Raw genomic sequence first — 71,199 nt, forward strand, 5'->3', positions numbered from 1 at the left:
GACTTATTTTTGTGATTTTTTTTAACAGTCCCTAAAGAGGCAAAAATTCACCATCTGTCATGAACAGCCAGGCCAAGATCCTACAAAGATCTATGAACATAGTTAATTTTACACTCTGTGATAGTCCCATTGATTTCAATAGGACAACTCATGGGGTGAAGTCCTGCCCCACTGAAGTCGGTGACGAAACTCCCATGGTTTGTGGTGAGTAAAGTTACGCACATGCATAAGTCTTTGCAGGAGCAGACACACAGTCATTGCTGGCACAATCCATAAGTTTCCTTTGAAGAAAATGGGCTGTGATTAAAGCTTTTTGGAAAACAACATTTGTAATGAAAAATGTTGAAATTTCACATTTATTTTCATTCCACGGGGTAGGAAACAGAGCTTTTGTTTTTTCAAAAATTGTAGTGAATTTTTTAAAATAAAAATATTTATTGAAATAACAAAAACAACAAGGAGTCCAGTGGCACCTTAAAGACTAACAGATTTATTTGGGCATAAGCTTTCGTGGGTAAAAACCCCACTTCTTCAGATGCATGGAATGAAAATTACAGATAAAGGCATAAATATTTGATAATTATGTTAATTTCTGATAATTTATGATAATATGATATTTATGCCTGTATCTGTAATTTTCACTCCATGAATCTAAAAAGTGGGTTTGTTACCCACAAAAGCTTATGCCCAAATAAATCTGTTAGTCTTTAAGGTGCCACCAGACTCCTTGTTGTTTTTAGAGTAGCAGCCGTGTTAGTCTGTATCCGTAAAAACAACAAGAACAGGAGTAGTTGTGGCACCTTAGAGACTAACAAATTTATTAGAGCATAAGCTTTCGTGGACTACAGCCCACTTCTTCGGATGCATACAGAGTGGAATAAATATTGAGGAGATATATATACACACATACAGAGAGCATAAACAGGTGGGAGTTGTCTTACCAACTCTGAGAGGCCAATTAAGTAAGAGAAAAAAAACTTTTGAAGTGATAATCAAGCTAGCCCAGTACAGACAGTTTGATAAGAAGTGTGAGAATACTTACAAGGGGAGATAGATTCAATGTTTGTAATGGCTCAGCCATTCCCAGTCCTTATTCAAACCGGAGTTGATTGTGTCTAGTTTGCATATCAATTCCAGCTCAGCAGTCTCTCGTTGGAGTCTGTTTTTGAAGTTTTTCTGTTGTAATATAGCTACCCGCAGGTCTGTCATTGAATGACCAGACAGGTTAAAGTGTTCTCCCACTGGTTTTTGAGTATTATGATTCCTGATGTCAGATTTGTGTCCATTAATTCTTTTGCGGAGAGACTGTCCGGTTTGACCAATGTACATGGCAGAGGGGCATTGCTGGCACATGATGGCATATATCACATTGGTAGATGTGCAGGTGAACGAGCCCCTGATGGTATGGCTGATGTGATTAGGTCCTATGATGATGTCACTTGAATAGATATGTGGACAGAGTTGGCATCGGGCTTTGTTACAAGGATAGGTTCCTGGGTCAGTGGTTTTGTTCAGTGGTGTGTGGTTGCTGGTGAGTATTTGCTTTAGGTTGGGGGGTTGTCTGTAAGCGAGGACAGGTCTGTCTCCCAAGATCTGTGAGAGTAAAGGATCATCTTTCAGGATAGGTTGTAGATCTCTGATGATGCGCTGGAGAGGTTTTAGTTGGGGGCTGAAGGTGACAGCTAGTGGTGTTCTGTTATTTTCTTTGTTGGGCCTGTCTTGTAGGAGGTGACTTATGGGTACTCGTCTGGCTCTGTCAATCTGTTTTTTCACTTCAGCAGGTGGGTATTGTAGTTTTAAGAATGCTTGATAGAGATCTTGTAGGTGCTTGTCTCTATCTGAGGGATTGGAGCAAATGCGGTTATATCTTAGAGCTTGGCTGTAGACAATGGATCGTGTGGTGTGTCCTGGATGGAAGCTGGAGGCATGTAGGTAAGTGTAGCAGTCAGTAGGTTTCCGGTATAGGGTGGTATTTATGTGACCATCGCTTATTAGCACAGTAGTGTCCAGGAAATGGACCGCTTGTGTGGATCGATCTAGGCTGAGGTTGATGGTGGGATGGAAATTATTGAAATCATGGTGAAATTCCTCAAGGGCTTCTTTTCCATGGGTCCAGATGATGAAGATGTCATCAATGTAGCGCAAGTAGAGTAGGGGCGTTAGGGAACGAGAGCTAAGGAAGCGTTGTTCTAAGTCAGCCATAAAAATGTTGGCATATTGTGGAGCCATGTGGGTGGCTATATTACAACAGAAAAACTTCAAAAACAGACTCCAACAAGAGACTGCTGAGCTGGAATTGATATGCAAACTAGACACAATCAACTCAGGATTGAATAAGGACTGGGAATGGCTGAGCCATTACAAACATTGAATCTATCTCCCCTTGTAAGTATTCTCACACTTCTTATCAAACTGTCTGTACTGGGCTAGCTTGATTATCACTTCAGAAGTTTTTTTTCTCTTACTTAATTGGCCTCTCAGAGTTGGTAAGACAACTCCCACCTGTTTATGCTCTCTGTATGTGTGTATATATATCTCCTCAATATTTATTCCACTCTGTATGCATCCGAAGAAGTGGGCTGTAGTCCACGAAAGCTTATGCTCTAATAAATTTGTTAGTCTCTAAGGTGCCACAAGTACTCCTGTTCTTGTTGTTTTTGTGGATACAGACTAACACAGCTACCCCTCTGATTATTGAAATAATGTTGTTTACAGGAAGAATGTGGCTTTCAATAAACAAGACATGTCAATAACCACTTGGAGAATGTTTTTATGCAAAAATTTCAATAAAAATATAATGAATTTTTTTTAAAAGGCCATTTGCGAGTAGCAATTCCCAATAGTCTGTTGTAACCAAGCCAATCTATTAATGATTCTTGTATGCGGTTGTTGTGATTATAATCAGGGCCAGGTCAATAGTTCAGGTCATTCTTAAGCAGTGTCATTGCTTGTGACATCAGAAGTCGCTCAGCCAAACCTCGCAGTTCTTCTCTAGTTAATTTCCATGCTCTCCCCTTCACTCACTTGTATGCTGCAGGGGGATGTGGGAAGGAGAGGCCCTATGACAAGCCAAAGGACCCAAAGTTCCAAATGGAAGATGTCTGGCCTCATCTAGGAGCTTCTGAACTCACTGGCACAGGACAACAGCCCTCTCTGCAATCGCTTTAACGTCAGCTACACTTTCACAGCATTGCAATCAATGTAATGATGATTTCACAGTGCAAACGGAACTAGACATCATGGGTTAAACATTCATTTGCCCAGTGGCATAATGTGTAAAATGTGGAGCAATTAAAATGTGAAAAAAAATCCGGCCTTTACGATTCTGCAGATCACTCCTCCCTCCCCATGTGTAGAGCCAGGGGCCAACTGCAAACCAGCCACAGCAACCACCAGCTTTATCTGGCCCAAAGTCACAGCAGACCGCTATGTGTTTCAGCACAGGCTCCATTGTCTTGCCTTGGCCGGTAACATTTCCAGTGTTCCTTTCACAATTCCTTAGTCCCTCTAAGCCCACACCTATTTTTTCCTCCTATTTAACAAATTTGCCCTCTTTATGTCTCAGCCACTGTATGCAGTGTACTCGCTTATTTCACCTGCAGATTGGGAGCATCTGGATTTGATTCTGTTTGGATGAGGACAAAAAAATGGATGGAACAGAATGGAATGCTCACATTTCAATTTCAAAGGCTGGCTAGCAACCTCTGTCCTTAGATAACCAAGGCCTTTCAGGTAGTTTACTCATGGCATATCTTTATTTTAGAGTGTGCATTTCTTTGTCTTTATCGTTAACTTTACCCAGCATCCTTCCAATTAGAATATTTAGAACATTAACCCTTGAGCATGTGGAAGGTGTACATTACAATGACATGGAACTTTCCAGTCTGAAATTCATAATGACAGAATGAATACCAGGCTGCTGTTTCAACTCCAGCATTAATTATTTCATTTTAGAAATGATCAATTTTCAAATGAAACGTCTGAAATAACATCAAGCTTCCACGCAACGAACTCTCCCAGCAGGGCCGGCTCCAGGCACCAGCCCACCAAGCATGTGCTTGGGGCGGCGCCTGGAGGGGGGCGGCACGGCGGGGCGCTCCGGCCTGAAAGCGGGGCCACGACTGGGCTCGTCGCCCTACCTGCGGCGCTCGGGCCAGTCGGGGAGAGCCGGGCTGCGGCGGACTCGTCACCCTCCTCCCAGCGCTCTGGCTGCCGGGGAGAGCGGAGAGCCCTGGCCAGGCTCGCCGCCCTCCTTCCGGCGTTCTGGCCACCGGGGAGAGCGGAGAGCCCCGTCTGGGCTCTCCGCCCTGCTCCCGGCGCTCTGGCCGCCCTCCCCCCGGCACTCCGGCCGGTTGGGGATTGCAGGCCCGCAGCCAGGCTCGGCGCCCTCTCCTGCCGCACTGGGGGACGGCGGGTGGCTTTTTTGCCTAGGGCGGCAAAAAAGCCAGAGCCGGCCCTGTCTCCCAGTGCCTGACCTCTTGCATCACAACGTCCACTGCCCCATGTGACTAATGGGAGGTTGGTGTCCTGCTGGGCTGTGGTCTCACCGGTCAGCTCCCAGTGCACCATCGCATTCAAACCTGGGCCCCCCAGTCCAGCCTGTTCCCTAGACATGAAGCCCCAGCTTACACATGGTGCTGATCCAGATGCGGGTGTTTGTCCTTTCATTGCTTTCTCATCATATTGCCCAGGATGTTACTTTCCATTCTGGTTTCTAGTCATGTTGCTTACGGCACGACTGGAAGGTGCTCCAGTATTACAGCGCTGAGGAGAATGGAGACTAGACTAGCCTGTGATAAATGGAGCATGTAGTTTTGCGAATAAACATACTGAATTTAGTTCAGATCCGGAAAGTTCCCCAAATTTGTACCAAAAGTTCATTTGTTGTTGTTGTTGCTGTTCTCCTGTTTCAAACAGAATTGAGGAAGCGGATGCAATATCAGGTGAGCTGGGTAACCGATCATACAACAGCAATCGAAACAAGGGATATTCAGTGTGACCCGTTTACAAACAGTTACTGTCTGGTGAAAGTAACTGGATGAAACTTCCTGGGGAATCCTCACAAATGATGAAGCTGGTTGCAGAAACCAGGGCCATCTCCTGAGCCATTTGGAGCCCAAGAAAGGGACTCCTGTCAAGTGGGTTATTTTTTGAAAGGTATATTGGGATCAGCTCCATTTCTGTGCTTCCTTTACCTGTGGTTTGTCCGTGTGTTGTGCTGTGATTGTGGGGTTCCCCATCCATGTCTAGAGCTTGTGGGGGCCATTCTGTGGTAGAGGAAAGCTGGGGTGTCCAAAGAAATTCCATGGGCATTGAGTACCTACCTACCCCCTGACCTCCCAACAGTTCCAGATGTCGCAGAACCATCCTGCTTAGACCTCCCCCCCCAGCTCCTCTGTCCCAGCTGAAGTAACATTTCCTGCACTCCGGCCTGGATTAACCAATCCGCACTCAGTGCACTTGCACAGGGCCCATGTTCAGGGGGCCTGCGACCACCAGATTTGGGTGGGAGGTGGTGTGATGGCCAATCCTGAGTGGTGCTACGACCCCATATGCCAGGTCACAATGCCACTCACTCAGATCTGGTCTGGCTGCCCCTCCGGGTGGGGCAGGTGATGGGAGCAAGTGGAGCTGCTGGGTCGGACATAGAAGAAAATTATCTTGAATGCATATGTATCAGAGTTATCAGTGACTCAGAAACAGGTAATGCCATTTTTGACATGGAGTGCCCCTCCCCCTCACTTTTTGCCCACTTGATCCTTCCTAGATAGGTTATAACCATTGATTTTAACATTCCAGTGGTGCAAATCATCCCACCCAGCTTTCAGTAATAGCAGCTAGAGGGAACTGAAGCACATGAATGAGCAATTCAAATTCCTCTGGTTTGCTACCCAGGCTCCAAGCATCAGTGTATAGGCAAGTCAATATTCTGACTCAGTTTGTTCTCACTCTCTTTGTTTATGGTGGGACAGTTCTCGGGGTGCCCAGGACTGTGAGTCACGTAGTTACCTCCTTGCCTCTAGCGAGACTTGCTTGTGTTTAACTGGGCGTCAGTTCCCTGACAACATCAGCATGTGTGCCACCCAAACAGTCTCCTCTGGGTAATGCCAGCCCTTACTATGCCTTCCGGGTTAACAATCAACATACCCCTTTAAACATTCCCCAGTAGTGTCCAGCCTCTACTCCACTGACTACTCAGAGAAATACTAGGCCAGCTGTTCCCCAGGGACTAGTGAGCATCCCAGCTTGTATGAGTCACTCAGGATCAGCTCCTTGTATAACATCGCAGCGCTGAGATAGATTTATAGTGAAGACAGCCCTAAGTTTATTATGAAACATTTGAGATTCAAGAGATAGTGAGTAAGGATAGTGGAAACACCCACATATCTTCTGCAGTGTTTCAACCACGGTTGTGATCCTGTTTTCATGAGTGTAAATGCCCCATCCGATTACTTCTGAGATGCAGGATGGAGGGCTGCCTTCCCTCATATCCCCCAATGGTTATTGTCTGTTTCCTGAGTCAGGATAATCCTCCGTAGCTTATTCTCCAGTGTGCTGCCTCCCTGTTGATTTCACATCACCGCCATTGATGCTGTATGCAAAGGGACCTCCATGGTGCCAACTTACAATGCTTAGTTTACATGGCTGACCAAAAGACAGGTGAATAAACACCTTTTGTCTGGCAGAAACCTGTTTGTTCTGTATCTGTAGATAACTCCTTACATAGTATCTGTCACAACATTAATGGCCAGCATGACCCCAGCTTTCATTTGAGACCTCAACCACATTCTGTGGTGAACCAGCATGTACAGACAGAGATCAGGGCATTTCTGTAACCCCCTTGCCAGCAGGCACTGGGGGCTTCTCAGGGTCACATACAGGAATAGGTCTGAGCCAGACACACAGCCCCGAACAGCCCCAATGTTGTGTGTGTGAGAGTGGGCGCAGGCATATGTGCCTGTGTATATAAGCAGGTATTTGCATATATGTGTGTGCGTCTGTGTAGGTGTGTATCTACTCCACCAGGTCCCAGCCCAGGGCCCTAACTGTGGCAGATGGTTCCACCACTGGGTCAGCGGGGATCCCACCAAAACACACCAACTTGTTTTCTGGCAGCACAACCAGACTAAAGCCTGGTTTCCCTGGGCTACTTCCGTCTGGGAGCCGGGCTCCTTAGTCCAAGGGTCCACCATCTCCTCAGGGTACACGGCTGGTGGCAGTCCTGGCAACTCCTCTTCGTGGACGGTCTCCTCCGGGGGCGGAGTGTTGCACAGCGCAATTTTGGCTCCAGAGTTCTGCAGCAGGCTGGAGACATCTACTTTCTTCCCAGGCTCCAACTCGACTGAGCTGCAGGGCCTGCCTTTTATACTTCTTGCCATGCCCCTCTGCTTCGGCATAGGCGGCGGGGCTGGTTTGGCTCCACCCACCAGGGGAAGTGGCGTGGTCCCTCTCCGTCAGGCTCAGATGGAGGCCACTCTGCCTCACTACAAGAGGTCTTGTTTAAAAAAAATAGCATTTATTTTAAAGTTGAAAGTGTATTGATTAAACATAAGAAATTAAAAGAGGTTTTTATACTGAAATAGAATAAAAATCATTAATAGGTTTTAATGAAATTTGTTTTGCATAATCACTTTGTTTTATTTTTGGAGGCAAAATATTAAAGGTTTTTATGTTATTAACAACTTTTTGTGATGAACAGGAAAGAGTTAATTTTTCTGCCAGTCCTGATGTCTCTTGTTTCTAACATCCAGACTGACACAAGGTGGAAGAGATACAGGAGAGAGCAGGTGGGGGCAGCAGGGCTTTCGGGGATGTTGTTGGAGTGCTGGGCTGTTACAAATGGACACTCTGGCTGTTGGGTCAACTACGACACCTACTGCTTGGACCCTGGTTCGTGTCCCAACCAGGGATGTTCTTGGGTTGGTTTTCCGTTTTTTTTTAAGACAGGGCAGGACTGTGGTCCTCTCATCTGGCTGTGCTGATGCAGTGCAGTTGATTTCAGGAGATGCTGAAAAGGCAAGAGAGTGAGAGAGAGGTTGGGAGGAAGGAAGGTGGGGGGCAGAAAGTAACCCAAGGGAAGGGAGGCAGAACAGGCTCTCAGCATCTCTGCAGTGCTGGCACTTAGGGTCCCCCAGTGGGTGAGAACTGGATACCATGATCATATGATGACTCTTACAGCTCACAGGTGAAAAACCAAGTTCCTTGAAGAAGAGCAAGGCCTGTTGGCATTCTTCTCTGGAAGAAAGTCCTCTGGCCTATTGCTCCTTCTATCCGGAGTCAGGGAAGATGAAGCGGGAGAAGATGAGCTGGGATGCACTGGGAAGACGAGAAAAGATGTTTTTTTCACAGTCTCCTTGTTAAGAACCTCCAAAAAGGACCAACCACATAGTTCATCCCCTGGCTACTTTGTCCAGTACCGCTGGTTGGAAAATGGGTATTGTTTAGCAGAACATTTTGACAAAAATGAAAAAAAAAATGGTTTGTCAAAATTGCTCATAGAAAATATTTGTCTCTCATATGGAGGGACCAACATAGCTACACACAACCCTGCAAACAACATGGGAAATGTTGGCTTTTCAGCAAAAAAATGAATGCCCACATTTTTTATTTGCAAATACCACTGCAGTGGCTCATGGGAGTTGTAGTTCCTGCATTCTCCTCTATGGGTTAGGCTCCCCAGCCAGACTACATCTCCCATATGTCACTGTGATCTCTGCTCATGGTTTGTCACCAGGGTGCATCATGGGAGTGCGGTAGCCATGGTGCATAGTGCCACGTTCTTGTACTTCTCACTGCTCAGGTGTGCAATGTGGCTCATTCTCAGCATTTCTGACCTTGTGCTGTGTGGTATTACAACACACTTTCCATTGTACAGAATCCCAGCACACAAAACAGTCTCCTAGCGTGCTATGCCTAGAGGTGCCTGCCTGTGTCTTGCACCATCCATCCAGAATGACTCCCTAAGAGAGGGTCATTTTGAAGTTCATGGTTGAGCTGGTTCCATTCTGTTTCAGAGATGGGCAGCACTTGAGTCAGATCAAATCAGACAGGACTAAGGAATCTGAATTAAAAACATTTATAACTGGACACTCACAGTGCATGTTTTGGGAGATGTTAGTGTGTGGGGGTGACAGGTCAGAGGTGGGGAGATGAAGGTGGAGAGAAAGTACTAAGGTGGAGAGAAAATGGTCTAGTGCATGATGGGCAAAGGAGAGATTCATAGACGCTAAGGCCAGAAGGATCCATTCTGATCACTCAGGGTACGCCTACACTGCAATTACACACCCGTGGCTGGCCCGTGACAGCTGACTCGGGCTTGCGGGGCTCAGGCTAAGGGGCTGTGTAATGGCTGAGCTAAAGCAGGCATTTTAGTGAGCCACCCCATCTAAGCGCGGTCAGATATATTGCTAGCTAGATGACGCTAAGGTTAGCAGCATCCATTCAGTGAGCTCTGCTGAGGGCTGGAAGCCCTCAAAGCCCTGCTCTCTGCTTTGCTTCCTGCTCTGCGAGCAGTGAGCAGGGTTACTGCTTTGGCTCAAGAGGTAGCAGTGTGTGCTGGGGTGATGAAGAGCTGGGTGTGAACCCCTTGGATGGCACAGGGAGGGGCAGCAAGAGGGGGATGGGGCCATCGACCAGGATGGAATTTCTTGGGGGTTTCAGTTTAGTTTTATTTTACAAATCTAGGAAATTCCCCCCAAAGAACTATGTTAAAAACAGTCCAGCCCCAACCACTGCTTCCAGGGAGGTCTGGCTGTGCTGCAGCCCCCAGTTCAGCCCCTGATTGAGAGCCCCAGGGGGCTTCATTTGCCCCATTTCTGACATAGGTAAAATTTTCTTCTGATCCCCGGGAATAAAGGGGTGACACACAGAGTGCTGGGAAGAGACAGAGCTGTATGCCCTGGCCCCAGACACACAGCAAGGTCAATCGCTCCATCCCAGGACCAACGAGGCCCATCTCCGTGGGGCCCCAGGTGCAAGTCAGCTCCCCGGGGAGCTGCACTGCAGCGGGACCCCAGTTCAGCAAGGCAGTGGATTGTGCACTCAGCTACCAGCAGCCAGTGAGTGGGGCTGCTCCCGTGCTGAGGCCCTTTGCGAGGTCGGGGGAAGAGAAGGGGACCATGGAGCAGCATAATCACAAAGGGCCAGAGGGCACAGTGAAGGCCCTGGGTTGGTGCTGCTGGGCAGTGAGGGCTCATATTGCCACCCTCTGGAAGCATGATGCAACCCACAGCCTCCCTGGATGCAGGCTGAGCGGGTGCATGGCATTGCCATTCAGGAGGTGTAGGACGAGCCCTGCCCTGCAGTGCCATGGCCCAGCTCCTGCCCAACCCTGTCCAGGAGAGGGCAGGCTGCACTCGCCTGTGCCAGGGGTGCACAGGGACGAGAGTGACGCTTTGTACCCGGCCCTCCTGGTGGGAGCTGCCCGGTCGTCAGTCAGAGCTACCAGAACCCTGCAGGGAAGGGCAAGAGGCAGCGTCCAGCCCTGGGGACAGCCTTGGGGTCACTGTGAAGACCAAGCCCCTAGCACCTGCCCCTGAATGATGCAGGAGACCAGTCACATCTGGGAGCGACAGCTGTTTGGGGCTCTCAAGGGTCTCATGCTTCAGGTCCTCAGCTGGCAGGGAGCCAGCAGGGGCTGTGAGCAGCTGTGCTCTTAAAGCGCCAGGCTGCTCCTTGAAGCTTTTGAATTCTTCCCACAGCCCTGGAATACATCACCTAGGTAACCAGTCTTAACCAGCCCGCCTGCCTTCACCCCAGCAGAGCATTTACAGGCAGAATCCTTGCAGGGAGAACAGCAGCGTTTTCCACCACGTAAGTGATTTCTGAATCCTTCCTAGCAGGCCGGTGGGGCTGGTGGGAGAGGTCCCTGCGGAGACGGGGTGCTGTGTCGGTTGCATGTTAATTACATAGATGGGGACTGGCATGGTACCCAGGCGGCTTTCTCTATCCTTTGCCTTTGCGTCTAGCCGGAGGAGACAGGAGTGGTGTATGTCTGGGTTTCAGGGCTGGGAGGGAGGCAGTGTAGATCCAGGCAGCAGCATAGGCTTAGGGCTGGGAAATTATGTTGACACATTCAAGGGTTCGGTAGGTGAAGTTTGGAGGAACTGCGGCACCATTGCCTCACAAGGATTGAAGGGAATTGCCTCTCTCCAAGAGCAAGCTGCTTTTGCAACAACACACAGGGGCACAAGATGATTCGGAAATAGCCCACAGCAGAATTTTGCTTTCTCTTTCTATTGTATTGGCTGGTGTTTTCACAGTGCCACTCCATGGGATTATAAACATGGCTCTGTCAAACTTCTCTGTGCATGGGTGTCCTGCACACTCTGCTCTCAGCCTCCGCCCTTGCAGAGCTCAGAGACACAAAGAGCTGGGGATGTTGGAAATTGATCAGATGAACCTGGATTTTCCTTCTCAGTGGCAGTCCACTGAGACACCGGCTGGCTGGTATTTCTGCTATCCATGGCAGACTGCATCTCTGAGCAGCAGCCACTTTGCTACAGGCAATGAAATTGGTGCTATTTGCCCCTTCTTAGCCAAAGGTTCAACCCCTCCCCCATTTAATGGTTCTGGGATGCAGGACTGCGGCATAGGCTGGTGTGTGAGGCTCACTCAGGCTCTGTACGCCTAGCTGATGAAATGCAGAATGCTGACAGACATCTGCACATGGGCTTTGTGTGTTTGCGCAGGAAAAGGCATTCACTTTGCTCGACTTCTACCTCTTCCCCACTGCAATAACACCCACTGGTGCTCTGTCCCCCCACCAGAATGGCTAAGGCTGGAGAGCATTTTCATCGCTTTATGTCGTTATCGGCGAACCATGATTCCTATTTTTAGGCACTCTGCTTCCCTGCCCCTCCTTTCACTAGTGTGGTGGGTCTCAGAAATAACCCGAGCCTCGTTTGCGTCATGGGCGTGGGGCTGGGCCTTACTCACACAGCTGATGTAGGAGGTTCGGCCGAAGCAGCAGATCTAGCTTGTTTCCACCCAGTCACTCACAAAGGAGTCAGTATGAGAGGTGTCGAGCCCAGGCTGTCAGCCCAAAGCAAGGTTTCCAGGAACTCTGGCTCTGTTCTGTTCCTTCACAGCCATTGTGTTAGGTTTGGACAAGTGCTTTGGTAGCATCAACTGGGAAAAAACAAGCAAGCATTGTGCAGCCAGCATTATCGCAGGTGCATGGAACTCTAGCATTATAACCACCACTCTCGGGGTCCCCCAGCAGTCATGTTCTGTCCCCATTCTCACTGGCTTAGCATTGGAAGTGGGCCAGTAAGTGTTTTCCAAGTGCATTAGAGAGCACCACCTGTATGTCTTCCAGAAGACAGATGTCACATACAGGTGGATACAAACCTTTAACGTATTCATGAGATTTTGGAAAATCCTTTGGCCTGGCCAGAGGCTCCATGATCCAGGGTGTGTTGGATAACGGTGCGTCACTGCTCACCTCTGAGCAGCCTGCGCTGGCTGGCCGATCAGATACCTGGACACGCCAGGCCCCCTGTCGCCGGGAGCCACCACAGCCAGCATTATTCACAAGCATGTTCTATGCACAGTGCCTGATGTCTGTCGTGATGGAAAGGATGCCCCGAGGCCAGGCCTTTCCTGCTGGCACAGTTAGGGAGCAGACTTGCCTGATGCCAAAGCAATTGATCACCCTGGGCTCCTTTCTAAGGAAAGTTACTATTGGACCAATTTCATCCCAGGTGTAACTCTTTTGAAACCCACCTGTGGCTTTCCCCAGGGAGGAGGGTTTGTGGACTATGCTCTGTAGAATAGCCAAGGATATCAGCCAGGGCAGCTTTGAATTGGCTGGAAAACGTGGCAGTGCCCTAGAGAATGCCAGTTTCCCAGGGCATGTCCTCCTCTGTTCTCCCTTCCAGGGGGGTCCCAGCCCGTTGCAATCAGCTCCCTGCACTGCTGTATTTCCAATGTTGCTAGCGAGCCCTAACTGGCAAAAACCAGCAGTGGTGTGGCATTTTATCTGTAACTGGCCCTGCCTGACCACTGTCACTTTTGCTCACCACTCGTGTCCCCTCGTCTGGATGAGGGCTCTGCTGCCCTGACCCGTGGACTTTGCTGCTGCTGAGTGCCTGCACCCAGAGAAGCCGGCTGTGCCAGCCGAGAGGGCCTGGGCGAGAGATATGAAGGGAAGCAAGACAGTCTATATGAGACCACACAGCTTACACGCTACAGCCAGGGCTCCCAATCCTGCTTCTGTCGCTCGCTCCGACTTTGGCCAAATCACTGACCCCCCCAGTTCCTCATATATAAATGAATATGCAGGGCAGGATTTCCAATTAGGCACAGTAGGCCCATGCCTCGGGGTGCCGGCATTCTAGGGGTGCCTAAAAGTTAAAAGTGGGTTAAAAGTTAAAAACTGACTACATACGGCTCCCTTGTGGGCAGGCGGCCTCCTGGCACGGGCCAACTTTCTAATCACACAAAACCAAACACCCCTGCCCCGCCCCCTCCTTCCCTGAGGCCCTGCCCCATCCCTTCTCCAAGGCCCCGCCCCTGCTTGCTCCATCCCCCCTCCCTCCGTCACTCGCTCTCCCCCATCCTCACTCACTTTCACCGGGACGGGGCAGGGAGTTGGGGGGCAGGAGGGGTGAGGACACCAGCTGGGAGTGCAGCTCTGGGGTGAGACCAGGGATGTGGGGTTTGGGGTGCAGGAGGGGGCTCTGGGCTGGGGGAGGGGGTTGGGGTGTGTGGGGGGGTGAGGGCTCGGGCTGGGGGTGTGGGCTCTGGGGTGGGGCTGGGGATGAGGGGTTTGAAGTACAGGAGGGGGCTCAGGGCTGGGGCAGTGTGTTGGGGGGAATGAGGGCTCTGGGAGGGAGTTTAGGTGTGGGAGGGGACTCCGGGCTGGGTCAGAGGGTTGGGGTGCAGGACAGGGTGCGAGGTGCAGAGTCCCAGCAGCGCTTACTGCGGCTCCTAGGAAGCGGCAGCCAGGTCCTTGCAGCTCCTAGGTAGAGGCGTGGCCAGGCGGCTCTGTGTGGTGCTCGCTGCCCCTGCCCCCACAGGCGCCACCCCCGCAGCTCCCATTGGTTGCAGTTCCTGGCCAATGGGAGATGTGGAGCCGGCACTAGGGGTGGGGGCAGCATTCAAAGTCTCCCTAACTGCCCAGGCACTTAGTGGCCGCAGGGATCTGGAGGCCACCACCGGGAGCAGTGCAGAGCCAGGGCAGATAGGGAGCCTGCCTTAGCACTGGTCCCTGCTGTGCTGCTGACCGGATTTTTAACGGCCCGGTTGGCTGTGCCAACCGGAGCCTCCAGGGTCCCTTTTCAACCGGGCATTCCTGTCAAAAACCGGACACCTGGAAACTCTATGTCCGTCCAGCGTTTGGGACTGGAACAGGGTAAGTGTCTGAGCCAGCCCACCTCAGGGCGCTGTGAGCCATGGCTGGGCGGGGCGGCTGCTGAAGGTGCAGGGAGCATTACAACACCTTCCCAATCTTGACCGCCCCACTGCCTCCGCCCTGTGCCGGGGAGGGGAGGGGAGAGGTGTGGCCGGAACACCATTCACTTGCATGTGCAGAGTTGGGGCACGGCTGCTGCGCCGGGCTGCAGGAGGGACAGAAGACACCCGAGGACCATTCGCTGTGGGGAGAGGTACAGTCCCCCTCTTGCGCCTCACCTGGGGTGGGTGGGTTGCGCTCCAACTCGGGCTGGGAGTGCTGTGCATGGCTGAGGGTCTCGTGCCTTCCCAGGTTGGCTGTGTTTATATTTCTTTTCCTTTCATTTTTTACAGAAGACACAAAAGTCAGCTGTAGGCGCGGGGGAGGGCACTGAAGATGCTGTGCCTTGGGGTGCATAAGGTGTAAATCCAGCCCTGCCAATATGGTACATATCTGGCTAATAGCCTGGGCCAGCTGACTTGGGTGAAGGGGCTGTTTAATTGTGGTGTAGATGTTCCAGCTAGGGCTGCAGCCCGTACTCCAGAACCGCCCCCCGGCAGGGTGCTAGAGCTGAACTCTAGTCTGACCCCAAACATCTACACTGCAATTGAACAGCCCCTTCGCCCGAGTCAGCTGGCACAGGCCAGCCATGGGTTGTTAAATGCAGTGTAGACATACCTTGGGGGCCAAATTCCCAGAGGTCATTTGGGCACCTGAAGATGCAGACAGGCACCGAAACACCTGTAAAAATCGAGCCCTGGGTGCCTGTTCAATGGTTCTGCCAGAAGTGACGGGAAAACCCCCATCTCCTGGTGCCTCAGCATGCCACGTCCAGGAGTGGCTCTGGACACCTCTGCAGTGGCATGGCTCGGGCGGGGCCTTAGGTCCTCCCGCTCAGAGCCGCGTGGTAAGGGGGCGGAGCTGCGAGCTCCGGCAGGCCGAGTGGCAGGAGCTCCTGGACATGCTGAGGCTCTGGGAGAGGGGTAAGCGGCATGGTAAGCCCCTCTGAGCCGGGCACCCCCCGACCCCCAGCTCCGAGCCCAGCCCCTCTGAACTGGACACCCCCCCAACCCCATCCCCCACTGCCCTGACTCCCAGCTCTGAGCCCAGCCCCTCTGAACCAGACATCCCCCCGACCCCATCCCCCTCCCCCAGCCCTGACCCCCAGCTCCGAGCCCAGCCCCTCTGAGCCGGACACCCCCCTGGCCCCATCCCCCCCACAGCCCTGACCCCCAGCTCCGAGCCCAGCCCCTCTGAGCCAGGCACCCCCCCCGACTCCCTTCCTCCCCCCCTTCCCTGATGGAACTCTGCCTGGCTTCCAGCTCTCCCAGTGGAGACCCGTGCGCACAGGGGAAGCAGGGTCTCAGCCAGGGCCGGCTCTAGGCACCAACAAAACAAGCTGGTGCTTGGGGTGGCACATTTTTAGGGGCGGCACGGCCGGCGCCAGAATGCCGCCCCTAAAAATGTGCCCCGGCTGCCGTAGCTCACCTCCGCTGCTGCTGCCACGGCGTGCGAAACAACTGATTCGCGCGCCGCTACTCGCCCTCCCTCCCAGGCTCTCAAACCTGGGAGGGAGGGGGAGATCCCGAGCGGCCATTTCGCGCGCCACTGCTCTCCCTCCGTCCCACGCTTGAGAGCCTGGGAGGGAGGGGGAGAAGCCGCGCCCGCGCCGTGGCCACTCAGAGTCTCCCCCTCCCTCCCAGGCTCTCAAACCTGGGCGGGGGGGAGACTCCAAGTGGCCGTGGCGCAGGCGCCGCTTCTCCCCCTCCCTCCCTTCCCTCCTAGGCTTGAGAGCCTGCGGGGAGGAGGCAGGGCTGGGGATTTGGGGAAGGGGCGGAGTTGAGGCGGGGCCGGGGGTGGGGTAATTAAAGAAGGGGGGGAGGGGCGGCCAAAATTGTTTTTGCTTTGGGCGGCAAAAATCCTAGAGCCGGCCCTGGTCTCAGCGCTGATGTGTGCTGTGAGGAGCTGAGCGCAGAATGTGCCCACGCGTCGAGGCCCTGCCCTCCAGGTGCTCCTGTCTGGGCTATCCAGCAGCAGCAGAAGGCTGCCATCACTGCTAGAGCAGCTGACTAGGAAGCCAGGTATAAATGCACCCCTTGTCGGTGGCAATTCTTTTCCATTTGTCTGTTTCTTGGAAAACATCCACCTGTGTAGCTTTGCAAGTGTTGTACTGTTGATCTTCAAATGGTAAACTCGCCATAAGAATGCCTCCAGTGCATTTATGATCTCATTCGTGACTGTCCATTCCATGCACCTTCAGAGCAAGGAGAGAGACTTTGGAGGCTGAATCAAATGCCTTTCAGTAAGATAATTTGGTCTTTCCAGCCAGCCTTCCAGTGGTGTGACATCCTGAAAAAACATGGGAACCTGGCAGTGCGGTGGCTTTTAATGTCCTAAGTGATAGGAACACATTTTGGAGGGATATACAGCAATTCTGTTCCCCAGCAGAAGGCACAAAAGCAGTATTGTGCAGATGTCTTGGGTAGCATCTCACAGAGAGCTATAGAACACCTGTGTCTTGTGCAAAAATCCAGAGGTTAGTAGCTCCCCTCTGTGTGCACTGATGGCATGCAAATAATTTTAGTGTCTGCCTCCTCATGGGAACTAAGGAGAAACTCCACTGAACAGTGTATGACAGCAGTTTCATTATAGATGCCTTCAAGCTTATTGCGGAGGAAGCAGGTGTTCTCAAAATTCATGCCATGGGACCCAGTATGAGGTGAGTCTCGCCCACAACTGGCACTTGTCCCGGTATCTTCAACTTTTTCCTGATACTCAATGCTCTTCCTCTCCAACTTTGCCAAATTCAGTTTATAGGTGCACTTCTTATTGCATCTAAGGTGCCAACAAGGGTTGTGTTTAACTAGGTTCTCTGAGATGGTTTTCTCCAAAGGTTCAGCTACTAGTCAGTACTCTGTCTCCCCATTGATGCCTGAAAATGATCAAGCTCAACGTAAAAATAAGGATTTTGTAATAAATTACTTTGGGACTTCGCATTACAAAATGAATTAATGTATTTTATGTAACCATGTGCATACTGTTTGTGGATGGACTCCAGAAATTTCTGGCTGGATGCTGATGTTTTAACCATTTGTCTCCTCACAACTCTTGGCACAATAAACAAAGCCAATAATCAATACCACTGAACTGCTTCTTTTTTGCCAATAATGGCAAACCAACTTGAAGAGCTCCTTCCTTCCATTTATGGTAATCTGTAACTTACAAAAATTAATTAGGTCTCATGTTCTGAGCATTAACTTGCTCCAGCCAGTGGAGAGGCCCTTAGTGGCTTGCTCAGAGCAGCTTTGCCATCTTAACCAAATCAGTCTGGGCTGGGACCAGGCCCAGGGAGTGGAAAAGTGGCTTAGAACTACTCCCCCCTCCCCATGCCTTTCTCGGGTCCTGCAGTGAGTGCAGTTTGGCTGCACCCAGCCATTAGCCGCTGACCCATTAGCCACTGTCTTTTTGCAATTCCTAGCAAACGGAAAAAAGGTGCACATTTTTAACAGTGAGGGGAACTACCCATTGGAAGAGCTCACCCTGTGACACTGTGGATCCCACATCACTTGGAGTCTTTCAATCAAGATTGTACGTCTCTTTCTGAAAAATATTCTCTAGCTCACCCAGAAGTGAGGGGGCCAATGCAGGGATTCTGGGGTGAGGTTCTCTGCTCTGTGTTATGCAGAGCTAGGTGATCTAATGGTCACTTCTGTCCTTAGACGCTATCAATCTCTCAATTATTCATCGCAAACTATCCTCCCTGTTTTGTTCTCCAACTGTTCATGAGCTGACTCCGATTTCTGAGGGGTTTGCTCGCTCCTCGCAATCCTCTGCCGAAGAGCTGAACTCTTTGACTCTTTGCCATTTGTTACTCTGGGTGTGGGATTGATTACCTAAGTCACATGGTGGTGTTTCTGCAATTTGGAAACAGTAAACTCATTTGAATGAGAGAATAATCAACAAACTTGGCAGTCTCGTTCACAAAAATGTTTGCTGATCCATTTTTGTCATAGTACACAAGCTTTAGAAATATATTTAGAAAATGTTAGGACAGTTTGGATCTTTTCCTGATCTCTTTTGCACAAAAAATAGTTTTATATTTCGCTCTATATGAGGACCCCAGATTTTAAAATAGCTGGGTTCCTTCCTTGCTAGTGGACAGAGAACAAGTATGTATTTGCTTTCTAATAGATTTTACATTCCCTTTCCTCTTATCCCATTCCCCCCAAGGAAGTGGGGGGGGGGGAGGAGAGTAAGGGTGGCCAGGAATGACTCCCAGCACAAGTATACCAGTTCACACATAAACACGCTCATTTGCACACACATCTGCTCATTCAGAAATGAAACGTCCTTGCCAGATATCTGTGCAAACAGAATGTTCACAGAAAGCAACCCAAAAGGGGTCTGATGATATTCAGTGAGCAAATCCCTCATGGGACTGAGCAAACAGGTCTGTGACTACCCCACCCCACTATTCAGCCAGCTGGAATGTATTATTCCTTGGCTTCTTCTAAAGTGGTTTCTGTTGCTGGTTTGATCCTGCAGCCGGCTGCACCTTGTTGTTGAGCAGATGCAGAATCCTCAGGCAGGGGGTAGCTTGCAAAATTGATTTCCTCTGGTTTTGTGTTTGTGTGTTCCTTTTTGAATAAAAGCTCTGCAGTCAGTGAGCAGTTCTGCCTTCACTGAGCAAAGACTCCTGGACAGCCTGAGGGACTTGCCTCATGTCTTCTCATTTCAGAGCAATTTTAGATTTGGTCTCTGCCCTCCCTGTTCATAACTGTCATAACAGGACTAAAAGGGGTGATTTGAAAGCCAGGATCTACTATAAAAGGAGAGCGCTTAGTTGCTTGGTTTAAGTTGCTCTTAAATAGACACATATTAACCTTTGGTGCTGAAAGACACGTCTGTGCCCGGAAGACATTGTCTACATCCAAAGACTGCACCATTTTAACTCAAATGAAGGTTTAAATTGCTGTCGTGAAGCTGGTATGACCATCAGTGCAGACACACTCAGCTCAGAAACAACCAGCTCATATCCATGAAGTGTCACTTGATCAGCTGGATTTCAGTGTGTCCGGGGATTCATCTAGGGCTGGACCTGTTCCCATGGCAGGGCTGAGACACTTGCTATCAGTGCTGAGATCAGAGTCCTGCTGTGCAGATTCTTCTCTGTCCTGATGCCACCTGTCAGTGCTGGGAACAGCTGGAGGCCTCCCCGGCTGGCTCTCTCTAGTGCGGGTTCTGCTGAGCCTCCAGCTCCGTCTGAGCCTTGCTGCAGAGGTAGCCTTAGCTAGGCCTCTGGGGCAGGCAGCAGCCTCTCTCCTGGAGCTAGGCACTGTTCACGTAGACCCAAATTCATGAACACGTGCTTCAGTCCATCCCTAAAGAACGTAACATGTCTGCTTACAGCTAAGCACCTAGTACAATGCTTTTCTGAATCAGGGCCCGTCCTGCCCAGATACTAGGGCGACTGGTGCCAAGTAAATAAAAACACCATTGAAGGCTATGTGGAGTGACAGTACAGGTGGCATCAGAACTTGCCCCCAGCTGCACCCCTAACAGCAGGGAAATCTTGAGGGAAGGAAAAGTCTCCTTCTTCTTTGCCGCCTTCACATCCAAACCCCACTGTCAATGCTGCTCACGCTCAACAAAACTGTCAGTGCACTCCCACACTCCAGTCACACCCAACCACATTGTCAGTGCTGCCCACACTCCAGTCACACCAGACAACACTGTCTGTGCTCTCTGACTCTCCAGTCACACCAGACAACACTGTCTGTGCTCTCTGACACTCCAGGAATGCCCCAACAGCACTGTCAGTACTCTGTGACATTCCAGTCATACTCGACAACACTGTTAGTGGTCTCTGACAACTCGGTCACACTCCAAGAATGCTGTCAGTGTTCTCTAATATTCCAGTCACACCACGACAACACTGTCAGTGCTCTGTGACAGTCCACTCACATCCAGACCACACCGTGAATGCTGCCCATACTCCAGTCACACCCAACAACATGGTCAGTGCTCTCTGACACTCCAGTCACACCCCAACAATACTGAGAGTGCATTTCAACACTCCAGTCTCACCTGACAACACACAGACCCCAACTACACTTTAAGCACTCTCTGACAGTCCAGTCACACCCCACAACACTGTCAGTGTTCTCTGACAGTCCAATCATACCCCATAATGCTGTCAGTGCACTTGGACACTCCAATCACACACAGCCCACTGTCAGTGCTCTCTGACAGTCCAGTCACACCCCAACAAGGTTGTCATTACACTCGGACAGTCCAGTCACACTCTGAGAACACTGTAGTGTACTCAGACACTCCAACCACACGCAAGCCACGCTGTCAGTGCACCCGGGCACTCCAGTCACACCCAGACCACACTGTCAGTGCTCTCTGAAATGAAAATTTGAAACATTTTGTTTCAAAAATATCACACCAAAATGTTCCAACTTTTCCAAAATATATTTTCCTCCATTGTCATTGGGCCAAAAGTCTTCACCAAATTGGACCCAAATTCACAAATAGTTTAATTTGAGCAAAAAATGCATTTTTCAGGAATACTATTCACAGAAATAAATAAATAATATTCCCCAGCTCTAGTTGGCGATTAGGCCTAACTGGTGGATAAAATAATGAGGTATTAGCCAAGGACCTGGGGTTTAGAAGCCCGGACTACAGAGCTTTGGGTAGTTGATATTCCCACAGTACCACCAAGAGGCTGTAAAGAAGTATAGCCAGGGAGCACTGTGGAGAGTAGGCACCACAAAAGGTACCACCCGCAAGACCCAGATTGACAGTACCCTGTGGCCCTCCAATTGGCCAAGTGTCCCTACTTAACCCCTGGGGTTGGCCTAAGAAGTTGTTGGGGGCAATTTCATGGACCTTGCCTTGTCTCTGAATCCAGCCTGACCCCAACTTCTGCCTCCTGATTCTAGCCCGGTACTGCCTCTGGTCTTTGACCCTGGCCTGATTCTGACTCTGCTTTATGGGACCTGGCTTTGCGATCCCTCCAACTCCTGCACAGTGATGCCTGTCCCTAGTGGGCAGGATCTCAGCCCAGCTATGACTACTAGGCCAGACTGCCTGGTCCCTCACAGATAGTCTATTCTGTCTATTGCTCCCTTTTGGGATCCTTAAAAAGAGTCTTTGGAGTGAAGATGGATGGAGTGACAGTTATCATCATGGCTGCCACCACCACTGTATCCTGGGATCTACCATGATACCATGGGCCATTTGTCATCCTTATCCTAAGAGAGGACCCAATCAGATCGGAACAGAGAGACCCAGGTGACATCTCCACCTCTACTAGCACTGGCTGAATCCTGAACACCACATGGGCTGTGAGACTTGGTCTATTGCTGTCATCCCTCCATGTGTCATGTTTCCTTCCCCACCTGATTTCTTCTTTCCTGTCTTTCTTCCTTTGCTGTTTAATTGACTGGGCAAAGTGATGCCTAACGCTCAACTCGATGGCACTTCTGTCTGTCCACACTTCATTGTTTAATGTTGTACCAGTAAAAAAGGGTTTTAGTAACATCTTATCCCTTGTTGGGCCAGAGACAGTCCCTCTTCAGCACAACACTCCTCCTTTTCACATCCCCACACACAAACCTCTCACCTGAGTTTGGTCGTTTGTTCAATCCAGGCAACCTGGGCCTGGCAGTTAGAGCTTGAGTTCTGCTTTCACTCAGGCTGATAACACCCCTACTTGACCCTACTTTAACAACCAGTTAAAGCCTCATCTATGTGGGGAAATTGGTCAGCACAACTATACTTGGGTAGACAAGCCTAAATCACTGGAGTACTGATAGTCCTCCAGTGCCTTCCCACAATTCCCGGTGTGTGCCCAGGAGGATGGACTAGCTCTCCCCTAACTCACTGGGAAAGAATCAGTGGTTCTTCTTACTGCAGCACAGAGAACCATGGGATATTCCCCATCAGTCCTAGCAACACATGTGGTGGGGTGCAGCATCAGTTAGGACCCAGTAAATCAGGTAGGGCTTTGCAGAGTGACTGCTCATACCCTCTAGACTCACCTGACTGCTGATCACCTGAGTTAACTTTACAATGAAGACATAGGGAGAGATAAAGGAATCTCTATCTATTAATTTATCCAAGAGAAAGTTCAGCGGTAACTTGATCATGTCTGCAAGTACCTACCCAGGGAGAGGATTTCTGAGTATAAATGGCTCTTTCCTCTAGAAGACAAAGGCAGAATAAGAGCTAGTGGTTGTCATCCCATTTCCTGATTCCAGCAGCCAGTGCTTTAAGGAATACACCACAAATCATGAAACCTGCGATAAATTCATTAGAGTTGCAACACAGAAGCAAACAATGCTGTACACAGCTGTGATTTCCTGGGGTATTTAGTAGAAAGGAACCTAAGCCACAAGATTCAGATCCAGATCATTTTCTTAAACCTTTCTATAAAATATCTGCAAAATGCAACCCAAAGTTTCCTTGTCTCTAGAAAGCTGTCTGTTTTTAGGAAAACAAAACAACAACAAAACCAAGTAAAATTGAGCCAAAATTGAGGAAGAAGGCCATACTGGTTTTAAAAAAATGACCTGGTTTAGAGGGTAAGTGAAGGCAGCTATAAAAAGACAAAAACAAACCCATAACAAATAGAAGAAAGGGAAAGCTGATAGTAATGAATATAAATCAGAAGTTAGGAATTGTAGAAAATTGATAAGGGAAGTCAATGGACACAAGGAGAAATCTATGGTGTGACGAACTGGGACTGTTCTTAATGTGGTCTTTGAATGCTGAGTGGGGAGTGTTGGCTGGGAAGGCAGGGGAGTGTGGCTAGGATGGTCTGCATTGGGGGATGGGATACTGGCCTTGAGGGAGAATACCTGAGCATGTAACATGAGAACCCAGGAAGGAGTTAGAGGCCAGGTGACACCTTGGCCCGGGAAACTGAACAAAGGCTGGGGAGAGAGTTTCAGGAGCTGGCTGGTGGAATGGCTGGCAGGAAGACGGGGCTCTGGCCTTCCCCCCAGGGGGCTGTGGTGCCCCTGGGACCCCAAGATGCACCTAACTGGGGGGGTGGTCCTGTTGTCTGTGCCTGCCAGACCTGTCTTGGACTGTATTCCTGTCGTCTAAATAAACCTTCTGCTTTACTGGCTGGCTGAGAGTCATGGTGAATCACAGGAAGCTGGGGGTGCAGGGCCTTGTGTCCCCCCACACTCCGTGACATATGGCCAGCAGAGTTAAGGACAATAAGGAGATTTTAAAACATATTAGGAACAAAAAGAATCCTGACAATAGTATCAATCCATTACTGGATGGACATAGTACAGTAGAACCTCAGAATTATGAACACCTCAGGAATGGAGGTTGTTTGTAACTCTGAACAAAACATTATGGTTCTTTCAAAAGTTTACAACTGAACATTGACTTAATACAGCTTTGAAACTTTACTGTGCAGAAGAAAAATATTGATTTCCCCCTTTTTTTTTGTAGTTTACGTTTAACACAATACTGTATTTGCTTTTTTTTATATCTGCTGCTGCCTTATTGTGTACTTCCAGTTCCAAATGAGGGGTGTGATTGACTGGTTTGTTTGTAACTCTGAGGTTCTACTGTAGAATTATCAATAATGCAGAACAGGCAGAAGTATTCAATAAATATTTGCTTGGTATTTAGAGAAAAACAGATGAAATACTCTCCTCATATGGTGATAACACTCTTCCCATTTCACTAGTATCTCTGGAGCATGTTAAACAGAAACTACCAAAGTTAGACATTTTTAAATTAGCACATCCACATATCTTGCATCCAAGAGTTTTAAAAGAGCTGGCTGAGGAGCACGCAGGACCATTAATGTTGATTTTCAATAAGTCTTGGAGTACGGGGGAAGTTCCAGAAGACTAGAAGAAAGCTAATATTGTCCAATTTTTAAAAAGGGTAAATGAGATGAGTTTGTTAATTATAGGCCTGTTAATCTGACATTGATCCTGGGCAAGATAATGGAGCAGCTGATATGGCACTCAATCAAGAATTAAAGTAGAGTAATGTAATTAATGCAAATCATCATGTGTTTATAGGAAAATAGATCCTGTCAAACTAACTTGATACCTTTTTTTATAAAATTAAAAGTCTGGTTGATAAAGATAATAGTGTTGATATAACATGCTTAGACTTCTTTAAGGCATTTGGTTTGGTACCACACGACATTTTGTTTGAAGAACTAGAACAATGTAAAATTAACATGGCGTACATTAAATGGATTAAAAACTGGCTAATTGATAGGTCTCAAAATGTAGTTGTACAAGGGGAATCATTCTTGAGTGGGTGTGTTTCCATTGGTGTCCCACAGTGATGGGTTCTTGGCCCTACACTATTTAACATTTTTATCAATGACCTGGAAGAAAATATAAAATCATCACTGATAAGTTTTCAGATGACACAAAAATTATGGAGGGGGGCTGCAGGTAAGTAATGAAGAGGACAAGTCACTGATGCAGAGCGATCTGCATCACTTATAAATTGGGTGCAAGGAAACAACATACATTTTAATATGGCTAAATATAAATGTTTACATCTAGGAACAAAGAATGTACGCTGTACTTACATGATGGGGGACTCTATCCTGGGAAGCAGTGACTCTGAAAAAGACTTGGGGGTCATGGTGGCTAATCAGCTGAACATGAGCTCCCAGTGCAACACTGTAGCCAAAAGTGCAAATGTGATCCTTGGATGAATAAACAGGGAATGTTGAATAGGAGTAGAGAAGTTGTTACCTCTGTATTTGGTACTGAGTGCGACCGCTGCTGGAATCCTGTGTCTGGTTCTGGTGCCCACGGTTCAAGTACCATGTTGATAATTAAAGAGGGTCAGAAAAGAGCCACGAGAATGATTAAAGAATTAAAAAACATCACTTGAGTGATAGACTCAAGGAGCTCAGTCTATTTAGCTTAATAATGAAAAGGTAAAGTGGTGACTTGATCATAGTCTATAAAGACCTACATGGGAACAAATATTTGATAAAGAGCTCTGAAACCTAACAGAGAAAGGTCTAACACGATGCAATGGCTCGGAGTTGAAGATAGACAAATTCAGACTGGGAATAAGGCGTACATTTTTAACAGTGAGAGTAATTAACCTTTGGATCAGTTGACGAAGGGTTGTGATCGATTCACTATCACTGACAATTTTTAAATTGAGATTGGATGTCTTCGTAACAGATCTGGTTTCAGAATTATTTTGGGGCCTGTGTTCTAGAGGAGGTCAGACTAGATGATCATCATAATTTCTTCTGGCCTTGGAATCAATGGTTCTGAATGCACCTGGCTCATGGCTCTGAGGAGAGCAGGCCTGGGTGTCTGACACTGATCAGATGATTTTTCTGTCTGTTGAAGGAATCAGCCCTGCAAATCCCAGTGTCTCATTCGGTGGATGGTGTTCACCATAAAAACATGAGAACGGCCATATTGGATCAGACCAAAGGTCCATCTAGCCCAGTATCCTGTCTTCCGACAGTAGCCAATGCCAGGTGCTCCAGAGGGAATGAACAGAACAGGTAATCATCAAGTGATCCATCCCCCCTGTCGTCCATTCCCAGCTTCTGGCAAACAGATGTTAGACACACCATCCCTGACCATCCTGGCTAATAGCCATTGATGGATCTATTCTCCATGAACTTATCTAGTTCTTTCTTGACCCCTGCTATAGTCTTGGCCTTCACAACATCCTCCGGCAAGGAGTTCCAAAGATTGCCTGTGCGTTGTATGAAGAAATACTTCCTTTTGTTTGTTTTAAACCCAGTGCCTATTAATTTCATTTGGTGACCCCTAGTTCTTGTGTTATGAGATGGCATAAATAACACTTCCTTATTTACTTTCTCCACACCAGTCATGATTTTATAGACCTCAATCATATCCCCCCTTAGTTGTCTCTTTTCCAAGCTGAAAAGTCCCAGTATTATTAATCTCTTCTCATATGGAAGCTGTTCCATGCTCCCTATCATTTTTGTTGCCCTTTTCTGAACTTTTCCTATTCCAATATATCTTTTTTGAGATGGGGCGCCCACATCTGCATGCAGTATTCAAGATGTGGGCCTACCATGGATTTATATAGAGGCAATATGATAGGGATATTATCTTTCTTAATGATGCCCAACATTCTGTTCACTTTTTTGACTGCCGCTGCACATTAAGTGGATGTTTTCAGAAAACTATCCACACTGACTCCAAGATCTCTTTCTTGAGTGGTAACAGCTAATTTAGACCGCATCATTTGGTATGTATAGTTGGAATTATGTTTTCTAATGTGCATTACTTTGCATTTATCAACTTTGAATTTCATCTGCCATTTTGTTGCCCAGTCACCCAATTTTGAGAGATCCTTTTGTAGCTCTTCACAATCTGCCTGGGACTTAACTATCTCGAGTAGTTTTGTATCATCTGCAAATTTTGCCACCTCACTGTTTACCTCTTTCTCCAGATCATTTTTGAATATGTTGAATAGGACTGGGCCCAGTATAGACCTCTGGGGGACACCACCATTTACCTCTCTCTATTCTGAAAACTGACCATTTATTGCTACCCTTTGTTTCCTGTCTTTTAACCAGTTACCAATCCAGCTACACCGACCCTCTCTGTGCCATACGTTAGAGCAGAGGTACAGGGCAGAAGGAGTCACTCGCTCATCATGCATCAGTCTGTAGAGATGGCGCAGAGGCTGTTTATAATTGTGGAGTACAGGGGAGGACTGAGGTTTATTACAAAGAAGGACTTGTAAACAGGAAGAGCATGTGACCCTGGGGGCAGATTTAATAGCGATGCCTGGCGCACTCGGGAAGCGGATATAGCTGGTTAATGAGGGGTCCCTGCTCCCAGCACCCCTGTCTGTGGCTGGGATCCCAGCTGGTACATACCCAGTGCTGGGTCACAGGGAGCACACATCCAGCACTTTCCGACTCTACAGAGGATGTGTGGCTTGTCGGGTCACTGCTGAGCTTCATGGGTTGGAGTAGTTCTGGGTACTGGATGTGACCCTGGATGCTAAATAGCCTTCCCACCCATGCCCTTGTCCCACCTTCCTGTCTTGCTGTACACCAGAGCCAGCAGCTGGGATTCGTTATCTAACATCCCATACGGCCCTGTAAGGAATCAGGGGGAAGGAGCACAAACAGATGAATGACTCTGGCTGGCACAAGCAGCTCTCTTTCTCCTAGTGTGGAATCTGATTCTGGACTGACCCTGTGACACTCCCCCAATCACCAAGGAGAAGGAAATGGACAGAAAGACAGGGAGGGCCACGGGGACCCTGTGTCAGTGGAATGGGAGGGTTGGGGGCCCTGAGCGCTGCTCAGGCAGGAGGAATATATGGAAATCGCCTGTGAACAAATAACGGACAATAGCAGTTATGGCAGGGCTCTGAACTGGGGGCTGTTCTGTGCCCCAACCGCCCCCACCCTGATCTCTTAAGCCCTTCCCAGGGAGAGGGAGTGTTCTGTGGAAGTGAGGGCTGAGAGTGCATATTAGTGGTTTAAGGATGAACACTTTCGCAGGGACGTTACAATTATTCCCTAAACAAGAATCAGAAACTCTGAACATTCAGAGCTAATCTTAAATGTGAAAGAATCCCAGAAGGTCGGGAAATGTGCGGCGAAGGTGCTCAAACGGCTGTAACTGTGCCTTGCACTGGCCTCTGGTCCTTCTCTTATTTAAGCACTGACCCTAGGACTGATGGTTTGTGTTATTGGAGGTTGGAGTGGACAGCTTTCATTTAGGGCTTTAAGAACTCATGGATGATGGCAGGCCACAGCCTGAGGCCAGGTGTAGCCTGGAAACTTTTACCAGTATAGTAATGATGGTCTAGCTAGTTGGTATAGCTACATGGCAATACCCTCTCTAGTATAGACAAGATCTGAGTTTGGAAAAGTCATTTTCCAAAAAGACATGGGGGGTAGAAGGTTGGATAATCAGCTGAATACAAGCACCCAGTCCAATGCTGTGACCAAAAGGGCTAATGCGATCTTTGGATGCATGAACAGGGGAATCTCAAGTAGGTGTAGCAAGGTTATTTTACCTCCATATTTGACACTGGTGCAACTGATGCTGGAATACCGTGTCCAGTTGTGGTGTCCACAATTCAAGAAGGCTGTTGAAAAGTTGGAGAGGGTTCAGAGAAGAGCCAAAAGAATTATTAAAAAATTAAAGCTGCCTTATAGTGATAGACACAATCTATTTAGCTTACAAAAAGATTAGGGGTGATGCAATTACAGTCTATAAGTACCTACATGGGGAACAAATATTAATAATGGACTCCTCAGTCTAACAGAGAAAGGTATAACGTGATCCAATGGCTACACAAATTCAGACTGGAAATAAGGTGTACATTGTTAACAGTGAGTATAATTAACCATTGGAACAATGTACCAAGGGTCACGGTGGATTCTCTATCACTGGGAATTTTTAAATCAAGATTGGCTGTTTTTCTAAAAGATCTGTTCTAGGAATTGTTCTGGGGCAGTTCTCTGGCCTGTGTTATGCGGGAGGTCAGACTAGATGGTCACAGTCATCCCTTCTAGCCTTGGAATCTAGGAATAATTGTCCCATGATCCGGCCCCTCCCATCCTCATCTTCTCTTTGACACCTTTTGTCACCATGTCTCTAAGGTGTTTGCATCCTAGGGCTGAAAAAGTCAGGTGTTTTGAAAGAGCTCTTTGGGGCTGATCTTCAATCCCTTTGAGCTGCTCACATTTCTGAATGACGTCATAAAACCATGCTTGAAAATATAGCCGACACTTGCAAAGCAGAATGCCTAAAGTCAGGCTCCGAAGCCCACCGTTGCTTAGACCCATATCTAGGCATTTGGGGCCAGATTTTCAAAGAGTTCAGTATCTGACAGCTCCTATTTAAAGCACCTAAATGGAGCAGACAGATTTTTGAAAGTGACCAACCCTCAGAAGAGTATATGAAGAATAACAGGAGAGGCTGAGCAGCCTGCAAGCCTGGCCTCTGTATTTAAGTGCTGAAAAGCTTGTGCTTACTAGACTTTTGCATATCCCATGAACTGATTGCCAATTATCTCAAAATACTTAACATCTCTGTATGGGCTGGTTCTGATCTAGGGGCTTGGCACTGCCCTCAGAGCACCTGTTAAGCTCCTGCCGAAATCCATGGACTTCCCGTCCTGCCAACTTTGGGAATTTTGTCACAAGTCTTGCAGTAGTTGCTTTTCGTAAAGCCCCAACTCCTGGAGTCAGAGGAATCTCAGCTTTCATTTTAAAAAAAGTTTTAGCCCTTCTGATTGCGGAGGAAAGCGTAACCCAAGTGTGTCCTAAGGGCAACAAAAAACCCCCCCAGCACTGACTATTAAACAAACCTCCTGATTTTAACCAGGTCTCCTGACTGATGGGTTTTGAACACTTGGCCTTGGAGACACTGGCACATGCATGTATGAGCCCTCGCTCCAGTCAGGTTGGTTCTGAGCTGTAGTTTGTTTCTGGCTAGTTCAGGAGAACTAGGAGCTGGGCTCAGGCTGTGCTGTGTGTGTTTTTATGGCTTTGAGAGAGATTTTGGGAGGCCTGGGCAGCTGACCAGTAGCACATTCATAAAGTTATGGCAGGAATCACCAGAGGTGCTGTTACATACAGCCTGCAATTTCCTGTTCGCTTGCCAGCAGTGTTCAGTCTTGGAAGGAATGCTGTGTAGGCATTCCATCAGTGGTGCAGTTTCTTTGTAGGTGAGCTGTGCAAGCAGCAAGGGGTGGAGGGATTGCTCTGTCCCAGTCACTCTGACTAGACATCTTCCGTGGGCCACGGTTGCTCCCGAGGCACTGGGCGTCGGTGTTGGACACTTGGCTAAGAGGCTGGGAAGAGGAGGCTGACGGTGAGTGGAGTCCTCTTACTGCTGTTTGGATATGCAATAGGGTGAGCAGATAGGGACAGTCCCAATATTTTGGACTTTGTTATATATAGGTACCTATTAACCCCCACCACTGTCCTTATTTTTTCACACTTGCTATCTGGTCACCCTAATATGCAAACAGCTGGCAACAGGCATGGTACAAAGTCCCTGATCCACCCAGCTCTGAACCTGGTGGCACTGGGTCCAAATCTGAACATGGGACCCAGCCTCTCTGTGGGAATACTGCGGGGGGCGGCCTCTAGAGCTGAGAGACTATCTGGGAGCAAAGGAGTTGGGGGTGAGGGATGGGACGGTTTGATCCATTTCTCAGTGAAGGTAGTTGGAAGGGCTGCACAGTGGGATTTCCGGCGGGGAACAGCTTGCACAGCTCCCTTGGCTCAGTGATGGGGCCTCGCCAGCACCTCTCCAGGCAGTCCCAGCCATGGCCATGCCAGTGTGCAGCCAAAACCCCACCAGCCCCGTCTGGGGATCTGGGACTCAGTTAGCTCAGAGCATTGTGGTGCTGTGCGGCTGTGCACAGAGGGACGCTGCTGTGATCATGGCCCGACAAAACGGGATTCTGGGTAATCCGCGGCTGTCTCTGGAAACCAAGCAACTGTCTGACCTATTGCCTCTCCCTCCCTCCCTCTCAGCAGCATTATCTGACCATGGTGAAACTGGGCAGCAATCTCTGTGAGAAGCCAGACAAGGAGCAGGGCACCGGCAGCGGTGATGACAGCTTTGACAACATCCCTTTGATAACGCCGCTGGACGTCAACCAGCTACAGCAGCCCTTCCCTGACAAGGTAATACCAGCGGTGCCCCTCGGTGGCCAACACCAAGTGCAAGTCCCCTCTGCCCCTGCTGGCCCCCTCACCCTGTCTGATGGGACAGCAGTGGTGCTTTGCTGCTTCATTTACCTCTCAGGAGCTATTAACCACTTTCTGGTTCTCCCGGGGCCCTGTGCTGTGTGTGAAACCAGCAGCCAAGCCCAGCATGTCCCCTGTTCCCACAATCCCGCTGCTGGGACTGGGTTTGCTCAAGGGAAATTGGACTGTGTCAGCTGGGATGTGCGCGGCCATGCCCCAACACGTTCAGGGGAACTCAACAATAGTCAGTGCAGCAGAATCCACCCTTGGGCCAGTGACAAAGGGACCACGATTTCCTTCGTGAGTGAAAATTTCAGAAAAAAATCGTGTGAGGTAAAGGAAAAAAACAATGAAGTGAATAAAACTGAGTTTCTTCTGGATTCGGTTATGTGGGGGCGTGATTAGCCAGGGGTGCTTCACCTTTTCCCATAGTAGAGCCAGGCTCTCGGATGGTGTAAATTGGGCTCTTTGTGCCAGCTGGGGACCTGGCCCAGAATTGCTCTCTGGCCGTGGTGTCTGTGCCTCTTTATTTGCTGGTTCGAGAACATGGACAGATGCTGTGCTTAGCCCGTAGCTAAGCTTTGAGACTAAAAGCTAACGTTCAGAACTGACAGCACGCTGATAGCAGCTCCATCACCCCCTCACCACAGGCTCCTCGCTCTCCCATGGTAAGGTCCTCCCCCTGGGGCTCACTGAGCAAAAACATGCCATCTGCATGCTAGCTAGTCAGTGTGTGCAAGCCAATGTGTGCAAATAGGTCTCTGGTTCTGTGCAACACTTTTGTTTCCCAGGAGTGAGGGATGGACACTTTTGCAGAAACGAGCCAATTCAGGGAAATCCAAACTTCTTTGTGACCAATTGGCAAACACAACACTGGGGCTGGGTTTGCTCAAGGGGAATTGGACTGTGCCAGCCGGGATGTGTGCGGCCATGCCCCAACACGTTCAGGGGAACTCAACAATAGTCAGTGCAGCAGAATCCACCCTTGGGCCAGTGATTCTCGTTTACACTAAGGCCGCTATACGTTGCTGTGCCACTGTAAAGGGGTCTTACAGTGTGCACATGTACCCTGCCAGAGCAAGTGGTGGAAAGGAGCAGTGGTGTGAATGAGACTCCGCCCCTATGTGTTTGCTGGGGCCTCTGTGGAGGGCTGGAGGACAAGGCTGGAGTGAGGCAGGAAGCAGGAACAGGTGGAAAGGCAGGGCTCAGCAGGCAGGCAAGTAGGCAGGGTCCATAGTAGCAGCTAGTCAAGATTCCTCTACTTGCTCAGACAACTTCCTGTGTCTCTTTCCGGTTTATATAGAGCTTCCCAGCCAATCAGTGGGTCTGGACATCTCCCCCAGTCAGGAGCTTTGTGGGTGGGGCCCTTTGTGAGGTAGAGCTTTACTGGCCCCCTTCTCCAGTCATTCAGGTGAACTGCTGGGTAGTGGCCATGGTTTGAATACTGTCTGGGGATGCCCGGGTTCGAGGCCTGCCATCCTTCACATCATCCCCTCTCTTAGGGCACCCTCTGGTGGGAGGGGCAGTTGAGAGTGGTGAGGGAATTGGTCCTGAATGTGGGTTGGAACATCCATGAGTGTCTGCCAGGAATGCATGTTAAACAGTATTGGACCAGAATAAACCAGATGGGACTCAGCCTCCCTTATCGGCCTTATCAAAATGCTCATGCAGTTGGCTTTTTCCAACCAAAAAACATTGTCGGAAAAATTGCCAACTGGCTGTTGGCTGAGCACCTTCTGCCCGATGGCCAAAGTTGGGGCCCTTGGGTTGGGGACTTGGAGCTGCCCCATGTGATGCTGTCTCTGTCGTCTCTCTCCTTAAGCCCAATTTCTCAGCTCTGTGTTTTGGATGGACAGTCTTTGCTCCTCTCTGCTAACCTGGGGTTAGTCACTGGGGGAGAGCGAGTGTCTCTGCATTTCAGTTTCCCCTGGCCCTGGCTCCTCCATCACTCCTCTCGCTTTGTGCTTTGTGGCGCCCATTCTCTGCTGCATCAGAGCAGCACTTGGCCACAGCGGAGAGTGGGAGTGCAGAGAGCCAGCGGCAGCTTCCTGCCCCTTGGCTGCCCAGCCCTGGAGAAGGTTAGGCCAGAGGGGACTTACTGTAATGTCACCAGAATAAGCCTGGGCCCACAACACCCTGGCTCATCCCCTCCTTCCATTGTTGTGGGGAGAGGGTGTGGAAAGTGGCTATGCGATCAGAGAGTCCCCAGCATGGGGAGCTCTGCTGAGAATTTCTAGCTGCTCCACGCTGCATAAGAGGCTGTATCAGACCAGAGAATCTGGCCCAGTGTCTCCAGTGTCCCACTTCTCCCTTGGCATGTGGTGAGAGTTTCGCTTGGCTTTGCGCTCATCTCTGTTGGGGGTCCGATGCCAGGCTGCCGGTTGTGGGCAGGGAGCCATGGTTTGCTGTTGCCTTGTCTATGTTGGTGCCAGTCACTCTTGTATTCGTCTCCCGTGTCACTGGTTCTGGAGATGGAGAGGAGGCGAGTTTTGGGGTGTTGCTATACAGAAATGAATGAGGGCTCGCTCTGGAGTGAGCATGTGGCTTTGGGTTGGGGGGGTGTTTGCTGCTGGGGTGGTACCAAGGGGCTGGTGTCCTCGTGCGGTGTTGGTCGGGGGATCACAGCTGTTGTTACCAGGAGTTCAGGGCACAGACTTTGTTGGCACAGTTGCTTTTGGGAGTTTTCTCCCAGTCAGGATGATCGGCCGTTACCACTGGGTCCAGACCTAACTCCTTATCAGAGAAGGAGTTGGGTGACGCTGCAGAAAGGCATTAACCGAGGGCTGTATTCATTCAGTGGTTTCTTTATGGCACAGGAGGTCTGTAGGGTTTCTCTGGCACTGTAACAGAAAGTCTGCAGCTCCTCGGCCATGTCCACACTACAGAATTATGACGACCTAACTTATGTCAGATACAGCCACCACGGTTATTAAATCGCTTGTGTGTGTGCACACTCAGCTTCTTGTGTCAGCAGTGTGCATCCTCACCAGGAGTGCTTGTGTCGATTGCATTGTCAGCATGGGGATTGTGGGAAGGCTGCAGGAGGCCAGTAACAGTTGATGTAAGCAACACAGCGTCTAAACTGACACTGCGTCAACTGAATGACATCGACTGTGACTCCGTGCTGCTCGGAGAGGTGGCGTTACTAAATCGGCGTTGAGAGGCACTGATGTGGGCGGGAGCCAAATTGAAGTGAAGACACTTCCACAGCTAGGTCAATGCGAGGCAGCATACACCGACCTAACCGTGTAACGTAGACCAGGCCTCCATCCGTCTGGTGAAGCATGCCTGTAGCACACATGTTCAGCTGCTGGTGGGTGCCCACAGGCAGAGAGGACTTTGGTCAGGACATGGGGACCCTTCAGGGCTTGACTCTGAACTATCCTGGGTTTTATTTTCCAGGTTATCCCTCGTTGGCATATTCTTCTGTGGGCTGTCACAAGAGGACATTGGTGTAACTTGCTGGAGAGTGGGTGTGACAGGTCCCCACCGTGCTGATCTGCAGAGGCTATGTGCCTGTTACAGCCCCAGCTACGCAGCCTTGTGCTTCTTGCCTGGGAGGCCCCCACTTCAATCCACAGGGTGCTGACTGTCCCAACAGCAGGTCCTCGTCACCAGCAACCTGCAGACACTGTGGCCCCAGTGCTCGGCTGCCTGGTGCCCCGAGCGAAGGGAGGGCAGAGTGTTCACCCCCAGTTCACACTGGGGTTTGACCACATCAGGTGCAGGGAAGGCTTTGGGGCTGGTTTCTGAGCTCCACTCCATCCCATTTACATTGCTCCTGCAGAGCTTCAGGGACAGAAAACTACCCTGAGCAGGCTATTCCCTTTGCACAGCGACTCCCTGGCAGGTGTGGACCTGGGTGTGCCAGACGTATCTCATTTCCTCTTGGCCTTCCCAGAAATAAGGCGCACGTTTTTAACAGTGAGGATAAATTAACCATTGGATCAACTGACCAAGTGCCATGGTGGATTCTCCATTGCTGTCAATTTTTAAATCAGGCTTGGATGTTTTCCTACAAGATCTGCTCTAGGGGCAGGGCCAGGTCTCTGGCCTGTGCTGCACAGGTGGTCAGACTAGATGATCACAGTGATCCCTTCTGGCCTTGGGATCTATGACGCTGTGAACATGAATCCCCTGGTTGTGACTCAGTGCCCAGGGCTGTCAGGGCTGTGCCTCTGCAAGCTAGCAATGGGCACGCTCCAGCCGCTGAGCCCTCCAAGCGTCCCCTGGAGTGTCCAGCCCCATGTCCACTGGACACTCATAGTATTCACAGATACACTGCTCCCAAAGGAATAGTGACCCCAGCCTACCAGTTGCATCCCAGATCACAGTTCCGCTTAACACACAGCACCTAGATCTGACTATCGTGAAAAACAAGTACAAGTGTATTGAACAAGGTGTAGCGAGTCGAGCAGCAGTGAGCCAAAGTATTGGAAACAAATGGTTACATGTAAAATCAAATCAAAACACACCTCTAGAGTTCAGATTGAATTAACAAGATGCTGTCCTATCTAATTCATTGTACTTCACGCAAAGTCTTTGCAGCATTTTCCAGCCAGGCTGGCTCTGAGCCCCACCCTCCTTTCCTGAGACGGAAGATGCTGAGGTTTGGCTCCTTGGCAAAGGATGTTGGCAGTACCTCAGTACTCCCAGTTACACCCCAAGAATCCATTGTCTTTGCTTGATAACAGGTCGCCCCCTGCTGGTTTTGCATTTTTCTGCAGCGTTCCTCTGGTAGGTTTTGCACTCTTTTGATTAGCATCAGGCTCAGTAATGCAGAGAGGCCTCCATTGTGATACATACAATGCAAGGGACATACCTGACCAGCCAGAGAGATAAGTGTCGTCTGCCCCTGCCTGAACAGAATCTGTCCAAGCCCTGTCACTTCCTGGTGGCCTGCTTTTAATGTCAAGGCTTTAAGGACATAATTCCCACTATAAATACATAACTTCTTAACTATTACCCATACGTGCATTTCACTAGGACTAGGAGGACCAGTGGGCTACTGGCTCTCTGAAGAGACCTCACACGCCACTCTTGGTGAATTATTAGGGATGTATCTCACCCAGGGGATCCCTGTAAAGTTCCATGCCAGCTGGCATCAAGAGGCCCCTGGGTCCCTCTTGGTGTAGGAGTCATGTTGAGGGTGGGAGAGGCCTGGGGCCTTGTGCTCCAGTCACCACCAGCCAGTGGCATGGTCCCTAGGAGGCTGTTACCACAGCGTAAATAGAGCCCTGTGATTGCTGTAATTTATGCTGTGCTCCTGGCTACCCCTAGGGTAAAGGGGGATGGCTTAAAGCCGCCTTTGCTCCCTCCCCTCCAGTTCTGAGCCAAGCACAGCTCAGCCAGACCTGAGGTTTTGGCCCCTTAAATTTGAGTTGTTTAGCAGGAGCCCAGGCAGATGAATCTGTTCCATGAGGGTCGGTCAGGGCTCAGTGTACGTAGTGGAAAGAGCAGGGCTGAGCTTCCTGACTGGTGTGCGTGACTTGTGTTTGCACCATACCGTTCTGGATCGGTTCATGAATTTAATCAGCTCGTATATTTTCCCACAGATTCAATGTTTGTAGTGATTTAAGATTCAGGTTTCGGTGCCGGAATGACTCTCTCCTGCTGGAGCAGGGTGCTGTGTTGTAGTGAGCATATCCAGTGGCTCTCCCTGCTGGAGGGTTCCAATGTTTTCTTCATCTTTAGCAGCGTCTATGCAATCATTTTACCATTCAAAGCATGATCCTTCCTCACTGGCTGTGTGGCTGGGGATTGCCTGGCTGCTCTGCTGGGGACTTTGTGTTGCTGTAAGATGCCTTGTGCCCTGGTGTGCATTCAGAAAGGTCTTTTGGGTGCCCAGTTTTAGATGTGAATTGCTACCCCTCCATGCCATGGGCTGCAGTCATGGCTGTGAGGGACTCCGCGGGCAAATCATGGCCTGGGGGAATCCCTGCTCCCCACAGAACTACACCCCTTGCACTGGGGGCCTTGTAGAGAAGGGGGGTAGGGCATTCAGTTGTTACTTCTGGTGCAGTGGTGCGTCAACATCAAGAGATTGTATTCACAGCTGGTGGGTCCATTGTGTTCCCACTGGCACCACTTGCTAACCATCCCTCTCCATTGATGATTTCCAGGTCATTCTCACTCAGCCAGCAAGTACAGAAAGGATGATCCAAGATTGCACAGGTGACTAGTCACTCTGAGTGCCTCCCTTCTGGGGCCTGGAGATGCCTTGCAGAGATCTGATTTCCGGAGAGCTGCTACTCAGAATTTGCTGAAAACCCGCCCCTCTGAAAGGGCCTCAAGTCAGGCTCCCCAAGTCATCTGTGACAATAATGACCATGGTTTCTGTCTCCTGCTAGTCCCAGCTCAGCCTGGCTCCTGATGGCCACCGTGTGTTTTCTCTGCACCACACACCATGTCTGCAGCCAAACACAGCTCGCACTGTGGAATCTGAATGCAGGCCGGTATTGGCAAACCTAGAGACCAGAATTTAGGCTCCTAAATCCACACCCAGTCATGTGAGTCAGAGATTGTCAGTGACACTGAATAACTGGCTCCTGTTGGTTTCATTCGGTAGGAGCAGGGGGTATGCAGCACCTCTGACAACCAGACCGCTTATGGAGTTAGGTGCCTAGCTTTAGGCATACATGCTAGCAAATGGTGACCTGCCCTGCATTGCTGCATGAATCCGGCTGGAGGTCAGGTTGCTTTTTGGCTATTGGCCTCACTACCAAATGAGCAGAACTCTTGGGAGGCCACTTATTGCGGTGCCACTGGGAGCAGAACTCCCTTCAGAAATATGCTGAGCCCTCCTGGCATTGCCAGCAGCTCTGGGCTGGAGGGATTAGGGCAGGAGGAAGCTACGGGTTGCTCTCTCTTGGTATGAGCTTTGTTGCCTCACTACTTTTTTTGTCCTCGGCCCCCAAGCAGCTGTGATGATCCATTAGGAAAGCCCCAAACATGGTGTTGGTGAGTCGCTACTTGCGAGTGGCCCAGGCCCATTCCCCCAGTCTGCTCTGCTTTTTGCCTGTCTGAGCAGTTCTTCCACGCAACCTCGTCTGGCCGTATACAGGTCACCATTCACTGATTCCTCTCCTCACAGGTGATCGTCAAGACCAGAACAGAGTACCAGCTCCAGCAGAAGAAGAAGAGAAAGTTACATGTCCCTGGAATTAAAAAGCTGAACATAAACCTATACGATGAAGTATCAGAGAAGGTCAAGGTAAAGCATTCTCCTGCCCCACCCCCGCCCCCGCCTCAGCAGGGATTGTGATTTGGGGGATTGTCTCTCACACTGACACTGAAACAGGGAAAGTGAATAATCCAGATTAACTCAGACCAGCCCTGTTTTAGCCAGGAGAGGGGCCAGCATGTCACCTCCCACTCTCTGTCCTCAGAGGAGAAGCCAGCAGCCTGAAACTGGAGCAAGTCGATTTACATTCCTTACAGAACAGTGCATGGGCTGGTCTGTGCTCTCCACAGGCAGGAGGCTGGTGGAGATCCCACCTCTCTCATGGGCAGTGTGAGGGGGAAAAGGCAGAAGAGAAGGAGAGGCAAGTGGGGGCCTGAGGCTGTAGAACGCAGGGCTGCCCAGAGGGGGAGGCAAGTGGGGCAATTTGCCCCAGGCCCCGCAGGGGCCCCGCGAGCCCTGGCCCGGTGGCAGTCCGGGTCTTTGGTGGCATTTCAGCGGCAGGGGGCTACCGAAGACACGGAGTGACTGAAGGGCCCCCCGCCACCGAAATGCCGCTGAAGACCTGGACCGCCGCCAGATGAGCACAAGTGCCGCAGCTCCCCCGCTTTGCCCCAGGCCCCCTGAATCCTCTGGGCAGCCCGGGTAGAACGGTCTGTGCCTGTGGCTGCTTCCTCTGCTGAAGAGCGGAAAGGGTTAACAGTCCTAAAGACAGGCCAGGAGGAGGTGGCTAGCATGGGATTCCCTGGGGATGGCCAGGAGGCCCTGGTGCTGGCCAGCACCCCAGGCGGTCACTGCAGTGAGTGTGTCAGGAAGGTGGCCTAGTCCAACAGCACAGGTGGAGTGGGGGGGCTGCTCCCTGGAACAGGATCTGGTTTTCTTCAGGAGAAGCCACCCCTCTGCATCCCACAGAGGCTCAGGTGGCAATGGAAGAGGGAGAGGGAAATGGGGCCTGCTGGGAAAGGGCTTGTTCAGGGGACAGCAGGGGAGTGGGGCTGTGGGTGAGGGGCAGACTCAGACAAGCTGGGTTTGAATTTTCAGTGCTTGGCCGAACCAAGGGCCAAAGCTGGGGCATTTGCCCACCCCTTGTGCCCCTCTACCTTGGGGTCCCTGGGCATATGGCAGTGCCATGAGCCTGGACACCACGGGTCCCTGTAGTTCATTCACCTTAGGCTCAGAGGAGAGGCAGGATGAAGCCTGGGGACGAGGGATTTGTAGCCATTTCAGCACAAGGGCGTGGCCCTTTGGTCACTGCTGCTGTTCCCGCCCCCGCAGGCTCACACACCCCCTGGCCAGGCGCGGTGCCAGGGTTTTTGCCTCCCTAAGCGGCAGTGCTCCTCCTCTGAGCATTCGGCGGCGGGGGTCCTTCCGCTCTGCATCTTTGGGCACTTCAGTGGCAGGTCCTGGAGCAAGTGAAGGACCCGCTGCCGAATTTCCACTGAAGACCCATAGCAGAAGGACCCCCCGCCACCGAATTTCCGCCAAGGGTGGCAAAATGCCACCCCTCAAATCCTGCCGCCCTAGGCGACCACCTAGGGTCGCCTAGTGGAAGCGCCGGCCCTGCCCCTGATTCTGACATTACTTGGCGGGGCGTCTGCACTGAACACCATGTGGATTCGACAGTGACAGCAGACTCCCTTCCACATGGCTGACATGGATTGACATAATACGCTCCATATGAGCTGGTCTCACTGCTACTAGGTTAACTGGCTGTCCAGTGACTTCTGCCTCCAGACATGCAGATTGTTTGGGGCGCCCAGGCCAAACGTTCTGCAGTGTCCCGATTTTCCCGGGCGGCCCTGCTCTGATTTTCCAGGTCATTGTCCTTAGCTGCACGTTCTTTAGGGCCTGTTTTAGGACTCGCCAGTCTTACCTCTCACTCCTGAATTTCGATCCTTCTCTTCATTGCACATAGAGATCTCTGGGGGCCATATTCTGCCCTGCCTATTCTCACTGAGTATCCCGTGACTCAGGGGAAATCTGACCTTAGCTTTCTTCATCCCCCCCAAATGTGCTTTGTGGACACTTGAAACCCTTGAGCTTATACCGTGTCAGACTGTATAAGGGCAATAACATTCCCGGTAGGGTACAAGAGATACACACACTCAGGCAGGGCATTAACCAGACGAGACAGGTCAGGAAGACACCCCCTCTCTCCCCCTGGGCAGCTTATTCCAGACATGCCCATTATGTTTTCTTGCCCCTCCCTCTGCAGCCTCTGGTCCTGACTATTGTTGGGTACCAGACCCTGGTACTGTTGGTCCGGTATGCTGAGGCCATAGCCACATCCGCACCTCTACAAACACAGCCTGGTTTTCAGTCCAGTCTCAACCTGACCTCCTCTTTGACAGCCATGGGTTAGTTCCTGCAGTGACTTGCGGCCAGTGGTGGTTAAAGCTGTTAGGTGCATCTAGCTGTCTCTTTGCATCCACAAACCGAGAGCCCGGTCTGAAAACCAGGCTCATGATGCATTTCCTTTGCCCCCTCCCCCTACTCAGATTCCACCTCACATCTTCTGAGGGGGAAAAAGAAAAGAAAAGAAAAAGAGAATGAGCTAATGGGTCTCTAAAGCAGCTTCATCTAATCTGGGAGTGAACCCACTAATGTGCATAAATGTAGGGTGATTGCACAGCATCTCTGCAAAGCCGAGTTAAGGTTGTTTGGATGCTTTTCCATATCCTATTACAATGGTAGGATTTCTGTTAAGTTAAACTTTGCCTCTGAATTTCCTGGGTTTATAACACTTATTTGGGGAATAATTGCACCGTCCCTATAATGTTTTTACCCTAAATTACTGATGTACTCTTAGACTTACCCCCAGATGGAGTTATCTTTTGGTCTGCAAAAAATCACAACAATTAGATACAACATCTGCTCCTCCTCCCTCCCAGGCTCTCAAACCCGGGAGGGAGGGGGAGATCCCAAGCGGCCATGGCGTGTGAATCAGCTGTTTCGCGCGCTGCAGCCGCTCGGGATCTCCCCCTCCCTCCCGGGTTTGAGAGCCTGGGAGGGAGGGCGAGCAGCGGCACGCGAGCGGCAGCAGGGGAGGTGAGTTAGGGCGGCCGGGGCACATTTTTAGGGGCGGCATGGCCCGCACCAGAATGCCGCCCCTAAAACTGTGCCGCTCCCAAGCACCAGCTTGTTTTGCTGGTGCCTAGAGCCGGCCCTGACTGAGACATTCTGTGAATTTGTGTTGAATTCGCTGAATTGTTTTAATAAATAAAAATTCCCCCAAATAAAATGTTTCCTTTTGAAACGACTTCTCATTTTGAAATGGATTTCAATTTTATTTTGAAAAAAAAAAAATTGAAAAAGGTTAAAGCTCTAAAAATGAAACAAAACATTTAGTTGGAATAAAAAATCATATATTTTTTTTTTTGTGTGAACATTTTGGTTAGGGCAGTGAACTGGAAAATCGGGTGCCTCTGACCGTGCCCCCGTCTACACTGTACAACCCCTGTGGGATCAGGGAGTTTGAACTGGTGCAGGTGATGGAGAGGCCAGAGGCTGAGCCGCCCACAGAGGCTGGCTCTGCACAAGTGGCACAATCTGGAATGGGCAGAGATGACCCAAGAGATCCCTGTCTTCGCTGTCTGACTCACACCTGGGCCCTGGTGCTTTAATGCAGCTGTAAATAGCAGCTCTCACACTATGAGTCACAGCCAAAAATAGAACTTCAGAACCAACAAGCCAGCCCCCCCAGGAAGCTTTCTGTTGGAGGAAGCAGGGAAAGCTCTTTGCAGCCACTGGGTATAAGACAAATAACATCAGACCTTGCGCCACCCAGAGCCAGCTAGGCAAGTTCTGGAAGTGAAAATGAGCCTTCCCTTGCTGACTTTCTTTCTTCGTATCCATGCAGACTGGGTGCCTGGCCTTAGCCAGTGTGCCTGAGGTGGGCACCGTGACACTGCCCATGCTCTGCAGCACCAGCGGGCATTTCCGTCCCACGCTATGGAAAGAGAAGCAGCTTTATTGAGCGATTTATAAATGATGTCACACACTTTCTGTCAGGGCCAGTTCCTGGGGCCTGTTTTTCTCCCACCAGGGAATGAGTTATTGCCAGTGACATCACTCTATCTACTTATCTTGGGCCTACACATATTCCCCGCCCCACGGCTGCAGCTGCAATGGCCATCTGCTTCCCTCTGGAATCCATAGAGTCACAGAGGCCAGAAGGGACAGTTCCAACCATCCAGTCTGTCCTCCTGCCCACCACAGGCTAGCGAGCCCCCCACCCACCAGTGACTCCTGCAGGTAGCCCAGAACATGCAGTGGAGTTAGAGCAAATCTCTTAGAAAGAGACATTCTTTCCAGACTCCCCAAGTGATGGAGAACCCTCCATGTGTCTTGGTGAGCTGTTCCAGGGGCTAACTAACCTCCATTTAAAATGTGCTCCTTATTTCAAGTTTGTCCAGCGTTAGCTTCCACCCACTGGATCTTGTTCTGCTCTTTTCTGCAAGATTAAACAACCCTCTATTATTGGAAAATTCTGCCCCAAGGAAATGCTTGTAGATCAAGTCACTTCTCAACCTTCTCTTAGGCCTGGTCTACACTACGGGTTTAGGTCGACTTTAGCAGCGTTAAACCGAATTAAGCCTGGACACGTCCACACAACGAGGCCCTTTCTTTCGACTTAAAGGGCCCTTTAAACCGGTTTCTTTACACCACCTCCGACGAGGGGATTAGCGATAAAACCGGCCTTTGCGGGTCGGAATTGGGGTAGTGTGGACGGAATTCGATGTTATTGGCCTCCGGGAGCTATCCCACAGTGCTTCATTGTGACCGCTCTGGACAGCGCTCTCAACTCAGATGCACTGACCAGGTAGACAGGAAAAGACCCGCAAAGGTTTGAATTTCATTTCCTGTTTGCCCAGCGTGGAGAGCACAGGTGACCACGCAGAGCTCATCAGCACAGGTAACCGTCATGGAGTCCTCCCAGGATCGCAAAAGAGCTCCAGCATGGACCGAACGGGAGGTACGAGATCTGCTCGCCATATGGGGAGATGAAGCAGTGATAGCTGAACTCCGTAGCAGTAAAAGAAATGGAAAAGTATTAGAAAAGATCTCCAAGGCCATGAAGGACCGAGGCCATAACAGGGACACACAGCAGTGCCGCGTGAAAATTAAGGAGCTACGGCAAGCCTACCACAAAGCCAGAGAAGCAAACGGAAGGTCCGGGGCAGAGCCGCAAACTTGCCGCTACTACGCGGAGCTGCATGCGATCCTAGGGGGTGCAGCCACCACTACCCCAACCGTGTGCTATGACTCTCTCACTGGAGAAACACACAGGGAAGACGGTTCGGGGAACGAGGAAGATGACGATGGAGGTACTGTAGGTAGCTCACAGCAGCAAGGAAGCGGAGAAACCGGTTTCCCCAACAGCCAGGATATGTTTGTGACCCTGGACCTGGAACCAGTAACCCCCGAACTCACCCAAGACCCTCAGGGCACACAGGAGACCTCTGGTGAGTGTAACTTTGTAACTATTTGTAAACATTACAAAAAAAAAGCAAGCGTGTTTAATGATTAATTTGCCCTGGCAATCGCGGCCAGTACATCTACTGGAAAAGTCTGTTAACGTGTATGGGGATGGAGCGGAAATCCTCCAGGGACATCTCCAGAAAGCTCTCCTGGTTGAAATGGGGTGATTTTATTAAGGGGGACATTCAGAGGCGCCCGTTCCTGCTATTCTGACCAGAAATGTTCCCCGCTGTTAACCACGCGGTGGGGGGGAGGGGTGAAGTGATCATCCCAGAGAATCGTGTGTGGGGGGGTGGTTTACTTGTGTTTGTGCTGCATGTTAACCGGGAAACCGCAGCCCCCTCCTTTTACATTGAAACCCCATTTTAAATGGACAACCCAATTCATCCTTGATATGGGAAATGCGCTGCTGTTTGCAATCTTTCCCGCATGTTAAGAAGGTTAAAAAAGCCAAAACACTGTGGCCTACGATGGCTGCCTGCAAGCCGAAATATGCGACCTTGTAATGAAAGACTGTACCCATTGTTCCCTAAAATGTGTCTTTTTTAACCACCTCTCCCTTCTCCTCCACCAGCTGCAAATGTTTCTCCTTCGCAGAGGCTTGTGAACATTAGAAAGAGAAAACGTAAGACGAGGGACGAGATGTTCACGGAGCTGCAGATGTCCGCCCAGGCTGATAGAGCACAGCAGAATGCGTGGAGGCAGTCAATGTCGGAGATGAGAAAAGCCCAACATGAACGAGAGGAGAGGTGGCGGGCTGAAGACGATAGGTGGCGTCAGCTTGCAGACAGACGGCAAGAGGCAATGCTCCGTCTGCTGGAGCATCAAACTGATATGCTCGAGCGTATGGTTGAGTTGCAGGAAAGGCAGCAGGAGCAGAGACCGCCGCTACAGCCCCTGTGTAACCAACAGCCCTCCTCCCCAAGTTCCATAGCCTCCTCACCCAGACGCCCAAGAACACGGTGGGGGGGCCTCCGTCCACCCAGTCACTCCACCCCAGATGATCGCCCAAGCATCAGAAGGCTGGGCTTCAATAAGAGTTAAAGTTTTAAAATGCAGTGTGTCCTTTTCCATCCCTCCTCCCCCACCCATCCCAGCTACCTTGGCAATTATCCCCCTACCTCTGTAAGGAACTAATAAAGAATGCATGAATGTGAAAAAACAATGACTTTATTGCCTCTGCAAGGGGGAGGGGAGGGTGGGGTGGGGTGGTTGGTTGGTTTACAGGGAAGTAGAGTGAACCGGGTCGGGGGGGGGGGTTGGAGGGTTCATCAAGGAGAAACAAACAGAAGTTTCACACAGTAGCCTGGCCAGTCACAAAACTCGTTTTCAAAGCTTCTCTGATGCGCACCGCGCCCTGCTGTGCTCCTCTAACCGCCCTGGTGTCTGGCTGCGCGTAATCAGCGGCCAGGCGAGTTGCCTCAACCTCCCACCCCGCCATAAAGGTCTCCCCCTTACTCTCACAGATATTGTGGAGCGCACAGCAAGCAGCAATAACAATGGGGATATTCTTTTCGCTGAGGTCTGAGCGAGTCAGTAAGCTGCGCCAGCGCGCTTTTAAACGTCCAAATGCACATTCCACCACCATTCGGCACTTGCTCAGCCTGTAGTTGAACAGGTCCTGACTCCTGTCCAGGCTGCCTGTGTACGGCTTCATGAGCCATGGCATTAAGGGGTAGGCTGGGTCCCCAAGGATCACGATAGGCATTTCAACATCCCCAATGGTCACTTTCTGGTCCGGGAAGAAAGTCCCTTCCTCCAGCTTTCGAAACAGAGCAGAGTTCCTGAAGACGCGAGCATCATGTACCTTTCCCGGCCATCCCACGTTGATGTTGGTGAAACGTCCCTTGTGATCCACCAGGGCTTGCAGCAGCATTGAAAAGTACCCCTTGCGGTTTACGTAGTCGGTGGCTTGGTGCTCTGGTGACAAGATAGGGATATGGGTTCCGTCTATCGCCCCGCCACAGTTTGGGAATCCCATTTCAGCAAAACCATCCACTATTGACTGCACGTTGCCCAGAGTCACTACCCTTGCTATCACCAGGTCTTTCATTGCCCTGGCAAATTGGATCACAGCAGCCCCCACAGTAGATTTGCCCACTCCAAATTGATTCCCGACTGACCGGTAGCTGTCTGGCGTTGCAAGCTTCCACAGGGCTATCGCCACTCGCTTCTCAACTGTGAGGGCTGCTCTCATCTTGGTATCCTGGCGTTTCAGGGCAGGGGAAAGCAAGTCACAAAGTTCCATGAAAGTGCCCTTACGCATGCGAAAGTTTCGCAGCCACTGGGAATCGTCCCATACCTGCAGCACGATGCGGTCCCACCAGTCTGTGCTTGTTTCCCGGGCCCAGAATCGGCGTTCCACGGTATCAACCTGCCCCAGTGACACCATGATTTCCACATTGCTGGGGCCTGTGCCTTGTGAGAGGTCTATGGCCATGTCAATTTCCTCATCACTCTCGTCGCCGTGCTGCAATCGCCTCCTCGCCTGGTCCGGGTTTCGCCTTGGCATGTTCTGGCTCTGCATATACTCCAGGACAATGCGCGTGGTGTTCATAGTGCTCATAATTGCCGCGGTGATCTGAGCGGGCTCCATGATCCCAGTGCTAGCTATGGCGCCTGGTCAGAAAAAAGGCGCGAAAGTAGTATCTGATGGACCAGGAGAAGGAGGGCGGGAGGGAGGGAGGGAGGGAGGGAGGGCCGAGTGACGACATGGCGTACAGGTACAGGAACAGGGAGAAACACAAACAACTGTCACACAGAATGGCCCCCCCAAAGATTAAACTGGAAACCCTGGGCTTAGCAGGCCGTTGATTTCACGGAGGAAGGGGAAGCAAATGAACACAGAACAAATCTATTTTTTACATCTTAAGGTGGCAGCCGACGCTGCAGCATGAGTGACAGCCATACCAGTATGATGATGATGGGTACCAATCATAATATACCATCATCTGCCAAAAGGCAAGGGGCTGCTGCTGTGTAGCAATGCAGCCCCACGTCTGCCAGCCCCACGTCCGCCAGCACCCAGCATCGCCCTCGGCCTCTTCTGGGTGCTTAGCAGACAATATTGGGCAATTGGCAGAAAATAGTACATTATGACTGGTAACCGTCATCATCGAGACAGTAGCATGTCTGCCCAGGTGGCCATGATTGACAGCCACTCCAGTACGACGACGACGGGTACCAGTCATAATATACCATCGCCTGGAAGGGGCTGGTGCAATGCAGCCCTACGGCTGCCAGCCCCACGGCTATCACTCATGCTACACCGTCTACTGCCAAAAGGCAGTTAGCAGCTGCTGCTGTGTAGCAATGCAGTCCCACGTCTGCCGGCACCCAGAGGACATATGGTGACGGTGAGCTCAGCTGTGCTGAGCGGGCTCCATGTTGTCTGCACAGGTAACCCAGGTAACCCAGGTAAAAAGGCGCGAATCTATTGTCTGCCGTTGCTGTGACGGGGGAGGGAGGGGCCTGACGACATGTACCCAGAACCGCCCGCGACACTGTTTTGCATCATCCGGGCATTGGGATCTCAACCCAGAATTCAAAGAAAAGGCGTGAACCGCTTCGCGGCTCGAGCTGTGGCGCAAACGTAGTATCTGACGGCCTAGGGGAAGGAGGGAGGGGGGCCGAGTGACGACATGGCGTACAGGCACAGGGAATTAAAATAAAGAACGGTGGCTGTGCATCAGGGAGAGACACAAACAACTGTCACAGACTGGTCCCCCCCAAAGATTAAACTGAAAACCCTGGGTTTAGCAGGCCGTTGATTTGACGGAGGGAGGGGGAAGCAAATGAATACAGAGAAAATCTATTTTTTACATCTTAAGACGACGGTGCAGCGTGACTGATAGCCCTCGGCATCTTTCTGGGTGCTTGGCAGCAAATACGGGGCGGTGTATGACGATGGTCTTCAGGCCTATTGCACGAGCTGCTGCTCAGGGAAGACTCTGCTAATGTGCGATGACCCGACTTGTAATAGGCCGGCTAACAGTCATAATACACCATTTACTGCCAAAAGGCAAGCCCCACGGCTGCCAGCACCCAGATCGCCGATGAAGGCTACCAGTCTACTGCACCGTCTACCGCCAAAAGGCAGTTAGCAGCTGCTGCTGTGTAGCAATGCAGTCCCACGTCTGCCGGCACCAAGAGGACATATGGTGACGGTGAGCTCAGCTGTGCTGAGCGGGCTCCATGTTGTCTGCACAGGTAACCCAGGTAACCCAGATAAAAAGGCGCGAATCTATTGTCTGCCGTTGCTGTGACGGGGGAGGGAGGGGCCTGACGACATGTACCCAGAACCGCCCGCGACACTGTTTTGCATCATCCGGGCATTGGGATCTCAACCCAGAATTCCAAGGGGCGGCGGAGACTGCGGGAACTGTGGGATAGCTGTGGGATAGCTACCCATAGTGCAATGCTCCGGAAGTCGACGCTAGCCTCGTACTGTGGACGCGGTCTGCCGACTAGAGCACCTAGAGCATTTTATTGTGTGGACATACACAATCGGCTGTATACAACCGATTTCAATAAAACCTGCTTCTATAAATTCGAACTAATTTCGTAGTGTAGACATACCCTGAGATAAATGAAACAGAGTGAGTTTCTTTAGTCTCTCATCACAAGGCAGGTTTCCAGACTTGAATCATTCATATCACTCTCTTCCAAATCCTTTCCAGTTGGTCCAGTTGATTAGAAATGCAGACACCAGATCTGGACGGGGTATCCAGTGATGGTCCCACTAGTGCCATATATAGAGGTAATACCGCCCCTCTCATTGTAAGGTCTGTGTGGACACCTGACCTGGATATGGTGACGGTCTCATAAAGGCAGGGTACCCTCTCTCATTGTTTGTCGATGTCTTCAGGTTTGGGGATTTTTGTGAAAAATACACAAAACATCTTCATTTGGGCTCATGCCAGTTCTGTTTTGTTCCCTTTCCTTCCAGCTGACGGGGTTGATTCTCATCACGATGGCCTTCCTGGCCTGCCTGCTCATGCTGGTCATGTACAAGGCACTGTGGTATGACCAGCTGACCTGCCCAGAGGGCTTTGTGTTTAAGGTAAGATGACCCCTGTCTCCCTCTGGCCTGTCTCGGTTATTGCCTTACTGATGGTGGTGCTGGGAAAGGAAGGATGCTGCCATCTCCTCAGTGTCAAATGTTTGCATTATGCTGTGCCCTGGCTCGCGTATGGGCCCCGAGCTTGCATGGTGCTGAGGGCCCTCAGCTGTCCATGCTCTCGGCTTTGGAGGATGAGCTCCCTTTGGGACTGTTGGGATGTTGTGCTTTTGAGACGGTCAATTGCTGAACCCTGACACTGGCCTGTATCGCCCAGTAAGTGTCTTGTAAGCGATGTTCACATGGAGGTGGAGATGAGTGTGGGTGAATGGTATAACCAGCTGATCACAGCCGCTGGCTGTGTTCTTTCTTCAGACACCCCATGTCCGCAGGGATCCTCCGGGGGGACCCCAGCAAGCATCACACCTGCAGAGCGAAATGCTTGCTCCTCTTGACTGGGGCAAAGTGTCCTATGAGTGATGTGAAGGAGAGATCTGCTGATACTATCTACCCAGTGGTACAACCATAGGGATTGGTGTAGCAATTTGCCTACCTTCCTCTGATACTGCGATGCCCAGAACTGAACTTGGTGCTCTTGTGCTGTAGAAGAGGGGAATTATCAGTCTGTCTGTCTATCCCCAGGGAATCTGAATCAGCTCCCTCTTCTGACTTGCTGCCCTTTTGTATGCTGCCCAAAACGTAGGGGCTGTTTTACTGCTTTGTTTGGCAGCTTGCTGGGGCTGTGCTTTCCAGCACACGTCTAGCTCCTCCCCCCAGGGCTTTTTCCCAAGCATGTGCCTTACACGGAGTACTTGTGTATCACTGATTAGCTTGCATTTGCCCAGGATCAGTCCAGTGTGTTATTTCTCACCCTTAGCAGCGCTCTGGCTATGTGAGCCGTTTGCACACCATTGTTGTACATGCCCAGACTGGCCTCCCGCTGGCGCCCCTGCTGGGTGATTTCAGAGCGCAATGCAGAGGTGCAGGATGCCACTAAGAATGGCCCTTTCCCAGTGGAAACACATTTACTGCTTTGGGAAAAGAAACCCCTGTGTCTGTGCCCCAAGCAGCAGAAACCAAGTGGGTGGCTTCATGGGCTGGAATACCCCCCCCCCCATCTTCAGGCTGGCAGGCTGTGACTGCTGGGCAGCCGAGGCACAAAGGGGGGGCGCTCCAGGGTGTGTTCTTGGAGCAGAACTCTCCTTGCGCCTCCTCCCGGTGAGCCTTGACTCCTGTAATTGGCCTGTGTGTATGAGGAGGGCTGAATATCAGAGGGATGCAGCCTGCCATGTCGGGTTGGGGGGCAGGTGGTAAGGAGAGACCATGCCAAGGGCCCAATTCAGTGCAGGGTTTTTTGCCAGTGGAAGCTGGTGCTGACCCAGTGGGAGGAGCCAACCTGGAGGAAAGTTTACAAGGAGGGGACAGCAGTGGCACAAGGTGTCAGCAACTCCTGCCCTGCCGGGGGCCCATGCCCACCCCCAATGCTGCTGCCTGTGAAGGAGCATGGCCAAGGGAGCTGGGGTAGGCCTGGTCAGAAATCTTTTTTGATGGAAAATTGGGGTTTTGATGGAATGAAATATTTCATGGGAAGTGCCTGGTTTCCACGGAATGGTCCAAAAACGGGCAGCCTGAAAACCAAAATATTTCCATTGTGAGGCAGTGCCACGTGGACATTGTAGTTTGGGTGCCTCTAACTCCCCATTCTCCTCTCCGGCCAGGCCACATTTCCGTAAGTGAGGGGTGTGACGGTCGAGGGGTTCCACCGCTGCTGATACTGTGTGTGGGGGGCGGCACATGGTCGCGCCGTGAAGAGAGCACTGTGAAGCTGTGATGAAGTGTGGTGTGAGTCACCCAAATACACATGCTTCCCGCCTCTCTTGCTGATCACACACTGTAACCCACCAGCCAGTGCATTTGCTTCATGTCCCCCTCCATGCCCAGTCCACACAGGTTATGAGTCTGTGACAATCTGGGCCTGTGGCATCTAGCTTCTCAGCCCAAGCTACAAAGACTTGTGTTTAGAGGCTGTGCAGTAGGCAGCCAGGCAAGTGTAATGCAGGGCAACCTGCTGCTGCAGCCTCCCCTGGTGGTACCTAATTCTGGGATGTCAAGGAGAGGCAGGGAGTGTTTCAGGGAGTGAGTAAAGGCACAGAGGGTGCCACAGCAGATGACACTAAGCTGGGGGGAGAGAACCGATGTGGACAAATTGGAGAGAGTGCAGCGGAGGGCAATGAAAATGCTTAGAGGGCTGGGGCACATGACTTACGAGGAGAGGCTGAGGGAACTGGGGTTATTTAGTCTGCAGAAGAGAAGAGTGAGGGGGGGGGGGGGATTTGATAGCAGCCTTCAATTACCTGAAAGGGGGAGGGGGTTCCAAGGAGGATGGAGCTCAGCTGTTCTCAGTGGTGGCAGATGACAGAATAGGGAGCAATGGTCTCAAGTTGCAGTGGGGGAGGTCTAGGTTAGATATTAGGAAACACTATTTCACTAGGAGGGTGGTGAAGCACTGGAATGGGTTTACCTAGGGAGGTGGTGGAATCTCCTTCCTTAGAGATTTTTGAGGCCTGGCTTGACAAAGCCCTGGCTGGGATGATTTAGTTGGTGTTGGTCCTGCTTTGAGCAGGGGATTGGACTAGATGACCTCCTGAGGTCTCTTCCAACCCTAATCTTCTATGATCCCTCCAGCTGACCGCTAAACACGAAGCACTTCTCTTTCAGTAACTTTCCAATGGGATACAGTGTTAGACACAGAACTGAATGAGACATGTCATTCAGCTGCTCACACCCTTCCGGAGGGTCGACCTAAAAGCAGTCTCAGCACCATAGCTTCTCCCTCTGATTCTCAGGCAGAGGCATCTCCCCTTCTCCTTGACTCTGGGGACAGCCCAGCTACACCAAAGCTGAATAAAAAAAGTGTGAAATTAGCAAACAAAAACTACATTCAGTGGCAGTTAATGTTGCATTAGGACTTGTCACTAACCCAAACCCTTTAAATGTGACCTCATATCAATTATATGACCAAATCAGCCCATCTGACTGCCACACATGCCATGCATTTGGGAACATATTCTGTCTTAGCACAGCGGAGATCACTGGTAAGGTTTTGTGTTAGATGCAAGTTTGATGCTGTTGGGACATGTGTTGCTTTTGGGTATTGGCTGGAGATGGAAGTGAGCTCTGTGGTGCGTTGGAGGGTGCTATTGAAGTTGTAGACAGACAAAGGTGACAAGGAATGCAGGAATCTTTCCACTTAACTGCTTATTTCCAAGCTTTTAAGTTTTTGGACAGATGGGATGTGTCCTGCACCAACCTGAACTGTCACTAAACGTAGATTTTGTTTGTTAACATGTATTATATGTTACACACACCGATGCACAGACAGACACACACAAGTTAAAAGAAAATTAAGGTTGCAAAGCCAAGCACTCAAACGTTAGGAAATGCCAGAATTAAGACTGCCTGTACAACCTTAACTCTGCCCTTTTGTGTGTATGCATTCTGATACAGTTTGTAATGATGTGATCACAGACTATTTTTTCCACAGGAGGCAGTGGGGAGATGTGAGGGGATGGAGCATGTTCAGTGAGGGCAGAACCTTTGGAGAGTTTACTGCTAACATCTATGAAGTTTCTAAGGAGCATGTGTCAAATGAGATTTTTCCAATGGCTTATAACTTGGCCAAATTTAAAAAAGAATTTGCTAACCTGGGCAAAGCAATGTATTTCCCCTCCCTTTGTTCTCTGAAACAGCTGAACTGTTTTGACTGAAATTTCCCCCTCAAAATCAGCCTGAGCCAAATACCTGGCAGGGGAAATGTCGGGCCTGCTTGGCCAGCGTGTTGGGAAGAGTGGGGGCTGTTGGTTTGTTGTGATGCTTCCCCAGCAAGGGCTCAGGGAGCAGTGGCGGGGGCAGGCTGTGTTGGGCGCTCCATCAGAACAGCACAGACAGGCCTGTTGGGAGGCTAGCCAGCCTGTTGAGGAGTGGACAAGGGCAGACCCCAGCTCAGTGTCTAGCCCCCTGGGGAGTCCCAAGGGTCAGAACTCTGAGGGGGCATCTAGCCCACAGATTCCTCCTGTGCCATGCAAGACCCACAGAATTTGGGGGCATGCAGGAGTTCCTGGCCCCAAAAGCTGCCCTGGACTCAGTGGGGCCAGGATTTCAGCCCTGGGGTCTTTTGGGGGACTTTTCTGCCCCCAGCAACTTTTGTGTGGGGATCCCTGCCTAACTCCAGCAGGTCCTGTGGGATGCCAGTGGCTGCCCAGTTCTGCTAGGCCAGTCTGTGAAGACTGCAAGGTGCCAACAGTGGCCCCTTTCCCCCACACTCCTCCACTTGACCAACATTGACAGCATAGACCATCTTCTCACGGGTCCCTGAGCACAGGGTGTCCATCTTCTCTGAGGGCTTCAGAAAAGGGGCAAAAGAAGGGAAGGTGCACCGAGCTGGGAGCCAGGAGCCCATGAGTTCAAACGTCACCAATTCCACTCACTGCTGTTAATATTTGTGTGACTGTCACAGCCCTGATTATTGGCCAGTGCCAGGTGCCTCGGCTGCAGTGAACAATCATATGCCTGTTACAAACAAAGGAATTGAGAGCTTGCTGGAGAGGCCCCCCCCCCCCACATGTGACAGCACTGCTGGGGCAGAGGTGAGGCAGAAGGCACTCCATCCTTTCTTCGCCCTATAGGCCCCCTCCCCTCCCCCCCTCTACCTCCCAGACCATGTTGCCTCTCACGCTGACAGTGTTGAAGCTAATAGTCTAGGGTTACCCCACTCAGGCAGGCAGGATTTGGCCCATTTAGCACATTAAGGATATCTGAGGCCTCTCCCCACTACGATAAAAGGCAAGTTTTAAAGACACGCTCCCAAGTAGACTTGAACTAATATGTTCTCAAACTCTAGGGCAGCCGGGGCAGGCTGCAGGCTGTTAGCTAGTCAAGGTGAGCCCTAGTGGGGAGACACCAGCAGACATGGGTTAAAATCAGGGTCGGCTCCAGGCACCAGCGGAGGAAGAGGCGACATTCCGTCCATTCTTGGGGCGGCACAGTCCGGGCGGCTTTTTTGTTTGTTTGTTTTTTTTGCTTGGGGTGGCAAAAATGGTAGAGCCGGCCCTGGTTAAAATCCAATCTGTCCTGCCTGCATGAGGATTTTAAGGGTTTGTTCAAAGGGGCTAGCTGCCATGTTTAAGCATACGCGTGCTGTTCTGGCATAGAAAGGTCCTATCTGATGTAGGACAGCAGCTGGGATCCTGCTACTAAATCACTGAGAGGCTTTTGAAATTCCCCATCCTGCACCTTCCCAGGGCAGGCCCAGCCTTTCTCTTGTCCTAACTCCTGCGTGTGCTTACTGTGGGGAGAGCGGCTCGATGAGACTGGGGACATGTCAGAAGCTGGAACCAGCTCTGCGTGAGATGTTTGCCATTAAACCCCAAACTCAGGGGAAATCACCTGGCTTCAGGAATTTGGGATGGTCAAAAATTCTCAGTTGAAATTATTTTTGAGAGAAAATGGGGGTTTGGGCTTTTCATGAAAAGTGCCTGTTTTCTGTGGCAAAACCAGATACTCCCAAAATGAATATTTCAATCTGGGGATCCTGATGCATTGCCTCATGGGAGTTGTAAGTCAGATGCCTCAGGTCCTGACTGCTTCATGTCCTCTATGGGCCGGGCTCCCCGACCAGATGATATATCCCATAATGCAATACAGCCACGAACTCCCATGATGTGGCTGCCTCCCAGCACCAAGAGGAGGAGCATGGGGGATGTAGGCAGGCCAGGGAACCCAGCATATATAGGAGAATGGTCACTGAGGCAGAAGTCGAAGCCCATCCACCCTGTTTCCCAGCTTGGACAAATAGACAGGGAGCAGAATTCTGCTTCTGATGCGAATCCAGAGGAACTCGTGTTGCCAGTGGAGTTATGCCAGTGTAAAGAGACACCGCCCCAGGGAGTGGATCAGCAGGCACTACAGGGGGTCGAGTTATCTGCACCCTTTCTCTTGCCGCATGGAAGAGCATGACCCAGCACAGTTATTGGTTACAAGGGAGCTTGGGGCCCAGCCAGCGTCCCTGCTCCCTCTGCTTTCTAACCAAGGCCTGCAGGTCTCTTTTGCTCATGGTGTTTTCTGTTCTTTTCCCCAGCACAAGCACTGCACTCCCGCCGCGCTGGAGATGTACTATTCAGAGCAGGAAGTGGGACCCCAAGGAAGTCTCTACACAGCCATTAACCACTTAAATCAAGGCAAGAAAACCATCCCTGACCTGCCTTCCCCTTGGTTACCGGTCATTAATGCCTTGAAGAAAGCTGAGAAAGGCAAAGAGGATCCGGCTGGCATTCAGCAGTAAGGGACAGGAGCCAGACACACCTGGACTGTGGTTCCGGGAGTGCGTGTATTAACTTCAAGGAGAGTATTAACCCATTCAAAGCTAGTTTTGTGTCCCAAATCAACCAACAAAAAGACAATGCTGAAAGGGCGCCTAGGGCAGGAACAAATTGTTTTCTTTCTGGCACAGAGAAGAGATTTTGCTCCATTCTGAGAGATGCCCCTCCCCCAATCTCTTGAGCATAAAAACGTGGTCCGAATGGTTATTCTTTGCTTTTCTTTATTTCTGTATTTATAATGGGGGCTGCCGGGGGAATCTGTCGGCGCGGCGGCCAAATAGCCATTCGAACGCCATGCCACACCAAGGCTGAGATAGTGTTTTTCTGCACCTCCATGGATAATTTGAGATGGACTGAAGTAATACTCTTCTTCGTGCTATACAGGGGTTAGCTTTTGTCTGCACACATTGCATTAACCCCAGAAGGACCTTTCGGTCCCTGTCCAGTAGTGTTTCGTTAATGGTTTTTCGACACGGTGGTTGCGGAGTGCCCATGACCTTCTTCATGTCAGGAGGGAAGAAAATAGGCTATGGGCAGACCACAAAAATAGCAACCTTTTAGAGCAGCTAAGTGCTTCAGTGTTGCTATCCAGTGCTGTATGGAGGCAAATGTTAACACGCATTGCACTTTAATTTGAGTAAGCTTTTAAATGTCATTTATGCTTCGCTAGTCTCAGTTGCAATTTGATTGCTAATTACCAGGCTAAATCTGACACCATTTAATTACATTGCTGCTGGCTAGGGTACCTTTTTTGTTTGGTCATTAACACATCTTCAAGTCTGTAGGATCTGGTTGATGTGAAATCACTGTGCCACTCTCGTTTGCACCGTGTGTTTGTGTGTGTGTGTGTGTACTGCTTTTAGGCCTTCGTTGTGGAACATCATTGGCGATTTTACACCACTTTGTATATTTTTATAGAGATTGTGATTTGTCACCTTGCAGCAAAGCACTTCCAAGTGTCTCCAAGTGCCAAAATGAATGTGGTGATCAGCAGCTTTTCTGTAAGTAAAAATAAATGTACATCTTCACCATGGCTTATTCATTCTTCTCCCGGTTGTAATTGGTTTTGGGGTTGTTGTTTTTTTTTTTGAGTCTTTCTTTGCAAGGGCTCAGCAATGCTGACAGCTGTGCCAAGTCCAGCCACTTAACACGGAAGTGTAAAAAGTGATAATCAAATTCACTGTCATTGGAGCACGGTCCTGCGTCAGGAGCCCAGTTCAGTCATTGCTCCGGCATTGGGAAAGTACCATGGAATTTAATAGCTTTAGAGCGTCCTAGATGTTAAGGCCAGATGGGACCATTCTGATCGCTCAGACTGACTGCCTGTATACCACAGGGCAGAGATCCTCACCCAGAGACTCTTGCAGCCAGCCCAGAACTCCTGGTTGAGCTAGGACATGTCTGATTTCAAGGAATGCCCCACACAATTGGCCTCCCTGTTGAAACATCTGTGCTGTTAAATATTTCATTTGCATCCACAGCTCTAAGCTCGCCCCCAGGATCTTGGTTTTGGGTTCGATGCAAATCTGAAAAGGGCCAATTTTGCTCATTTGGAGTCTGAACCCAGACTCTGTCCAGACTGAGCCTCAAAATCAGAGCCCAAACCTTGGCCTTGACCTAATCTGGATTCAAACACTTCCTTACTCCCTTTCTGCTGTGGGCGTTGCTTGTAAAACAGTTTGGTTGGGAAAAGGCCCAAAGAGAACCAACCTCCCCAGTCTTTCCCCAATAGCAACAGGCTCTTGGCACCTCTGGGGCTGCCGGGCGCCATAGTGAAAGTTTACAATGCTGCAGGGTTGTCAACGTTTTTCAGTGTGTGCTGCCGTGTGGGCTGTCTCTCTCCCACTAACCTCTGGCTTTGTTCGTTATCCACATTTGGCACTAGGACAAAAGTCACCCGTGACTGTGACACACTCCTGGCTCTGATGCTGCACAGCACTTTACAAAGGAGCCCAATATTGTCACCCTATTTCACAGAGAGGGGATGTGGCAGAGTTAGAACTCGAGCCCACGTCTCCTGCCTTAGCCACTGGCCCATATGCTGCCTGTGTTGTTTGGCTGTTCCCTGGAGCAATGGAGAACCCCTAGCTCCATGGCGCTGACTCATGTAACAGCTAATGCAATAACATGAGACCTTTCCAATCATCAGTGTGCCCTCTCAGGCCTAGTACAGTATGGCAGGGAAAGAACAAACACTCCCTCAGCCAGCCGCTAAAGTCACTTCCTGCACCTTTGGAGTTTGTCGGTGGGTTCTCCGTCTGGTTTTCCTCCTTTGCCAAAGACGACAGACCAATCCAATTGCAATCTCTCCCTGTGCGCAAAAGGAAAGGCTTTGAGCTGTACTTGGCAGAGAGACTTTCCGAGTCTTGGTAAAAGAGCCCAGCTTCTTGAATCCGCTTTTGATTTTGCATGTTTTAATTGGTCCCTCCATATGGTAACCCAGAAGAGAGTCCCTCATCACCTTCCCCTGGGCTTGCAGCCAAGGAGAGCCCACTCTGGGCTTCTGGGCACGTCATTCACCTGTGGGGGAGACACCCCACTCTCGACAGTGATGAATGAAGATCAGGATTCCCTGAGAGGCTCTCTGGTTTGCCAGCTGCCTTGGATGTCCCTCCCCAACAGGGTTTGGTATCATTCATGTTTACATGGATAACCCTGCTCTCAGTATCTGCTGAAATCCTTGTCCCCAAAGCAGAGTTCAGCGTGCTTGTGCCAAATGCTGATCGAGCTGGTACAGTCAAGCAGCAGTTGGGAGCAGGGGGGTTTCAGGCAGGTGGGAGATATGCACAGTTTGCAGAAGTCTCCACTTCTTGCTCTCTGAAGAGCACCATGCAGGTGCCCTGAGAAGGGCTGTGGCTAGAACGCGGCTCCCCTTTGGAGTTCCAGGCACAATCCACATGGGTCTGTGGCTGGCTGGTGAACGAGGAGTAGAGAGCTTTGGCAAGTGAAGTTTTCTGCACTGGATACAGATAACCTTACTGAACCTCAGGGCTGGTGGAGAACCAAGAAGCGATATATGCTGCTAGCTGCATTTTGTCCTGTATGCAGATTATCGCTACAATTCCCAGCAATCTCCCCTTCTTTTTCTCTTCTGCAGAAGTTCCATGGACATGCACAAATTTCAGGCCTTCATAAATAAATAATTCACAGTGGAGAGAGCTAAATAGCAGGGTCCCCCAAAGATCTGTACTGGGACCAGGGCTGTTCACCATATTCATAAGTGCAGGGCCGGCTCCAGGCACCCGCTTAACAAGCAGGTGCTTGGGGCGGCTAAGGGAGAGGGGCGGCATGTACGGCAATTCGGGGGCAGAAGGTCCCTCACTCCCTCTAGGAGCGAAGGACCTGCCACCAAACTGCCGCCGCCGATCGCGGCTTTTTTTTTTTTCCCCAATTGCCCCGCTGCCAGTCGCAATTGCAATGCGGCAGAAATGCTGGAGCCAGCCCTGCGTAAGTGATCTGGAAAAAGGGGTAAACAGTGATGTGGCAAAGTTTGTAGATATCCAAAGCAGACTGTGAAGAGTTACAAAGGGGTCTCACAAAACTGGGTGACTAGACAACAAAGTGGCAGATGAATCACTCGATAAATTGCCCTGTTCTGTTTACTCCCTCTGAAGCCTCTGGCACCAGCCACTATCAGAAGACAGGATACTGGGCTAGATGGACCATTGGTCTGACCCAGTCTGGCTGTTCTTATGTTCTTATTTCTTTCTATGTACAGTTACATTTACATGTAAATAGAGAGGAAATGGAGATAGGTACCTGATACTCCATATAATGACATGCGTGCAATAAGAAACCAATTAGAAATACTCTGCTCAGAAATATTCATTAACAGAATACAATTATAGATGTGAGTACATGGCTCAGTCAGGAATTAGACTGGAACAAAGGTTCACTTTAAACTGCTGTACATTTCCAAGGGGGCCTTGTAACACTTAAACATCAGGCCTTTTTCCAGGAGTTGTTTCTCTAGCTGTGCCCAGGACCATGTTAGTACAAAGGAAATGGAAGTATCTGCCTGGGAATTCTATGTCAGTCTAGGAGAGTGTGGTGGGAGGGTGATTAACAGGCACTGCCATGAACCAAGTTAAGCCATGGGGTCAAACTTTGGTTTGTAGGATTTTGCAGTAAATACATGTATCAAAAAGAATAACTACATAGTATTTATCCTTTGGCTGCCATGTAGGTAATGTACCAGGATTTTTACAAATATGTGTTCAATATGAGACCAAAGGGGTAACATTAAGTAATTCAGGCATTAAAGTGAAGTTTCTCATTCTGTGCAATAGTGTTAATTACAGGTATCAAAAATTAGAACCACCCTGAATTACAAAGAAATTGTACTGTAATCAGCGTCCCTGTATTTCATTATCTCTATGGCACTGGACGAGTACATGGAGTTAAATAACAAAGTCGCTGCTCCAAAGAGCTTAGAGCACTGGAGTTACAGGCGTTGTTATTCACCTTGTACTCAGATATCTACCGATTCTTTTCTTTGGGAAAATGCTGGGTTTTAAGAAGAAAACGTACTCCAAACAGACAAAGTAGATCCAGTCCCTGATAGCTGAAGAGCCATGCACTGTAGCTGAGCTCTCCAGCATGCAGTTCCTACACTTCTTTCTCTCTCCAGAAAACAGGGAAGTTAACAGGGAACACTATTCACTTCTCGAGTATGGGGCTCCTCTCTCTCTGAGCATCACCCTGTTATACACAGGCTCTGTCCCACCCACCCCACAGAATGGCATAAGAATGGGGATCACATACGAAAGCCCTCCAGCTGCATATGCATGTAGTCCATGCTTCCATGAGCTGTTTCTAGGGTTGCCAAGCGTCCGATTTTCGACCGGAACACCCGGTCGAAAAGGACCCTGGCGGCTTCAGTCAGCACTGCCGAGCGGGCCGTTAAAAGTCCAGTCGGCGGCACAGCAGGGCTAAGGCAGGGTCCCAACCGGTCCTGGCACCACGCTGCACCCCAGAAGCAGCCAGCAGGTCTGGCTCCTAGGCGGGGGGGCCAGGGTGCTCTGCGTGCTACTCGAACACCAGTTCCGCACTCCCATTGGCCAGGAACTGTGGCCAATGGGAGCTGGAGTGAGTGGGGTGCCTGTGGGTGAGAGCAGTGAGCGGAGCCTCCTAGCCACCCCTCACCTAGGAGCTGGACCTGCTGGCTGCTTCTGGGGCACAGCGCAGAGCCAGGATAGGCAGGGACCCTGCCTTAGCCCCACTGTGCCACTGACCAGGAGCCACCCTAGGTAAGCCCACGACCAAGCCCCTGCCACAGCCATGAGACCCCCCCCAAACCCAGAGCCCCCTCCTGCACTCCAAACCCCAGAGCCTGCACCCCCAGACAGAGCCCTCATCCCCCAATACCCCAACCCCCTACCCCAGCCCAGAGCCTCCTCCCACACCCTGAACCCCCCAGCCCAGAGCCTGTACCCCCTCCTGTACCCGAACCCCCTGCCTCAACCTGCAGCCCCCTCCCACACTCCAAATCCTTGGCCCCATCCCCCCAGCCTGGAGCCCCCTCCTGCACCCAAAATCCCTCATCCCCAGCCTCACCCCAGAGCCCGCACTCCAGCCCAGAGCATGTATCCCCTCCCACACCCCAACCCCTTGCCTCAATCTGCAGCCCCCTCCTGCACCCTGAACCCCTCATTTCTGGCCTCACCCTGGAGCCCACACCCCCAGTTAGCCCTCACCCCCTCCAGCACCCCAACCCCTGTCCCAGCCCAGTGAAAGTGAGTGAGGATGGAGGAGAATGAGCCACCAAGGGAGGGGGAATGTAGTGGGTGGGAAGTGGAGCCTCTGGGGGGCAGGGCCTCGGGGCAGGGGCGGGGCTAGGGGGTTCAGTTTTGTGTGATTAGAAAGTTGGTAACCTTAGTTGTCCCCCTAGGCCAATGAGATGAGTAAGAACTGCCTGGCAGAGTAAGGAGTGCAGGGTCAGGCACAAATTGAGCTGAAAAGTTCACTAGGGAAAATCAGTTAAGGTGTAGGCTGCATAGCAGAATAAACAGACCCTTCAAGTGCTGAGGAGAACTCACTTTTCCATGCGCATCACACAGCCATGCTGGACTGAGTTAGAGGGGACGTGCTCAGGGCTCTGCTCAGCATGGTGTGTAGATATTCCAAGAGGTGGAGATCAATGCTGCTGAGAAGGCAGGCTGTTAGATCTACAATGCAAGGAAAGGGCCAAGGCACAGCATAGGAAAAATCCATTTGAATTGGTGTATTTGCAATACAAGCAAACATTGGCTACTCTTTGAACTACTGCTGAAGGAGGCCACAAGGGAAAGCTCTGACTTTGGCGCATCTGGCTTAGCTACACCAGCCCACCTTTATTGGTTAATCCTCGGGGATCATAATGACTGAGAGGTGAACAATCAAGTGCACAGGTCAGCTATTTAAATATTTAATTTAACATTGTCCAAACATCAGGAAGTTGGGGGGGATAGTTCAGTGGTTTGAGCATTGGCTCGCTAAACCAAGGGTTGTGAGTTCAGTCCTTGAGGGGACCACTTAAGGATCTGGGGCAAAAATCAGTACTTGGTCCTCCTAGTAAAGGCAGGGGGCTGGACTCAACTTGACTCAATAACCCTTCAGGTCCCTTCCAGCTCTATGAGATAGGTACATCTCTATATATTAAAGACCCTCATTGTTCCTAAATTAATCAGATGGAAAATCAACGATAGCTTCTGAGATTTCTGAGGCCAGGTGTACACTACAAAGTATTTTCATCATAGCTACCTTGGTCAGGGGTGTGAAAAAATCACCCACCCCTAGTCGTTATATCTATGCCATCAAAAAACCCCATATAGACACAGCTCTGCCACCAGAAGAGGGCTTCTGTCAGCATAGCTAATGTCATAAGAATGGTGTTATTATGCTGGGCAAACGGCTCCTGTTGGCATAAGCTGTCTCTACACTAGAGGGCTCTGCCAGTACAGCTTAGTACAGATAGTATAGATGATAGCTGTACTGGCAAAGAATTTGTTGTAGACAAGGCCTGAGACTCTAGCTGGATCAGATCTTGAAACACTTTCGTAGAGCTGCCTGGAAAGCAGGAATTTTTCCCATGGGGATTTTTGAATCCCCTTTCAAGATTTTCTGATTGTGAGTTTCCAAGTCTTACACAGGAGAATTTGAAAAAGTAAGAAAGAGGAATCAAACCTACATTTTCTTACTGCTTTGCAACCTTAACCAGTTGGAAATCAATCAGAAAGTGGAAGAAAATGGGTTGCCCACACTTTCTCACACTGTGGAGTTGTCCTGCTGGAATTCCAATTTTCCCACGGGAAACTGTGTTTTTGATGAAACCATATTTTCCATCAGAAACATTTTCTGCACAGAAAATTCTGACCAGTACTCCAAATTGGGGCTAGGTAGTAGATGACTAAAGAGACCAAGTGAGCTAATGCTAATAGAATCAGACTAAATGCTCTAAGGGTATGTCTACACAGCAAAGAAAAACCCGTGGCTGACCCGGCACATGAACTCACACTCATGGGACTTTGGCAGCGGGACTGTTTCATTTCTGTGTAGATTTCTGCGCTCGGGTTGGAGCGCGAGCTCTGGGAACCTCCCACCGCTGCAGGGTCCTAGTGTTCTGTCTCCAGCCCGAGCCTGGAAGTCCACACTAGGGTTACCATATTTCAGCAAGCAAAAAAGAGGACGGGAGGAGCCCTGCCCTAGCCCCGCCCCTGCCCCTCCCACTTCCCACCCCCCCAGAACCCCCAACCCTCCCCCCGTTCCTTGTCCCCTGACTGCCCCCTCCTGGGACCCCTGCCCCTAACTGCCCCCCAGGACTCCAACCCCTATCTAAGCCTCCCTGCCTCTTGTCCCCTGACTGCCCCAACCCTTATCCACACCCCCACCCCCAGACAGACCCCTGGGACTCCCACGCCCCATCCAAACACTCCCCACCCCCTGACAGCCATCCCCCCAGAACTCCCAACCCATCTAAACCCCTCTGCTCCCTGTCCCCTGACTGCTCCGATCCCTCTCCCCACTCCTGCTCCCTGACAGCTCCCTCCCAGAACTCCCAACCCCCCACCCCCCCGCTCCTTGTCCCCTGACTGCCCCCTCCTGGGACCCCTGCTCCTAACTGCCCTTCAGAACCCCACCCCCTACCTAAGCCTCCCTGTTCCTTATCCCCTAACTGCCCCTTCCTAAGACCCCCCCAACTGCCCCCCAGGACCCTACCCCCTACCTGTACCCTGACTGCCCAAAACTTTCTCCACTCCCCCCAAAAAGCCCCCCCTGAACTCCCGACCCCCCCGTTTCTTGACTGCCCCCTCCAGAACCTCCCTGCCCCTTCTCCTGCCCCCTGGCCCCCTTACCCTGCTGCTCAGAACAGAGTGTTGGGCTCTGTGCGAGCCGGACACGTGGCTGCGCTCCCCAGCACAACACACAACTCCTGCACAGTGCTGCGGGAGCGGGGGACGGGGCTGCCGGGGAGGAGGAGCTGCCGGCTCAGAATGCAGGGAGGGAGGGAGGGGGGGAGGAGCTCCTCTACAGCTGCTCCGGAGTCCAGCCCGTGACTTTCCTGCAGCCCTCCCAGCCGCTCGCTCTGCTCTGCCGGGGGAGGGGGAAATCCTGGACATTTTTAGTGATTTAGAAATTCCCCCCGGACGCTATTTTTAGCACAAAAAGGAGGACATGTCCGGGTAAATCCGGACGAATGGTAACCCTAGTCCACACTAACAGCCCCTCAACCCGAGCCCCACGAGACCGAGTCAGCTGCCATTGACCCGGGTTTTTCTTTGGAGTGTAGACATACCATAAAGGGCCACATTTTCAAAAGAGCCTCAACTCTGCCGCTTCTATGTCTGCACCTGCAATTTTGCACAAGCAACTATTTATGGCTGTGATTTTGCACATGCAGTCACATATGCAAATGACAGAATGCAGGAAAGAGATTTACAAAGCTGCCTAAGGGTAGGAATTAATAGAAACTGGGCACCTAAATCCCCTAGGTATCTTTGGAAATCCCACCCAAGAGGTCTAGCTAGCTGGTATAAAGGAGCAATTAGTAGTTAGAAGCCTCACTTTGAATATTTGCACCTACCTTCAAATGACTGTGCCTGCAAAAGTTGCAGCCAGCAGGAACTGTGAGAGTGCAGCTGCAGGAGCAATCTTAGAGGATATCTTTGGAAATGGCTCTCTCTAGGCCTGTTCCCACTGCTAACCTTGATGATTCTAGGACACTTTACTTCAGAAGAAGAGCTATGTGATTAGAAAGCTTGACTCTCTCACCAACAGAAGCTGGTCCAATAAAAGATATTACCTCACCCACCTTGTCTCTTTCATACCTTGGGACTAACATGGCTACAACTACACTGCATACACCAACCACATACTGTTTTTTCCATAGGACCCCTGCCTCATTCAGTGCACAGGATGGATGGCGCTCACTTACTGAGCAGCTATTCAACATTTTGTTTTATTCTTATTGTTCAGTGTATGATTCTAGGCCATAATTACCGCTCACTATTCAAACCCTGCTCTGAAGACAGATTTATTAATTTCTTCATGAGAAAGTCTACTTAGTAGGAAGACATTTTACATTAGAAATTGATTGTCTGCCCATTTGGGGCCTCTATCATTGACCTGCTGAGTGTGAGGCTGCAGTGGTGGAGTATTCAGCTATAAAATATGTATAAAGATGCTGGTGCAAAAGGTCAACCAAACGAGACCAGTGCTTGAGAACTGCTGTAGGATACTATGTTAACTCAGCTACCCTAGGAAAGTGCAGAACTAGGGTTGACTTGCAAGCTATTCTTCCAGAGCAGACTCTACTATACAACTAGCTTGGACTGTGAGGAATAATTCAGTAAAACCTCTAAACAAGGAAAAACGCTTCCAGCTTTTTCAAAGGTTCAGTGTTTTTCTTGGTTCGTTTCCTGGCTCAAGCTGTTAGCGTTTTCATAATCCCCAGGAGCTATCTTCCTGCAGGCCAGATAACGAACAGGCCTCTGTGCACTATGAAAGATGATGATTGTGTGAAACGCTTTAGCACCCCTACAATTTACAGAGCTGCACTGTTACATATATGGATTTCAGAACTCAAAAGATCAATCATTTACTTCATCTTCTGGCTCTCCTGAGGAGATCCACGCTTTGCTGGCAGCCTCTCTGTTCCATACAAATGCTACCTTTAGGTTTCCTAAGTATAATGCCTCGTTTTAAGGTGTAAGGTTTTGAATGCTGAGCTTTATAACTCTGTCTCACAGCATGGACCTCTGCAGCGGAGAGAGCTACAGTTCTCATCTGTTCCAAATGGCAGAATATTTGTCCCTGGATTGCCGTTGCTGTTACTTGGTTTGCTGCTCATTGAAAGAGACCGGAACAACCCTTGCCCAGCCAGTATTTATGGAGCATGTCACACAAGCCAAGGATTTCAGACAAACGACGCCCAGAAAATTCAGGGCCAGGCTCTGGAGCAGAAGAAATGGGGGGCTGTCAGGAAGCCAGTCACAGGCGAGCTCTGCCTGGTCTCGGCCCCACGTGTAGGTGAAAGCAGCCTGACATTCACTTGTTACCCCACTTGAAATTGAACATATCCAGAATAAGATGCAGACAGGAACAGCTGGCCTAAGGGGTTCATGGGGCTGATCCCCTTCCCCCATCTCCCTGAAACATCCCAGCTGTGTAGCGGGCTGATCTACTGCAGGGTGCACTACCACCTGCTGCCCCAGGGCAGGAGTGGGAGCACTCAGACTGCAGCAGAGAGAGGAGGCACAGGGTTAGTGAATGCCACTCTAAGGTCTGATTCAGGGCATGGGGCACTCTGTTCCCGTAAGCCCTCCCAGCCACTTCTGCTTCTGCTTCAGATCTAGCACCCAGGCATGGAGAGGCTCTGCAAGAGGGAGGAGTGTGTGCAAAGTGGGGTGTCCTGGGCAGCTGGTTGGATCAGGGTGCAGAGCTGGGCCAACCTGCAGCTCCACCAGTGCTTTTTGGCCCAGCTATTGCTGGAGGCAAAAAGCAGTTCCCCCAGAACCTAGGGTGACATGCCCTAGCCTGTATGCAGGGGCCATCGACTGGAGTCACAATCCGGGATTGACCGTTCCAGGTCGGAGTCAGATCCCACGTGGGATGCAGCTCACAGAAAGAACCAGTCGGAGCTGATCAATCCCACCATGGCGGCTAGTTGGTGAGGGTTCCCTCCCCAGTCATCGTGGCCCTGTCTCGGGACCAATGATTCCCACCAGCTGCTTCAAGGATAACATCATCCAATCCAGACCGAGCCTACTCCTTGGCTTAAAGTCAATGCTCATGCAGAGACCTCAGGTGGAGAGTCAGGGGCTGCCTGCAGGCTCCCCAGGAGAGGGGGCCTGTTCTGGAGGGGGATCCAGTATGCCGTGACTGCAGAGGGAGGTACAAAAAGGGCTGGTAGTTGGGACACCAGCTCCCATGGAAATCAAATGCTGCCTTGTCATAGATCCTTCCCCCGACAAGAGCTTGGAATGGAGGAGTGAGCACTAGAACTAGAGAATTGCAGAAATCAGGGCAGATTGGCAGACAACTTGTGAACAGAAAATTGGCTTGAATTTATAACCAATATTGGGCCTGACTCATCTCTGTGTTACTCACTAAATTTCAGTGCAGTTGCATAGGTGTAAAACTGAAGTAACACACAGTGGTGAATCACAATGAATAATTTAGCCCCCCCTAAGCTATTCTCATTGTCTGTCTATTGCCACCCCCACACACAATCAGCAGAATTTCTATGCCATGATAACAGTTGCTTTAAATAGCTTAATATAGCCTTAAAATTACTAAAAAGTTGGAAAACTGGACTAACCCGACAGTTTGGATTTGTTCATGAACTTTGTTATTGTGATTGCATTTACATACACATTTGAGTCAAACATGTTAGTCTAAGTGTCTTAACTAGTCAATAGCTGAGGGAAGGGTATTGTGCAAATCATGAAGGAATCTTGCCAATATGTGCAAGAATGTGGCCTATATCTTCTAACCAGGCACAGCAACAAAGGGGAGAATCACGAAAGTCCCACTTAGAGTCATTTGTCATACCTGTGATCACTCTACGTCTGAAGTGATTGATTTTTGTCCACAGATAGCGTGCAAGGTCAAAACCTGGGGGCTGGACTAGCGGGTCTGTCATGAGATAGGCATTGGCTATGGTTGAAGCTTGTTCTTGCCACCTAGTATGCCATCTGGAGGTGACTTGAAAACTCTTTACAGGAATTATTCAAATGGAGTGTATTGCGCTAAGATGGTAGAGCAGTGGATTAGACACATCTATAAACTAGGGTAGCTGTGGCATGTCCTGTACCTTAAGGAACAGATTCTGCAAAGTTACTTGTCACCTGATGTGAGAAGGGGCAATGTTGGACAGGACTAGCAGCCAGGCCAGGTTTATCGGTCTCATGGTAACCAAAATGGCTAAGGCACAAAATGAGTTACATCTAGCAAAGGACACAAAAGACAATAAGATATTCTTTAAATACATTTGAAGCAAGAGAAAGATGAAGAAACATGTAGGACCTCTACTTATCAGGAAAGGAAAGCTAATAATGGATGACATCAAGAAGGCTCAGGTGTTTAATGCCTATTTTGCTTCAATCTTCATTTAAAATTGTGACCAGATACTCAACACAATTAATATTAACAACAAGGGGGAAGGAATGCAAGCTAAAACGGGGAAAGAAGAGACTAAAGAACTTTTAGGTAAGTTAGATGTATTCACGTCAGCAGAGCCTGATGAAATTCATCCTGAGGTACTTAAAGAAGTAGCTGGTGTAATCTCAGAACCATTAGCAATTATCGTTGAGAACTCAAGGAAGATGAGTGAGGGCCCAGAGGACTGGAGAAGGACAAACATAGTACTTACCTTTAAAGGGGGGAACAAAGAGGACCCAGTGAATTATAGGCCAGTCAGCCTAACTTTGATATCTGGAAAGATACTGGAACAAATTATTAAACAATTAATTTTCAAGCACCTAGATGGTGATGATAAGGTGTTAAATAATAGCCAATATGGATTTGTCAAGAATCAATCATGTCAAACCAACTTATTTTCCTGCTTTGACAGGTTTACTGGCCTAGTGGATAGGTGAGAAGTAGTAGATGTGATCTATCTGATTTTTAGTGAGGCATTTGACCACAGTCCCACATGATATTCTCATAAGCAAAGTAAGGAATTGTGATCTAATTACTATAAGGTGAGTGCAATTGGTGATTCATTATTCTGTCAGCAACTCTTGTCAGGCCTGGCACGCAACCTATACTTAACACGTTGTTGTCATGATATATATACACCAAAAGATGGCCTGTAATATATCACTGGAAAACTAATAGCTCACTGATCATTAATATTCTTGTGTGGGATGTGTACAAAGTTGTGGATATGTGCTGGAGGCCTCAGGGTCCTGCCACACCTGTCCCATGAAAAGAGTAGTAGAAGAGTCCTCCAAGCTTCATAGAAAGTCTGCGTGGGAAGCGGACAATCAGAGGCTGCAGGGAGCAGCCAATCTGGGCCCAGGAGGGCCATATAAAAGGAGCTGCTGAGCCAGAGTCAGGCAGTTGCTGCTTGGAGCCTGAGGAGCCAAGAAGGTGCTCCTAGTGGGCTGAAGGACTTCAACACCACTGAGCACCAGCTCAGTGCTGGCAGGGACTGGGGGAGTGAGAGAGCTCCTGGCTTTCTGCTGGGCCTGAATGTAGAACCGCCCTGAGGTAAGGATGAAGCATTGCTGAAGGCTGGAGCCACAGGGAAGTGGCCAGGGAACTGAAAGCAGTTGAGTTAAAGGGACATGGTGGCATGTGGCTGCTATTCTTAGGATCCCTGCACTGTTGGAGTAGTGGGCGGGTCCAGGTTCCTCTCATAAGCCACTGGGAAAGTGGCCTACAATTGGCCAGTGATAAACCCCCAAAGGTGATCTGAACTGTTAAGAGGCCCAGGTGGAGAGCTGGGGCCAGAACAGGCCAGAGTGGGTGAAAAGTCTCCAGGGAAGAAGCCCTGGGAGCACGGCCCCCTACCAGGGCCAGCAGTGCTTAAAGACTTTGTTGAACTAATACCCCAAAAGGGGTCTGTTTGAGTTGTGTTCTATACAGATTGTGTGTGACTTGGCCAGAGGGCTGAGACATGAGAAACTGCCAGAAGGGTTCACCACAGACTGAAAGAGGTGCAGACACACACCCAAATAAGGGGGCACTTGCAAGAGGTGAGTGCCACCTCGTTACAATGCCCCTGGACAAGAGAATGTGTATTTGCTTGTCTGACCATCCTGGTCATCAGGCAGAGACCATGAAGGTGGTATTTACATAAAACGTTAACAAAGCCATCAAGCTAACTGGGGAGGAGATAATCACTCAGCTGTTACTAGCGGGGGAGGAACTAATGTGAAGTCTTCACCAGACCACATGGCATCTCTTCCTAGCAGGAGAAAAGGAACTTTATTTGAGGATACATTTCAAAGGTTTACTGGCCTATAAAGCCCGGGGGTCTGAACCGCAGAGAATAAGCAATTGAATCAACTGATTATATACAATAAACTGTAGTAAAGTGTCTCAAGTAACATCTTTTTCTGAAAGCTGGTGACACACTGGTGATTAATATCTGTGAAATATCAATTTTTAATACTTTCAGAGGAATTTTTGAAAAGCATTGACATTATGCTTTGAAATCTGTGACCAAATACAGATTTCTCCCAGACAGGAGTGGAAGGGAGCATGGTGGAATCAAAGAAGTGGAAACCCCATTTACATGTGAATCATCCTGAGGATGGGAAGCCCACCGGAAGGGAAGAACACCATGAGGTCTTCACACCTCTTGATACAGGTTCAATGAAATCTCAGAGAGATAAGGGGGAACAGAGTTATTCTGGCATCTTTCATCTAGGAAGACCAGAGAAACCAGCACCTTGTACTTCTGTGGATGGTCTTGTGTGAGAGAGAGTTAGCGATGGCTGGAAAGAAAAAAGTTGGTAAGAAATCTACCTTGAATTAGACTGTAGCCTGAGTTAAGTCTTAGCCATTTGGAAGCATATTTTCACTTTTATTTGCTTGTGACCACTTTTTCTTTATCCTTTGTACTTAAATACACTTAAAACCTCTCGCTTTTGTTAATGAACGTGTTTTAATTTTAATCTAAACCACCCCAGTGCTGTTTGAATTGAAGAGATTGTTAACTCCAGTTAAAGGAATAAGCCAAACTTTGATCTCTTTAACCCTTGTTACTTCTCTGAGTGCTCCAGAAGGAGGTTGGACACGGCAGGAAATATGGTTTTGAGGAAATTCATGACTGGGGATATGTTGGGGTCACCCACAAGTAGAAACCCAGGTTGGTGGAGAGCAGGGTGGGGCTCTTGTGTTGTAGGCAGGCTGCTGGGGTCAGAGCACTGAACTAGGGCTGCGCAGCCCACAGACACTCAAGAAACTGCATGCTTGTCTGCTGGCTGTTAGTGTCCAGGCTGTGAGCCACAGTAGCAGAGCTTTTCAGGCACCAAGGTTTACAGGGCAGACAGTGACACAACCTCGCACTGGTCTGGGTTGAACCCTAAAATGTCAGTGGGTGCACAACTAACTGAAAAACCATACTCAGAGTAGTTATCAGTGGTTTGCTGTCAAACTGGGAAGGCGTATCTGGTGGGATTTTGCAGGGCTCTGTCCTGGGTCTGGTCAATATTTTCACGAAGAACCTTGTTGGTGTCACTAGGCATCACCCTTGGTAACTTGGGGGGTTGGAAGACCCAAGAGTCGATGAAGCCCCCCCCCCGTTCTAGGCCACCCTAGGTAACTTGGGGGGTTGGAAGACCCGAGAGTCGATGAAGCCCCCCCCGCTCTAGGCCTAAGTGAATCAAAGCCCCTGCATGTTAAACTTTACTAACCTCACAGGCCAGCAGCTGGGAAGCAGTAGTGATAAGGGAAACCTACATGCTTCTAGCTGAAGGACAAGATTGCTTGCAGAAAGAAACAGTGAGAATAAGCTGCGCAGCCAAGGTCGAG

At 50.1% G+C, this 71,199-nt stretch overlaps 1 protein-coding gene across 4 annotated transcripts; it reads left to right on the forward strand.

Moving 5' to 3' along the window:
- Positions 1 to 10,672: 10,672 nt before the first annotated feature.
- CALY (calcyon neuron specific vesicular protein) lies at positions 10,673 to 56,269 on the forward strand. Of its 4 annotated transcripts, none has more exons than XM_054034833.1 (6): positions 10,673 to 10,812; positions 25,774 to 25,934; positions 30,924 to 31,076; positions 38,233 to 38,352; positions 48,749 to 48,862; positions 54,996 to 56,269. In XM_054034833.1, exons 3-6 carry the CDS (start codon positions 30,939 to 30,941, stop codon positions 55,197 to 55,199), a joined length of 576 nt encoding a protein of 191 aa, XP_053890808.1. In that variant the 5' UTR covers positions 10,673 to 10,812; positions 25,774 to 25,934; positions 30,924 to 30,938; the 3' UTR covers positions 55,200 to 56,269. The 4 variants fall into 4 exon arrangements, with proteins under 4 accessions (XP_053890808.1, XP_053890811.1, XP_053890807.1 ...); XM_054034836.1 differs by having other exon boundaries at positions 30,927 to 31,076; XM_054034832.1 differs by lacking the exon at positions 25,774 to 25,934 and having other exon boundaries at positions 10,674 to 10,812.
- The last annotated feature ends 14,930 nt before the right edge of the window (positions 56,270 to 71,199 follow it).

Source organism: Malaclemys terrapin, chromosome 7 (assembly GCF_027887155.1).
Source record: "Malaclemys terrapin pileata isolate rMalTer1 chromosome 7, rMalTer1.hap1, whole genome shotgun sequence".
Lineage (NCBI taxonomy): Eukaryota > Metazoa > Chordata > Testudines > Emydidae > Malaclemys > Malaclemys terrapin.

Bases quoted from the DNA above. Each gene is read 5' to 3' on its own strand.
- CALY (XM_054034833.1), top strand. From the start codon at position 30,939: ATGGTGAAACTGGGCAGCAATCTCTGTGAGAAGCCAGACAAGGAGCAG. The intron at 38,353-48,748 runs GTAAAGCATTCT...CTTTCCTTCCAG, and splicing joins AAGTATCAGAGAAGGTCAAG to CTGACGGGGTTGATTCTCAT. The intron at 48,863-54,995 runs GTAAGATGACCC...TCTTTTCCCCAG, and splicing joins CAGAGGGCTTTGTGTTTAAG to CACAAGCACTGCACTCCCGC.